The 72,089-nt window shown below is 44.9% G+C and overlaps 1 protein-coding gene and 1 long non-coding RNA gene across 2 annotated transcripts; one reads left to right on the forward strand and one right to left on the reverse strand.

Moving 5' to 3' along the window:
- The first annotated feature begins 21,830 nt into the window (after nucleotides 1-21,830).
- On the forward strand, nucleotides 21,831-48,097 carry tmem72 (transmembrane protein 72). The gene is made up of 5 exons (XM_072282907.1): nucleotides 21,831-22,283; nucleotides 39,692-39,758; nucleotides 39,856-39,927; nucleotides 43,024-43,172; nucleotides 44,382-48,097. Exons 1-5 carry the CDS (start codon nucleotides 22,214-22,216, stop codon nucleotides 44,807-44,809), a joined length of 786 nt encoding a protein of 261 aa, XP_072139008.1. The 5' UTR covers nucleotides 21,831-22,213; the 3' UTR covers nucleotides 44,810-48,097.
- On the reverse strand, nucleotides 27,815-40,173 carry LOC140212206 (uncharacterized). Its single transcript, XR_011889665.1, has 3 exons — nucleotides 40,004-40,173; nucleotides 31,035-31,304; nucleotides 27,815-28,050 (listed from the first exon to the last, which is right to left on the reverse strand). It is a non-coding gene; the product is annotated as an uncharacterized lncRNA (long non-coding RNA).
- Nucleotides 48,098-72,089: the final 23,992 nt, after the last annotated feature.

Here is a 72,089-nt window from a genome sequence, read left to right on the forward strand (position 1 = left end):
TAGTGACACTAAATGTTTCTTTTGAAAGAGTACATTTGTTGGGAAATATGTAAAGTATTATGCTGTATGAAGGAAATGAAGCATTGGACAGATGGAGCAACTCACTGTAATTTCTAACTGGCTGCATTACCATCTGGTATGGTGGTTGTGGGGGGGTTGCTACTGCACAGGATCGAAGTAAGCTTCGCCAGCTTGGTACCAGCTCATCCCTCTGCAACTGGACCTTGGACTTTCTGACTAAAGACCCCAATCTGTTCTGCTAGACAACCTCTCCTCCTCCATTCTCACCCTGAATTCCAGCGTACCTCAAGGCTGTGTGCTGAGCCCTCTTCTGTACTCCCTTTTCACCTATGACTGCGTTCCTGTACATGGTTCTAACAGACGACACCATGGTGGTTGGTCTGATCAGAGGGGATGATGAGACGGCCTACGGGGACAAGGTCCAGCACCTGGCCACCTGGTGTGCCGATAACAACCTGGCCCTTAACACCCAGAAGACCAAGGAGATCATTGTGGACTTCAGGCAGGCTAGGAGCCACACTCATGTCCCCATCTACATCAACAGAGCTATAGTGGAGCATGTACTGAGAGCTACTGAGGCGACTTTAAACTAGAATGGTTGGGGGGGTGGGAATCAAATTAAAGAGGCTAGGTGAGAGGAGGTTAGTTCACAACAGGGGGATGGGAACCAGTGCAGAGAGACAGAGGGGTGTAAAATGAGGGTAGAAGCAAAAAGTAGTAAAAGTGGCAGGCCGACAAATCCAGGGCAAGCATCAAAAAGGGCCACTTTTCAACATAATTGCATAAGGGCTAAGAGAGTTGTAAAAGAGCGCCTGAAGGCTTCGTGTGTCAATGCAAGGAGCATTCGTAATAAGGTGGATGAACTGAAAGTGCAGATTGTTATTAATGATTATGATATAGTTGGGATCACAGAGACATGGCTCCAGGGTGACCAAGGATGGGAGCTCAACGTTCAGGGATATTCAATATTCAGGAGGGATAGACATGAAAGAAAAGGAGGTGGGGTGGCGTTGCTGGTTAAAGATGAGATTAACGCAATAGAAAGGAAGGACATAAGCCGGGAAGATGTGGAATCGATATGGGTAGAGCTGCATAACACTAAGGGGCAGAAAATGCTGGTGGGAGTTGTGTACAGGCCACCTAACAGTAGTAGTGAGGTTGGGGATGGTATTAAACAGGAAATTAGAAAACTGTGCAATAAAGGAACAGCAGTTATAATGGGTGACTTCAATCTACATGTAGATTGGGTGAACCAAATTGGTAAGGATGCTGAGGAAAAGGATTTCTTGGAATGTATGCGGGATGGTTTTTTGAACCAACATGTCGAGGAACCAACTAGAGAGCAGGCTATTCTAGACTGGGTATTGAGCAATGAGGAAGGGTTAATTAGCAATCTTGTCGTGAGGGGCCCCTTGGGTAAGAGTGACCATAATATGGTGGAATTCTTCATTAAGATGGAGAGTGACATAGTTAATTCAGAAACAAAGAAGGGTAACTTTGAAGGTATGAGACGTGAATTAGCTAAGATAGACTGGCAAATGACACTTAAAGGGTTGACGGTGGATATGCAATGGCAAGCATTTAAAGATCGCATGGATGAACTACAACAATTGTTCATCCCAGTTTGGCAAAAGAATAAATCAAGGAAGTTAGTACACCTGTGGCTGACAAGGGAAATTAGGGATAGTATCAATTCCAAAGAAGAAGAAGCATACAAATTAGCCAGAAAAAGTGGCTCACCTAAGGACTGGGAGAAATTCAGAGTTCAGCAGAGGAGGACAAAGGACTTAATTAGGAAGGGGAAAAAAGATTATGAGAGAAAACTGGCAGGGAACATAAAAACTGACTGTAAAAGCTTTTATAGATATGTGAAAAGAAAAAGATTGGTTAAGACAAATGTAGGTCCCCTACAGACAGAAACAGGTGAATTGATTTTGGGGAGCAAGGACATGGCAGACTAATTGAATAATTACTTTGGTTCTGTCTTCACTAAGGAGTTCATAAATAATCTTCCAGAAATAGTAGGGGACAGAGGGTCCAGTGAGATGGAGGAACTGAGGGAAATACATGTTAGTAGGGAAGTGGTGTTAGGTAAATTGAAGGGATTAAAGGCAGATAAATCCCCAGGGCCAGATGGTCTGCATCCCAGAGTGCTTAAGGAAGTAGCCTAAGAAATAGTGGATGCATTAGTGATAATTTTTCAGAACTCTTTAGATTCTGGACTAGTTCCTGAGGATTGGAGGGTTGCTAATGTAACCCCACTTTTTAAAAAAGGAGGGAGAGAGAAATCAGGGAATTATAGACCAGTTAGCCTAACATCGGTGGTGGGGAAACTGCTAGAGTCAGTTATCAAAGATATGATAACAGCACATTTGGAAAGCAGTGAAATCATCAGACAAAGTCAGAATGGATTTGTGAAAGGAAAATCACGTCTGACGAATCTCATAGAATTTTTTTGAGGATGTAACTGGTAGAGTGGATAGGGGAGAACCAGTGGATGTGGTATATTTGGATATTCAAAAGGTTTTTGACATGGTCTCACACAGGAGATTAGTGTGCAAACTTAAAGCACACGGTATTGGGGGTAAGGTATTGATGTGGATAGAGAATTGGTTGGCAGACAGGAAGCAAAGAGTGGGAATAAACGGGACCTTTTCAGAATGGCAGGCAGTGACTAGTGGGGTACCGCAAGGCTCAGAGCTGGGACCCCAGTTGTTTACAATATATATTAATGACTTGGATGAGGGAATTAAATGCAGCATCTCCAAGTTTGCGGATGACACGAAGCTGGGTGGCAGTGTTAGCTGTGAGGAGGATGCTAAGAGGATGCAGAGTGACTTGGATAGGTTAGGTGAGTAGGCAAATCCATGGCAGATGCAATTTAATGTGGATAAATGTGAAGTTTTCCACTTTGGTGGCAAAAACAGGAAAACAGATTATTATCTGAATGGTGGCCGATTAGGAAAAGGGGAGGTGCAACGAGACCTGAGTGTCATTATACACCAGTCATTAAAAGTGGGCATGCAGGTACAGCAGGCGGTGAAAAAGGCGAATGGTATGCTGGCATTTATAGCAAGAGGATTTGAGTACAGGAGCAGGGAGGTACTACTGTAGTTGTACAAGGCCTTGGTGAGACACACCTGGAGTATTGTGTGCAGTTTTGGTCCCCTAATCTGAGGAAAGACATCCTTGCCATAGAGCGAGTACAAAGAAGGTTCACCAGATTGATTCCTGGGATGGCAGGACTTTCATATGATGAAAGACTGGATGAACTAGGCTTATACTTGTTGGAATTTAGAACATTGAGGGGGGATCTGATTGAAATGTATAAAATCCTAAAGGGATTGGACAGGCTAGATGCAGGAAGATTGTTCCCGATGTTGGGGAAGTCCAGAACGAGGGTCACTGTTTGAGGATAAAGGGGAAGCCTTTTAGGACCGAGATGAGGAAAAACTTCTTCACACAGAGAGTGGTGAATCTGTGGAATTCTCTGCCACAGGAAACAGTTGAGGCCAGTTCATTGGCTATATTTAAGAGGGAGTGAGATATGGCACTTGTGGCTAAAGGGATCAGGGGGTATGGAGGGAAGGCTGGTACAGGGTTCTGAGTTGGATGATCAGCCATGATCATACTGAATGGTGGTACAGGCTCAAAGGCCCGAATGGCCTACTCCTGCACCTATTTTCTATGTTTTGTATGTTTTCTATATATCAAGCTTCAAATTCCTTGGTGTCCACAATTCCGAGGATCTCACCTGGTCCCTGTATTCCTCCATCCTGATCAAAAAGGCGCAATAGCGCCTTTATTTCCTGCGGAGCATCAAGAAAGCTCACTTCTGTCCCAGGATACTGATGGACTTTTACCGCTGTACTATTGAGAGCATAATCACCGACTGCATCTCAGTGTGGCATGGCAATTGTCCTGTATGAGACCACAAAGCACTCCAGCGTGGTGAAAACTACCCAGCGGAATATCGGCACCCAATTGCCCACCATTGAGAACATCTACCATAAATGCTGCCTGGGCAGGGCAGGGCGAAAAGTGTTATCAAGGATGCATCTCACCCTAACCATGGACTTTTTACTCTCCTCCCCTCCAGTAGGTACTACAGGAGCCTCCGCTCCCGTACCAGCAGGCACAGGAAGAGCTTCTTCCCTGAGGCTGTGACCCTGCTGAACCTCACATCACAGCACCAAGCAGTATTGCATCCGTATTGTACTGTCTCAGTACTTTTATATTTGTGTGCTGTAGCACTTACTTTTTATTTGCAGTTATTTTGTAAATAACACTATTCTTTTGCACTTCTGGTCAGATGCTTACTGCATTTCATTGGCTTTGTATCTGTATGCGGCACAATGACAATAAAGTTGAATCTAATCTAAACTGCAAAGTTTTAAACTTAGTCAGCTCCATCACGGGCACCAGCCTCCATAGTATCCGGGACATCTTCGAGAGGTGATGCCTCAAAAAGTCAGTGTCCATCACTAGGGACCCCATCACCCAGGATATACCCTCTTCTCATTGCTACTATCAGGGAGGAGGTACAGAAGCCTGAAGGCACACACTCAGTGAATCAGGAACAACTTCATCCCCTTTGCCATCCGATTTCTGAATGGACCTTGAACCCGTGAACACTACCTCACTACTATTTTTATTTTTGCACTACTTATTTAATTTAGCTATTTAATATTTATATACATGTACTATAATTCACAGTTTTCTTTTTTCTCTCTATTATCATTTTCTGCTGCCTCAAAGTTAACAAATTTCATGGCCATATACCTGTGATATTAAAGGTGTTTCTGATTCTGATCCTCTTTTTGAGTTGCTGATTTTGGCCGTGGCATGTGGCCTTTGTTTGAAGCATCCCGTAAGACCATAAGATATAGGAGCAGAATTAGACTTCCTGACCCATCAAGTCTGCTCTGACATTCGATCATGGCTGATTTGTTATCCCTCTTGACCCCTTTCTCCTGCCTTCTCCCTGTAAACTTCAACATCCTTACTAAACAAGAACTTAATAACTTCCAATTTAAATATGCCCATTGACTTGGCCTCACTGTCGTGATTCCACAGGTACACCACTTTTTGGCTAAAGAAATTCCTCTTCATCTCTTCTTCATCAGCCAGCAAATAGGCACAAACTCAAGAGCCACGACTGTTGTCGGCCTAATCTCTGATGCTGACGAGGAGGCATACAGGACTGAGATACATCAACTGGTTGAGTGCAGAAACAACATTGCACTCAATGACAGTAAGACCAAAGAATTGACACAGTCAAGCTATGGGTCCTTCAGTAAGCAGCATTGTTTTAAGAAGTTTTTAAAAAAACTTATCGTTAGTCAAAATCAACAAGCCTCGAATGGCAGACTCATGCCACGAGCCCTGTTACCCTTTCTGAAAGCAGAAGCGGAAACGCTGCGTCAGTTTACATATTGAATTGAAACACAGAGGCTCTAGACTCCACTCTCGACTATCCTGCTGGCAAATCCACAGTCTCTGGAAAATAAAATTAAAGAGTTCAGAGCAAGACTGCTGCACCAGAGGGACATCAGGGACTGCTGCATGCTTTGCTTCATGGAAATATGGCAACCCCCACCATTTCAGACATAGGACTACAGCTTCATGGTTTTCTGCAAAGACAGGACATCTGAGAGATTGGTTATGTCTAGAATCAACTCCTGCCGAAGTAAGGACCTGGACCCACTTCAACTTGCCGATTGCAACAATAGGTCCTACAGCAGATGTAATCTCACTGGCTCTCCACTCAGCCTTGGATCACCTAAACTATAGCAAAACCTACATCAGGCTGCAGTTTATTGACTACAACTCAATGTTAAAGCAATCATATCCTCAGTTCTAATCAATAAGTTTCAAAACCTGGGCCTCTGTACCTCCCTCTGCATCTGAATCCATGACTTCCTCACCGGGAGACCACAATTGTGTACAAATTGGAAATAACACCTCCACCTCACTGACAATCAACACCGGTGCACCGGAAGGGTGTGTGCTTAGCCCACTGCTCAATTTTTTCTACACCTGTGACTGTGTGGTCAGGCACAGCTCAAATGCCACCTATAAACTTGCCGTGTCATAGCTATTTTTGGCAGAATTTCAGATGGTGACGAGGAGACGTACAGGAGTGAGTTCGATCAGCTGGTTGAGTAGCGTCATAGCGACATCCTTGGATTCAATGTCAGTAATACCAAGGAATCCTTTGTGGACTTTTGGATGGGGAAGGCAAGGGAACACGTACACCAGTCCTCATTGAGGGATCAGAGGTGGAAAGAGTGAGCAGATTCAAGTCCCTGGGTGTCAACATCTCTAAGGATCTATCCAGCATATCGATGCAATTACAAAGAAGGCATGGCAGTGACTATTTTATTACAAGCTTGAGGAGAGTTTGTATGTCACTAAACTCACTCTACAAATTTCTACAGATGTACCGTGGAGAGCGTTCTAACTGTTTACATCACTGTGATGGAGGGGGAGCTGCGCAGAATCAAAAAAAGCCGCAGAAAGTTGTAAACTCCGACAGTTCCTTCATGGGCACTAGCCTCTTCGCTATCCAGGACACCTTCGAAAGATGATCCCTCAAAAAGGCAGCATCCATCATTAAGGACCCCCATCACCCAGGACATGCCCTCTTCTCATTGCTACCATCAGGGAGGAGGGACAGAAGGTACACATGCTCACCATTTTAGGAACAGCCTCTTCCCCACTGGCAATCGATTTCTGAATGAACATTAGCCCCTAAACACTGCCTCATGTTTTTTTGCTCTCTATTTGGACTACTTCTTTCATTTTTTATACATATATTTCTTGTTCTAATTTATAGTATGTTTTAAACATAGAAGCAAAAACAATAAATGTCATGATAGGTGTCAATGCTAATAAGCCTAATTCTGGTTCCGCTTCCGATTCTGACTGATTATCGAAGGGCTGGGGTAATGAAATGTCACAAGAGCTGTTCATTGCTGAGGCTTTTGTGTTAAACTCACCATGTACCAAATCACAAAGTATAAATCTGTTGCCAGAATTAGAAAGGATCAGTTTAATTCAGGAAGTTATGACATTAATCAACACAAGCTAACTTGCCAATGAACAGAGAGCTCAAGGCACGGTTGCTTAATCTGCAGTTAAATTTATGAATGTGTTTTATCCATGTAGCGTGGCTGATTAAACTATTAATTTAACAATTTGATTTACAAAGTATAAAGATTGTGCTGAATTACCGCTGATGCCAGAAATCTCTAATGCTGTTCCAACTTGAACTCGGGATTCAGATCCTGTTCAGTCTTTCATGTTTTCAGCTGTCTGAATAATCTGTTAAGTAGTCTGCACACTGGACTGGACACTACACCATTAGAAAGTGATTGTGACTGACTTAATGAATTATAAACTGTGATCAGTAAGACCTTGTGATCAGTTGGCATTGCCATTGGTTTATTATTGCCTCGTGCACAAAGATACGGTGAAAAGCTGGGTTTGCATACTGTTCATACAGATCAGATCATTACACAGTGCACTGATATAGAACAAGAGAATAACAACACCTCACTAGTTCTACCTCCTGCCTGATGATAGCAGCAAGAAGACAGCACGGCCACGGTTTGTACATGCTGAGGTTAGAAGAATGAGGGGCATTTCATTGAAATCTATGGAATATTGAAAGCTCTAGATAGAGTGGACGTGGAGAAGATCTTTCTTATAGTGGTGGAGCCTAGGACTAGAGGACACAGCCTCAAAATAGAATGACATTCCTTTAGAACAGAGATGAAGAGCAATTTCTTCAGCCAGAGGATAGTGAATCTGTGGAATTCATTGCCATGGATGGCTGTGGGAGGAATTTGGAGTTCCTGGAGGAAACCCACGTGGTTATGAGGAGAATCCTTTGAGACAGTATGGGAATTGAACCAGATTGCTAGCAACGTAGACTGTTACATAACTGCTATGCTATGGTACTGCTTGATCTTTTACCTCAGGACCACTCTGCTACACCAACTCCAATCTCTTAATTCCCTTTGTACCAAGACCTCTATTGCCCTCTATCTAGAATGTACTTAGTGTCTGGACTGGCCCAGCCTCTTGGGCAGCAAATTCAAAGATTCTCCGTTCTCTGGCTGAGGAAGGTGGTGAATCTTCAGAATTCACTATCCATTCTCCTTCTTTGTCCTTCTCATTCTCCAACACCTTATTTTTGGTCTATTCTTGATTCTGGGAAGCATTACCTCTGATCAATTTGTCTGGCCCTGTGGTGGGGGTGGCTTACAGATCAAGATGGAACAGTATTCGTGTTATCTTCATGCTCACTACCAAACTGTGACATGGAGGGTCCTGGGTGGCACATCTCAGAGTAATTAAGGGAGAGACCCATTGTCTTCTGGTCTACATCTCGTGAAAGATGCCCAGAGGAAAGGAAATGTCCTCTTCCCCCGGAACAGAAGTAAAGTGTCCAGTCTGTATAATTTAGCAGCTGTCAGTCAGTGATCATCAATTGTATGACTGCTATCAGCCTGAGCAGAAATTCTTTCACTCAACACCCCTGTCTGTTACGACCACACCTTAGCCAGCTCAAGGGCTCTTCAACGTATACTAAGATTAACTGTTCATTTCTCACTTCTGAGGAGTAACAGCAGGTGCCGGCAGTCAGCACAAAAGGTCATTTTCTCAATCTGTAATGTGACTCCATCGCTGAAGGTTGGAACACTTGACTGACCCTTAGCAAGCGGCCTTGTGTAGAGACAGATTTCCTCTGAACCATTCTAGGACCTGCAACACAATGGCAAACTCAGGAAGTGGTGTCAAGCTGCATAGTTTTCCTACATTAATAATCTGCAGAAACCTGGTATTCATTATTGTTCTCCTCAATGATTTTCAAAGGAAATTAAATCATTCTCCATTATTAGGGCACGAGACTCTGTGATAAAATCTCTGCTACGTCCCATTAGGTTTTCTCTTTTAGTTATCCCCTCTGGTAACTGAAATTGATGCAAAGGCCCCATAGCTTGGTCAGACACAAATCCTCACTGTCCTGATGACCATTTGGTCCTCAGCATTAGGGGCCAGCTTCTTTCCCACTGCTATCGAACTCCTGATCCAGTCACCTCTCTCACATCCCCTTCCCAATGGTGCTCCATTCTCAAACCCCTAACAAGTTCAAGTTTATTGTCATTCAACCATACTCATATATACCACCAAATGACACAACGTTCCTCTGGACCGAGGTGCACAACACAGCACATATAACTCACACATGTTTCTCTGGACCGCGGTGCACAGCACAGTACGCATAACTCACACACAACACATAAAGTAATATTACCACAAATAAATTAACAAATAATAAGATGCATTTATGACACAAGTTAAAAAGTAAACAGTATAACGCTACTGGGGCTTCATTCGTGATGAGACCTGGGTGTGGCAGGGAGTTTAGTAGTCCTACAGCCTGGGGGAAGAAGCTGTTTCCCATCCTAACAGTTCTTCTTCTAATGCTACAATAGCTCCTACCTGATAGTCAGGGGTCAAAGGTGTTGTGAACAGAGGGGAGGGAATCGTTGACAATGTTAAGGGCCCTCATACACAGCGCTCCTGATATATATCTCTGATGGGTGGAAGAAATATCCTGATGATCTTCTCAGCAGTTCTTGCAATCCTTCACAAGGACTTGTGGTCAGTTGACTCGCAATTCCTATACCAGACAGTGATGCAGTTGGCCCATAGACTGAAAGACCATAAGACATTGGAGCAGAATTAGGCTATTCTGCCCATCGAGTTTGTTCCTCCATTCCATCACAGCTGATCTATTTCCCTCTCCACGCCATTCTCCTGCCATCTCTCCATAACCTTTCACACTCTGACTAATCAAAACCCCATCAACCCCGGCCTGAAATGCACCAGTGACCTGGTCTCCCCCCAGCCGCTGGTGGTCAGGGCACACTCACTAGTGACCAACTCCTTCGTACATTTGGATTATTTGTACCATTCTGCTGTTTTGCACTTGTCATTGTATCGGTTATTATTACCAGGAATGTGTTTAAACATGTTCTGGTATGGAGGTATGTCACTACTGGATGAGAAAGAGCTGCAGTGGGTTGTAAACTCAGGCACTAGTCTCCCCACCATTCAGAATATGTTCATTACCTCCGTTTCAGATCCTGATCCCTCTCCTTTCGGAAATAAGACATGCTTGTCCTGCCTAACCCTCTCAGGTAAAATTATCTTTTTGTCTCAAATTATTAGAATATAGAGCACAGAAGGTAGAACAGTATGGCACAGGACAGACACTTCACCCCACAAAGTTGTGCTGACCTCTTACTCTACTCTAAGATCAATCAAGCACCTCCCTCCTCCGTAGCCCTGCATTTTCATGTCATCCGTGCCCCTTGGTATACGGAGGAATTTAAGGTGGGGCTTATATGGGAGGCAGGGTTTGAGGGTCGGCACAACATTGTGGGCCGAAGGGCCCATACTGTGCTGTACTATTCTATATTCTATGTTCTTTCTAAGAGTTCCTGAAATTTCCCAGTGTCCCTGCCCGTGGCACCACACCTGGCAGCATGTTCCACACACCCACCACTCGGAGTAAAAAACGTACCTGACATTCCCCCTATACTTTCCTCCAATCACCTCAAAATCAGGCCCCTTGTATTAGCCATTTCTGCCCTGGGAAGAAGGTGCTGGTTGTCTCTGTCAATGCCTCTTATCGTCTTGTACACCTCTGTTATGTCACCTCTCATCCTCCTTCGCTCCAAAGCGAAAAACCCTTGCTCACTCAACCCATGCTCATAAACCAGGCAGGATCCTGGTAAATCCTGTCTGGTTTGTCACGTAACACAGTCGAAAGCTTCCGTAGCTGTACCATGGAGAGCATTCTGACAGGCTGCATCACTGTCTGCTCTGGCTGGTATGGCGGGGGGTGGGGGGGAGCTACTGCACAGCACCAGAAGAAGTACAGAAAGTTGTAAAAATAGTCAGATCCACCTTAGGTACTAGGCTCTATGGTGTCCAAGACATCTTCAAGGAGCAGTGCCTCAGAAAGGCAATGCCCATTATTAAGGGCCCCTTCACCCAGGATTTGCCCTCTTATTGCTACCATCAAGAAGAAAATACTGAAGCCTGAAGCCACACATTCAGCGATTCAGGAAGAACTTCTTTCCCTCTGCTGTCAGATTCCTAAATGAACATTAAACCTGTGGGCACTATCTCACTTTTCTAAACATATATCACTCCTGTTTTTGTCCTATTTTAATCTATTTAATATGCATATATATATTTACTGGAATTGAATCACTTTTTTTTTCTTTCTATATTATCATATATTGCTGCTGCTAAGTTAACAAATTTCACAACACCTGCCGGTGATAATAAACCTGATTCTGATTCTGATCCTTCCTATAATGAGACAACCAGAAATGAATGCAATAATCCTTTAATCCAAAGAGAAAAGCCCTAGCTCACCCAGCCTTTACTCTGTGCACTTAATTCAAGCGAGGAACTTCACTGTACTCTGAGGATATAATCTGAACTACTGTGACTGTGTCCACCTCACAGCTGCAGCCTTTATCCTGGAGTGGAGCTTACCCGGACCACAACTCCGCGGCCAGTATCCGCCACCAACTCAGCTCGTTCACAATCACGTTTATTATCACTGACACGTTGTCACATTTGATGTTTTGTAGTGGCAGTACATTGCAATACATAAAAGATTCTATAAGTTACAATAACGAATATATAAAATGTGGTGCAAAAGAGAGCAAACTAGTGAGGTAGTGTTCATGAGTTCATGGACCGTTCAGAAATCTGATGGCGGAGGGAAGAAGCTGTTCCTAAAACATTGAGTGTGTGTCTTCTGGCTCCTGTAGCTCCTCCCTCATGGTGACAGTGAAAGGAGGGCATGCCCCAGGTGGTGAGGGTCCAAAATGGCTGACGCCGCTTTCTTGAGACTCCGCCGTTCAGTGTGAACCAGTACAGGCCTGTCCATGGGCATTCAACGGCAGTTCTCATCATGGCCTTCCACAAACCAGCCCGACAGTGAGGGGCGGAAAGGCAGTTTGAGGTCTGGAAGAGTCCCAGCCCATGGCCGGCTCAGATTCCTGTGTTGCTGAGAGCAAAGAAGCAACTCGTTACTTAGACTCTGGGTTCAAAGGTGAAACTTGCTTATATTTTTTGTCTTTTGTTGCTGCTGTTTCACATATTTGTATGACGGCTTGTTTTGTTATAAAAGTGTCAGTAACAGTACACTGTCTTAAAGAAACATGCACCTCCCACTTCATGTCAACCTGTCAATCTTCGGGCCATGCCAGTCAGTGATTTGTGTGAATGCAGTTTTTTGTGACTGTGTGTGATGGATTGTAACTGCAGGTACAGTGTTTTCCAGCTTGGCCCCGTGGCAGGACGCTTCATTTAGCTGTACACAATGACAATAAACTTGATCTTGACGATATGGAGAAGTGAAGCAAATTGCATTGATGTATTGAAAAAAGTGCTTTACTGACGTGGAATGGAATAGAATGTGGTGCAGGATGAGACCATGTATGATGAAGGATGAGGGAGAATTGTAACATCTGTCCAGCTGTAAGTTCTCCACAACCACTTACCTGCAAGGGAGATGGACCACATGAAAGTGAAAATGGGTGGGCAGAATGAGACAAACTTAAACTGTAGGCTCTTCAGAATAACTAATTAACAGATTTGCTCTCTAGTAACACACACAAAATGCTAAAGGAACTCAGCCGGTCAGGGAGCATCTACAAAATAAACCTTTGACATTTTGAGCCAAGACCCTTCTCTGTCTAGTTCAATTTAACACATGCCCAGATCTTGCATTTTAAAACTCCAGACAGAATACAAGGACATTCATTTAGAACGGAGACGAAGAGCAATTCCTCTAGCCAGATGATGGTCAATCTGTGGAATTCATTGCCACAGGCAGTCATGGAGGCCAGGTCATTGAATATATTTAATGTGAAATATGATCTTCTTCTTCAGCTGTCCATCAATTTCGATGTTGACTGTGCTGAGAGTTTGGTCTCTGAAGGCACGTTTATGGGCCACAAGACCAGCACTGGATTGGCACTGTCTCCCACATCGGTTGCGTTTGTGATTTGACAGGTCTAGCACCGAATGTCTGCGTTCATGACCTGCTTCATATTTCCTCTGCCTTTTCTCCTCGATAGTTGGGATTGGCTTCTTGACAATGCAGTGCCAACTTCTTCTGTCCAGAGCATCTTTCTCCCAGGTGTTGGCATTCATGTCAGTGTTCTTCATGTGGAGCTTGAGCACATCTTTGTAGGGCAGCTTCTAACCACCATGCTTCCTCTTTCCTTCATGTAGCTCACCATAGAAAACAGCTTTAGGTAAACGATCATCGCTTATTCTTGTGACATGACCAGTCCAGCGCAGCTGAGAAGCTGTAAAGAGCGATTCTACGCTGACTGTCCCAGCACGTTTGAGCACCTCCACATCTGGTACCCCCTCTTGCCACTTGATGTGTAATATTTGGCGTAAATGCTGGTGTTGTGTCTTGGTCAATTTCTTAATGTGCTTCAAATACAATGTCACCATTTCATTTGAATAAAGCAGAGATGGTAAAACAGCTGCGTTACACACAGCTGTTCTTGAAGGATGATATGTTTTTGATTAGTAAGGGTGTCAAAGGTTACAGGGAGAAGGCATGAGAATTGGGTTGAGGGGGATAATAAATCAGCCATGATTGAATGGTGGAGCAGTCGCAATGGGCCAAAGGGTTGAATTCTGTTCCTGTGTCTTATGGGATAGCCAGTCATTTGTATGGAAAATTTCCTTCAATACAATGCTTTTCAATAATCTGAATTTCCTAATTAATAATTTACAAATTTATTGTCACTTTACATTCTGAGCACAAACTGTTTGCATGATGAAGCCATTTGGCACACATTCACCGCATAGTCATGTACGACGAAATAAAGCAGGAATTTGACATTCTTATTCAAGCTCTCATTCATGCTCGGAATTTTGTGATGCTTAATTCCCTGTAAGCAGCCCAGGTTGTGTTCACCATTAGCAAGTAAGTGTTCCAAGTGAGTTTCCTCTCATCTATTACAAATGAGAGGAAAATTCCACCTCCAGCCTGAAAGCACCTGATTCCCTTCAACCTCGCACACACCTAGTTTATCACTACCCCTGGAACAAATTATTCACCACATGAAGCCATCTTTTAAGCTAAATAAAGGCCTATCTGTCCAAAATTAGTTAGGTGGAAACTGAGATACAGGAATCAGTATGGAAGAGTCAATGATTTTCTGAACGAGACCAGCATCCCAGGTAAAGGTCAAATTTTAATCTTCTATTTCAAGGATCAATTTTATTTGCCATAGACATTTACATGTATTAGGAAATTACCATGATGCGTTGGTCAGGGTGCTACATGCAACAAAAAACAACAACTTTCAACAATTATAAAGAATACTGAATTATATAAAACTGAAGTTATAGGTTATAAGTTCAGATAGGGAGTAAAATGTACATAAATTCATAAATACAATGCAAACAATATTTTAAGAAGTGGCTTAAAGTGTTTACAGTATGTTGTAGCGATAGGGGTAATATATAGAGGGGGCTGGGGGTGAGCTATGTTTGATCAGATTAACTGCCTGGGGGAAGAAACTTTTAAGATGACGTGAAGATTTTGTTTTACTAGCCCAATAACACTTTTCAGAGGGGAGTTTTTGGAAAATTGGTCAGGGAGAGTGAGGAGGTGATAGAAAGGAGTTATAGGCAGGTGGTCACACCGGGACCACGGGAGACAGACAAGTGGGTCACAGTCAGGAGAGGCAAGGGGAAGAGTCAGGTACTAGAGAGTACCCCTGTGGCTGTCCCCCTTAACAATAAGTATTCCTGTTTGAGTACTGTTGAGGGGGGACAGTCTACCTGGGGGAAGCAACAGTGGCTGTGCCTCTGGCACAGAGTCCGGCCCTGTGGCTCAGAAGGGTAGGGAAAGGAAGAGGAAGACAGCAGTGATAGGGAACTCTATAGTTAGGGGGTCAGACAGGCGATTCTGTGGACACAGGAAAGAAACTCGGATGGTAGTTTGCCTCCCAGGTGCCAGGGTTCAGGATTTTTCAGATCACGTCCAAGATGTCCTGCAGTGGGAAGGAGAACAGCCAGAGATCATGGTGCATATTGGTACCAATGACATAGGTAGGAAAAGGGAAGAGGTCCTGAAAATAGAGTACAGGGAGCTAGGAAGGAAGCTGAGAAACAGGACCGCAAAGGTAGTAATCTTGGGATTAATGCCTGTGCCATGCGACAGTGAGTATAGGAATAGAGTGAGATGGAGGATAAATGCATGTCTGAGGGATTAGAGCAGGGGGCAGGGATTCAGGTTTCTGAATCATTAGGACCTCTTTTGGGGCAGGCATGACCTGTACAAAAAGGACGGGTTGCACTTGAATCCCAGGGGGACCAATATCCTGGCGGGGAGACTTGCTAAGGCTACTGGGGAGAGTTTAAACTAGAATTGCTGGGGGGTGGGAACAGAACTGAAGAGACTGGGGAAGAGGCGATTGGCTGACAAATAGAGAAAGCTTGGAGACAGTGGGTGAGGGAGGACGGGCAAGTGATAGAGAAGGGACGTGCTCAGATGGACAGTTTGAGATGTGTCTATTTTAACGCAAGGAGTATTGTGAACAAAGCGGATGAGCTTAGTGTGTGGATCAGTACTTGGATCTACGATGTGGTGGCCATTACAGAGACTTGGATGGCTCAGGAACAGGAATGGCTACTTGAAGTGCTGGGTTTTAGATGTTTCAGAAAGGACAGGGAGGGAGGCAAAAGAGGTGGGGGCGTGACACTGTTGATCAGAGATAATGTCAGGGCCGCAGAAAAGGTGGACGTCACGGAGGGATTGTCTATGGAGTCTCTGTGGGTAGAGGTTAGGAAGAGGAAGGGGTCAATAAATTTACTGGGTGATTTTTGTAGGCCGCCCAATAGTAACTGGGATATCGAGGAGCAGATAGGGAAACAGATCCTGGAAAGGTGTACTAATAACAGAGTTGTTGTGATGGGAGATTTTAATTTCCCAAATATCGATTGGCATCTCCCAAGAGCAAGGTGTTTAGATGGGGTGGAGTTTGTTGGGTGTGTTCAGGAAGGTTTCTTGACACAATATGTACATTTGTAGATAAACTTACAAAAGGAGAGACTGTACTTAATTTGGTATTGGGAAATGAACCTGGTCAGGTGTCAGATCTCTCAGTGGGAGAGCATCTTGGAGATAGTGATCATAATTCTATCTCCTTTACAATAGCTTTGGAGAGGGATAGGAACAGACAAGTTAGAAAAGCAATTAATTGGAGTAAGGGGAATTATGAGGCTATCAGGCAGGAAATTGGAAGCTTAAACTGGGAACAGATGTTGTCAGGGAAAAGTACGGAAGAAATGTGGCAGATGTTCAGGGTATATTTGTGTGGATTTCTGCATAGGTACGTTCCATTGAGACAGGGAAGTTAAGGTAGGGTACAGGAACCGTGGTGTACAAAGGCCGTAATAAATCTAGTCAAGAAGAAAAGAAAAGCTTACAAAAGGTTCAGAGAGCTCGGTAATGTTAGAGATCTAGAAGATTATAAGGCTAACAAGAAGCTTAAAAAGGAAATTAGGAGAGCCAGAAGGGGCCATGGGAAGGCCTTGGCAGGCAGGATTAAGGAAAACCCCAAGGCATTCTACAAGTATGTGAAGAGCAAAAGGATAAGACGTGAAAGAATAGGACCAATCAAGTGTGACAGTGGGAAAGTGTGTATGGAACCAGAGGAAATAGCAGAGGTACTTAGTGAATACTTTACTTCAGTATTCACTATGGAAAAGGATCTTGGTGATTGTAGTGATGACCTGCAGCAGACTGAAAAGCTTGGGCATGTAGATATTAAGAAAGAGGATGTGCTGGAGTTTTTGGAAAGCATCAAGTTGGATAAGTCACCAGGACCAGATGAGGTGTATGCCAGGCTATTGTGGGAGGCAAGTGAGGAGATTGCTAAGCCTCTGGCGATGATCTTTGAATCATCAATGGGGATGGGAGAGGTTCCGGAGGATTGGAGGGTTGCGGATATTGTTCTTTTATTCAAGAAAGGGAGTAGAGATAGCCCAGGAAATTATAGACCAGTGAGTCTTACTTCAGTGGTTGGTAAGTTGATGGCGAAGACCCTGAGAGGCAGGATTTATGAACTTTTGGAGAGGCGTAACACGATTAGGAATAGTCAGCATGGCTTTGTCAAAGGCAGGTTGTGCCTTACGAGCCTGATTGAATTTTTTGAGGATATGACTAAACACATTGATGAAGGTAGAGCAGTAGATGTCGTGTATATGGATTTCAGCAAGGCATTTGATAAGGTATCCCATGCAAGGCTTATTGAGAAAATAAGGAGGCATGGGATCCAAGGGGACATTGCTTTGTGGATCCAGAACTGGCTTGCACACAGAAGGCAAAGAGTGGTTGTAGACGGGTCATATACTGCATGGAGGTCAGTGACCAGTGGTGTGCCTCAGGGATCTGTTCTGGGACCCTTATTCTTTGTGATTTTTATAAATGACCTGGATGAGGAAGTGGAGGGATGGGTTAGTAAATTTGCTGATGACACAAAGGTTGGGGGTGTTGCGGATAGTGTGGAGGGCTGTCAGAGGTTGCAGCAGGACATTGATAGGATGCAAAACTGGGCTGAGAAGTGGCAGATGGAGTTCAACCCAGATAAGTGTGAAGTTGTTCATTTTGGTAGGTCAAATATGATGGCAGAATATAGTATTAATGGTAAGACTCTTGGCAGTGTGAAGGATCAGAGGGGTCTTGGGGTCCGAGTCCATAGGACGCACTAAGCATCTGCGCAGGTTGACTCTGTGGTTAAGAAGGCATACAGTGTATTGGCTGTCATTAATCATGGAATTGAATTTAGGAGCTGAGAGGTAATGTTGCAGCTATATAGGACCCTGGTCAGACCCCACTTGGAGTACTGTGCTCAGTTCTGGTCACCTCACTATAGGAAAGGTGTGGAAACCATTGAAATGGTGCAGAGAAAATTTACAAGGATGGTGCCTGGATTGGGGAGCATACCTTATGAAAACAGGTTGAGTGAACTCGGCCTTTTCTCCTTGGAGCAACAGAGGATGAGAGGTGACCTGATAGAGGTGTATAAGATGATGAGAGGCATTGATCGTGTGGATAGTCAGAGGCTTTTTCCCAGGGCTGAAATGGTTGCCACAAGAGGACACAGGTTTAAGGTGCTGGGAAGTAGGTACAGAGGAAATGTCAGGGTAAGTTTTTTACGCAGAGAGTGGTGAGTGCGTGGAATGGGCTGCCGGTAACGGTGGTGGAGGCCAATACGATAGGGTCTTTTAAGAGATTTTTGGATAGGTACATGGAGCTTAGAAAAATAGAGGGCTATGGGTAAGCCTAGTAATTTCTAAGGTAGGGGCATGTTCGGCACAACTTTGTGGGCTGAAGGGCCTGTATTGGTGCTGTAGGTTTTCTATGTTTCTATGTAAAAGGCAATTTACAGGGTGGGTAGTGGCCGCAGTGATTTTCCTGTCCATCTCTTTGTCCTGGACACATACAAGTCCTGCCATGATAGTATACTGCAGACTTGTCCTCACAGTTCACTGCAGTTCTGGTATATTTTGAAAAGATGCAGCAACCCATACAGTAAGGACACTCCCTATGATGGCAGTGTAGAAATGAACCAGTATGTTTTGGGGAACCTGGAATTTTATCAACTAATACAAGGAATACACCCTCTGCCAATACACACAATGTGCTGGAGGAGCTCAGCAGGTCAGGGAGATTTATGAATGGGAATAAATGTCGATATTTTGGGCTGAGACCCCTCATCAGGATGGCTATTTATTCCCATCGACAGATGCTGCCTGACCTGCTGAGCTCTTCCAACACATTGTGTGTGTCTGCAGTACCTCTTGTGTCTATGCTCCTCTGCCAAGCCTTTTTGTTAATGAAAGAGATATGGTTTTCCCTTATGAGACACTCACCACATCTAGTAATTTAATGAGCTGCCTTTATTAAACAGAAGGTCTCCCTTCATCCTTTTTTTCAGCCTAAATGACATAATTTTGAACCTGACTCCACAGGCTATCATTTCACTTCTTCACCTGGTGGACAAATCTTCTTTCAACCAAAGATGATGGCTGGAAGCTTCTGAACTGATGTATAACGCCATTACGTGACTGTACCCTGTACTCAGACAGCATTCTGTAATGGCAGCAGAGAAGCAAGGCTACAGTCCATGGTCAGGCACAAGCCACAGAGCTGTGGTCTTCACCAAATGCTCACTACACATCATGCACATCTGTCGCCCAAGGAAATCAGCAGGCCCACCAACCCCAAGAGCAAAAACATCAGCAAAGGAACTTCTACACAACCTGCCACACAGAATGTAAAACCTCTGTCCCCAGACTATATTCCAAAGGAAGATTTGTGCTTTTAAACTGACACCTCATGCAGTAGGTACCTCGAAAATTAAACTCAAGATAATGCAAAAGGTGCTTTCCTATACCGTTACTCCTACTAGAAACACACCTTCACTCTAGAGAGAGGAGAGTATTTGCAGCTCCCCAACTAGAAAGCTGAGGAGGCTCATTCAAGGAATATATTCATGAAAGAAGTCAAAGGGATTTTTTAGAGATAATCACAAAATTAATGGAAATTGAATTAGTGCAGAAAAGTAGAACTGAGGTAAAGATCAGCATGAGGGGCCAAATGGTCCTCTCCTCCTTCTGTTTCATCATCATCATAGCCTCATGATCATGATTATTCTTGGCAAACAGTTTACCATTGTCTTCTCCTGGGCAGTGACTTTACAAGTCTGGTGACCCTCCTATTATCAATACTCTTCAGAGATTGCCTGCCTGGCATCAGTGGTCGCATAACCAGAACCTGTGACTTGCAGCAGCTGCTCATATGACCATCCACCACCTGCTGCCATGGCTTCATATGTCCCTGATCAGGGGGCTAAACAGGTGCTTCACCTTGTCCAAGGGTGACCTGTAGGCTAGCGGAGGGAAGGAACTCCTTACCAAGAGGCACTTCCTTTGGCAAAGGTGTTACCTCCACCCCATTAGCCAGTGTCTCTGTATTATCTTCCAATATTTTTATGTTCTCCATTCCTTACCCCTGATCAGCTGGAGTCCTTGGACATCGAAACACCAGGCATATTAAGTGGGACGAAGGGTCTCAGCCTGAAACGTCGACTGTACCTCTTCCTAGAGATGCTGCCTGGCCTGCTGCGTTCACCAGCAACTTTGATGTGTGTTGCTTGAATTTCCAGCATCTGCAGAATTCCTGTTGTTTGCATATTTCATTGACTGTTTCCACAAAGTTTGTTTTTTCTCCTTCTTGGCTAATGTTTGAGAAATGTTTAACTTTTGTAAAACCCGACTCAAGTCTTGCAAACAATAGGACAAGATAAAGATGAAGATTAGCTTTTTGTCACATGGATGTAGAAAGATAGCGAAATGCTTCATTTGTGTCATTGTTTGCGATGTGCTGGGGGCAGCCTCATTGTGTCAACATGCATCCATTGCTGGCAATGCACATCATGCCCACAGCATACTAATCCTAACCCATTCGTCTTTGGAATATGTAAGGAAACTGAAGCCCACATGGTAATGGGAAGAATGTATAAACTCCTTACAGACGGCTGCACGAATTGAACTCTGATCGGTGGTCGCTGCTGCCGTAAAGCGATTGCACTGACCACTACACTGTCGTGCCACCCTCATGATGTAGTAAACATCTTTTCCTTTACTAAGCCTGCAACCAACAAGCTATTTCTTCTCTGAATATTCCTTTATGTTCTAAATAGACCACCCTCCACCTTCAGTCTCCCCCTCCTTCCTGTAACTGCCCTGTTCCCCTTCTGAATTTCTGAATAAACCTCAGCTGGAACACATATGATGGAAAAGCATCAACATCACTCTGAGAGCATGAAAAATAGGCTATGCACCTTCGCAAATACCAAGAGGCAGGCAGCAATGTACGTTCAGGAAAGGATGACAGTTACTTTAAGAAGACTTCAGGGACAAATTGCAAAGCAATTCTGCTTTTTACACCCAGAGGCCACTTTATTAGGTACACCTATACACCTGCTCGTTAATGCAAATATCTAATAATCCAATCATGTGGCAACTCAATGCATAACAGCATGTAGACATGGTCAAGATGTTCTGTTGTTGTTCAGAACAAACATCAGAATGGGGAAGACATGCAAGCTGAGTAACATTGACCATAGAATTACTGTTGGTGCCAGTCAGGGTGGTTTAAGTATCTTCAAAACTACTGATCTCTTGGAATTTTCATGCACAACAGTTGCTAGGGCTTTCAGAGAATGGTGTGAGAAACAAAAACATCCAGTCAGCTGCAGTCCTCTGGGCAGAAATGCCTTGTTAATGAGAGAGATGAGAGGAGAATGGCCAGACTAGTTCAAGTTGACAGGAAGGTGACAGTAACTGGCATAACCACACATTACAACAGTGGTGTACAGAAGAGCATCTCTGAATGCACTGTACATTGAACTTTGAGGTGGTTGGGCTACAGGAGCAGAAGACCATGAACATACGCTGAGTGGTCACTGTTAGGTACAGGAGGTAGCTAATAAAGTGGTCACTGAGTGTATGTCAAAATCATAACATGAAACAGAGAAATTGTTCGTGCGTAAATCCTTATAATCCTTAACAGGGACTTTAATCTTTGAAACGTGGTCAACAGCTGCCTCAGGGTTTCATTCGCTGCCTGGCTGGTGCATGTGTGGGCAGGAGATTTACTGCGGGGCACCATTAACCTAACTTTGCCATTGTTTCTGGATAATGATTAAACAAATTGTTTTCTTTTAAGAAAACAAACAGCAGCATACAATTGCTGTAACCTTGGGGCAGGTTGAAGCTGCACAGACCGGTTAGGATTGGTAAAGTCCACAGTCTGATGAGTAAATCGCTGAAGGACTGTTTCCAAAACACAACAAGTGCTTGGAAAGACAGAGGCAGAGGGATTCTTGCAATCCTCTGTCTCAGTCCGGAGGGATTGCACAGCATCTGCCTTCACAGGTGAATGGGACGCTGATACATTTCCCGACGTGACTTCTGCTGGACTCAGGAACAGGTATCCAGAGAGTAACGTTCTCTGTTTGATTTTTGAGATCCTGGCGCATTGATTGAGATGGATGCTGCAGGAGTCTGGACCATGTTAGAACGCACATGTAGGATCCTCGGGATCATTACAGCTGCAGGTAAGTGAAATAAAGCAATTGTCCATTACCATTAGTCACAGTAAACCAACCTCAGACAATTAAAACTCATAAATAGTTATAACCGTGCAACCATCAGGCTCCTGAACCAGTGTGGATAACTTCAATCACCTCAACTCTGAACTGATTCCACAACCAATAGACTCACTTTCAAGGACCTGACAACTCATGCTCTCAGTATTATTTGTTTCTTTTATTTGAATAATTTGTCTTCTTTTGCACATTAATTGTTTGTCAGTCTTTGTTTAAGTAAAGTTTCGTATAAATTCTTTAGTATTTCTTTATTTTCCTGTAAGTGCCACAGGAAAACAAATCTCCAGGTTGTATACGGTGACATACAGGTACTTTGATAATACACTTACTTTAACTTTGACCAAACCGCCAGCCCTCATTACCTGTGTGTCTCCGGCACATTCATCTTTCTGGCTTTGGGCTTTGCGGGGAAGGCATTTATCATCCATCCCCAGGTGGCGATGAGCCTCGTTCTGGAACTGTTGCAATTTTTCTGGAAAAGATTCTCCTACCATGCTGACAGTTTGAGCATTCCACGATTTCGATCCAGCAACCATGAAGGAACAGAGATATTTTTCCAAGTTAGGATAGAAAGCAGGCTGGAGGTGTACCTGCCGGTGTGGCATTCTCATGTGCTTTTCAATGGCTGTGGACACAGGTTTGGAGGTCTGGTTTGAGTAGCCTGGGCAGGTAACTGCAGTGCATTTTGTAGGTGGTGCAACCACTACCCGCTGGTCAGGAAGGGAATGTTTAGAATGGAGAATAAAAAGTAATCTGCTTTCTCCCAGGCAGCATCAAGCTTGCTGACTATTAATTCTGTTGGACTCATCCCGAAAAATGAAGACTATGCCATCACTCACCTGACAGTAGTCTTGTTGGTGAAGAAAGTGTTTCGGGGGTTGCTATAAGGTGATTAACTCATCACAAGAAAGCATGGAGAATGGGGTTAATGTAAGATTAGTTTAAACAGGTGAGTGGAGGTCAGCAGGAATGGGGTTAATGTAAAATTAGTATGAATAGGTGAGTGGAGGTCAGCAGGAATAGGGTTAATGTAAAATTAGTATGAACAGGTGAGTGGAGGTCAGCAGGAATGGGGTTAATGTAAAATTAGTATGAACAGGTGAGTGGAGGTCAGCAGGAATGGGGTTAATGTACGATTAGTATGAACATGTGAGTGGAGGTCAGCAGGAATGGGGTTAATGTAAGATTGGTTTAAACAGGTGAGTGGAGGTCAGCAGGAATGGGGTTAATGTAAGATTAGTTTAAACAGGTGAGTGGAGGTCAGCAGGAATGGGGTTAATGTACAATTAGTATGAACAGGTGAGTGGAGGTCAGCAGGAATGGGGTTAATGTAAGATTAGTTTAAACAGGTGAGTGGAGGTCAGCAGGAATGGGATTAATGTAAGATTAGTTTAAACAGGTGAGTGGCGGTCAGCAAGGTCAGTTGCTATGTGGAACACGCAGATACACTTAGTGGCCACTTTATTAGATTCACCTGTACACCTGTACATTTATACAAATATTAAACAGACAATTGTGTGGCAGCAACTCAATGCACAAAAGCATGCTGATGTGGTCAAGAGGTTCAGTTGTTGTTTAGACCAAACATCAGAATGGGGAAGAAACGTGATCTAAGTGACTTTGACTGTGGAATGATTGTTGGTGCCTGAGCGGGTGGCTGAGTATCTCAGAAACTGCTGATCTCCTGGGATTTTCATGCACAACAGATTTTAGAGTTTACAGAGAATGGTGCGAGAAACGAAAAACCTCCAGTGAGCGGAAGATCGGTGGGTGAAAACACCCTGTTAATGAGGGAGGTCGGAAGAGAATGGCCAAACTGGTTCAGGGTGACAGGAAGGCAACGTTAACTCAAATAACCACACGTTACAACAGAGGTGTGCAGAAGAGCATCTCTGAATGCACATCATATCGATCCGTGAAGTGGGTGGGCTACAGCAGCAGAAGACCACGAACATACACTCGGTAGGTACATACTATATTCTACCTTGAAATTCATGTTTATGCAGGCATTTACAGGAAAATAAAGAAATACAATAGAATTTACAAAATGCTATAAATAACCAAGGCAGAACAATGTGCAAAAGAAGACAAATTGTGTAAATAACAAAAGTCGGTTCATTATAAATAACTGTGTTCAAAGCTGAGACAGATTCCAACATCGCAGGAGAGTTGAAATATATGGCAAGCAAGAGAAAATCTGCAGATACTGGAAATGTGAAGGAACACACACAAAATGCTGGAGGAACTCAGCAGGTCAGGCAGCCTTTATGCAAAAGAGTAAACAGTCAATGTTTTGGGCTGATCTTCAGGTCTCCGCTGTGAAAAAAACTATGTGGGGCAGGGAAGTGGAGCTGTGGCCAAGATCAGGCCGGCTGTGATTTTATAGAACATCAGAGCAGATTCAAGGGGCTGAATATCTAACATCTGCTCCTGTGCCTTAATCCATGTTCTAGTTTTGAGCAGCCCAAGCATCCTCCCGCAAAGTACTGAAATATTCACTGAATAGGTTAAATTCTGGACTTTGAAAGTGAAGCCAGCAATAATTCCTCACAGATGTGCAGGAGGATTCTATGACACAGAATCCCAGAATCCAAAAATAGAATGTTGACAGCTTGATAGACTCTGGGATGAAAAGTCATACACACACTCACCACTGGAACAGTGTGGTATCTAGAAAGGATAATTCATGAAATGATATTTTGACAAGCTCAAATGAACTCAAACACTAATATAAATATCCAATCTGTTGTTCCCCTGTCCCGATGACAGGTCAGCAAACTGAAACATTAACCGTTTCTCCCTCCAGATGTTGTCTGGTTTGCTGAGTACTTCCAGAATTCTCTGTTTTTATATCAGACTTCCACAATCTGCAGCCCTTGCATCTTGTAAATTGAAATCCCTTAACTCCTTCACAACATCCAATTAAAGACTCTGATAGAAGAATGGACAGGGAACTTGTCACTTACATCAGGTCAGTCCTGATGAAGGGTCTCAGCATGAAACATTGTCTGTTTATTCATTTCTATAGATGCTGCCTGATCTGCTGAGTTCCTCCAGTATTTTGTGTGTGTTGCTCTGGATTTCCAGCATCTGCAGAATCTCATGTGTATGAAATTGTTATTGGATTAGATAACTTTTCAGTGTAGGCCAATTTTGAAATCACCTAACAAGAACCCTCAACTACAAAAACCTTTCACAAATTCACAATAAAGAATATGAAGTAGCAGATACTTCTTACATAAATAAATCTTTGATCATTTAAAGCATCCAGTCTAATCTCAGGATCCAAATAATGTCACTGAGGTTGCATTCCAGGAGTTAGGAGAACCATTACTTTTCATTCAATAAATGCTTGAATAAGATTTCTCAAGTACTACGCAAATTAAACACTGCCTTTAACTCTTTAGTGGCCTTGCAGTTTAATGGGTACTGCAAATCCAACGAAAATCCTAGAAATATTTCAGGTATTTGTTTGAGCAAAGTTTCCAAATTAACGTGGGAATAATTACATTGTTATAAAGATAACTATAAAGATCAGTTTTATTTATCACATGGGCCATCAACTTACGGTGAAATACTTCCTTTAATGTCAATAACCAATGCATCCAAGGATGTGCTGGGGGCAGCCCACAAGTGTCACCATGGCTCTGGCACCAACATAATATGTCCACGAGTTACTATCCCTAATTCATACATCTATGAAATTTGGGAAGAAACTGGCACCCAGAGGAAAGTACACAGTCACAGGGAGAACGTACAAACTCCTCCTCAGTGTTGTGCTAACCTTTACATGACATGGTGCCTGACATTTATTTTTAGGTCAATTAAAAGCCATTGTTGGCAGAGGGGTAAAAGTTTAAACAACAATCTGCCATATCTTTGGTGGAATTTGAATCTAGGCTGAATGAGGCAGCATTCCTCACTAAAGCTAAATCAGTCTCTAAGACCACAAGTCCATAAGACGCAGGAGCAGAATTAGGACATCTGGCCCATCGAGTCTGCTCAGCCATTCAATCAAGGCAGATCCTTTTCTTTTCTCCTCCTCCTCATCCCCAGTTCCTGGTCTTCTCCCCGTAACCTTTGGTTCCATATCCAACCAAGAAGCTATCAACCTCTGCCTTAAATACACCCAGCAACCTGGCCTCCACAGCCGCATGTGGCAACAAATTCCACAAATTCACCACCCTTTGGCTAAAGAAATTTCTCCACATCTCTGTTTTGAAAGGGCGCCCCTCTATCCTGAGGCAGTTCCCTCTTGTCCTAGACTCTCCCAGCATGGGAAACATCCTTTCCACATCTACTCTGTCTAGGCCTTTCAATATTTGAAAGTTTTCAATGAGATCCCCCTCATCCTTCCAAATTCCAGCAAGTACAGACCCAGAGCTATCAAACCTTCCTCGTATGATAACCCTTTCATTCCAGTCGAGGTCAGAGTTCACATGTTCTCATCTCCAGAGGTCAGGGTTCACATGTTCCCAGCCCTGGAGGTCAGAGTACACATGTTCCCGGCCCCAGAGATTAGAGGTCACATGTTCCCAGTCTCTGCTGCTTTGTTGTTAGTGAGATATGGTTGTTGACTGATGAAATCAACCACACATTATTCACACTGTGCCTGCCCCAGCTCTCATGAGGCATAACCTACAACCAGGAAAAAAACATAGAACTAACCTGATCAAATATTTCTCATGACTACAATCAGGCAGAGGTACAAGAACCCCAGGAACAGTTATTACCTGGAATCATCAAGCTCCTGAACCAGTGGGAATAACCACTCACCTCAGTACCCCCACACCACCAGGGTCAGGACTGTTATCACCCCACAACCATCAGGCACCTGGACAGTGAGGGTAACTTCACTCACCTCAGTACCCCCACACCACCAGGGTCAGGACTGTTATCACCCCACAACCATCAGGCACCTGGACAGTGTGGACAACTTCACTCACCTCAATACCCCCACACCACCAGGGTCAGGACTGTTATCACCCTACAACCGTCAGGCTCCTGGAGAGTGAGGGTAACTTCACTCACCTCAGTACCCCCACACCACCAGGATCAGGACTGTTATCACCCCACAACCATCAGGCACCTGGACAGTGTGGACAACTTCACTCACCTCAATACCCCCAGACTACCAGGGTCAGGACTGTTATCACCCTACAACCGTCAGGCTCCTGGATAGTGAGGGTAACTTCACTCACCTCAGTACCCTCACACCACCAGGGTCAGGCACCTGGACAGTGGGGATAACTTCACTCACCTCAACACTGTGCTGATTCCACAACCTACAGTCTCACTTTCAAGGACTCGTGTTCTCAGTATTATTTATTTATTATTACCTGCATAATTTGTCTTTTGCACACTGGTTGTTTGTAAGTCCTTATTGCTTCAGTTTTTCATAAATTCTGTTTATTATTTTTATTTTTGTCTGAACGCCCACAAGAAAATGAGTCACATAGTGATATATATGTAGTTTGATGATAAATTTATTTTGAACTTTGAACTTTCAATACACGGTGGTAAATTTCTGTCGGGACCACAGTTAAAACAACACACGTGGTATATCCAACGCGGAAGTTGATAGTTTGCTGATTGGTCAGGGCATCAAAGGATATGGCGCGAAGGCAGGTGTACAGGGTTGAGTGGGATCCGGGATCAGCCATGATGGAATGGTGGAGAAATTCATTGTGTCAAATGTTGGGGCCACAAAAATAACCTTTAAAAGAGAGGTGGATATTTATTTGTAAAGGGAAATAACTAGAGGATCAATAACTAATTTTCAATTCAACTTTGTTAACCAATCCTCTGACTACAACCTGATGAAAATTATTCTGGAAAACCAAATACATCACATCTTCTGGTTTCCCCTTTTCCATCCTCCTATTACACCCTTAAGCATGATTTCATTGAAAAATCCATGTTGGATCTGCTCAATCATCTTTTTATTTTCTAGCTTAATGCATCCTCCAATATAAGTTCAACTGGAGGGTGATCTGATTGGATTTCTGCTGGTTCTATTGATGGGCTGACTGGCCTCTCATGTTGTGGCAACCATACAAAAAACTGAAGTCAATTATTGTCCTGGAATTTGTTAAAAGCTTCCAAACAGATTGCAAGGAATAAAGAGATTGGTGAGAGAAAATGTGAGAGTCTTGCAGATGGAGACAAAATAATTTATAGTGGAAAATCCAAGTTCAAGGTTAATTAGATTAGATTATGAAGACAGGTAGTCCTCTTTTATTGTCATTTAGTAATGCATGAATTAAGAAATGATACAATATTTCCTCCGGTATGATATCACAAAACACAGGACAGACCAAGACTGAAAAACTGACAAAACCACATAATTATAACATATAGAAAATAGGTGCAGGAGTAGGCCATTCGGCCCTTCGAGCCTGCACCGCCATTTATTATGATCATGGCTGATCATCCAACTCAGAACCCCGCCCCAGCCTTCCCTCCATACCCCCTGATCCCCGTAGCCACAAGGGCCATATCGAACTCCCTCTTAAATATAGCCAATGAACTGGCCTCAACTGTTTCCTGTGGCAGAGAATTCCACAGATTCACCACTCTCTGTGTGAAGAAGTTTTTCCTAATCTCGGTCCTAAAAGGCTTCCCCTTTATCCTCAAACTGTGACCCCTTGTTCTGGACTTCCCCAACATCGGGAACAATCTTCCTGCATCTAGCCTGTCCAATCCCTTTAGGATTTTATACATTTCAATCAGATCCCCCCTCAATCTTCTAAATTCCAACAAGTACAAGCCCAGTTCATCCAGTCTTTCTTCATATGAAAGTCCTGCCATCCCAGGAATCAATCTGGTGAACCTTCTTTGTTCTCCCTCTATGGCAAGGATGTCTTTCCTCAGATTAGGGGACCAAAACTGCATACAATACTCCAGGTGTGGTCTCACCAAGGCCTTGTACAACTGCAGTAGTACCTCCCTGCTCCTGTACTCGAATCCTCTCGCTATAAATGCCAGCATACCATTCGCCTTTTTCACCGCCTACTGTACCTGCATGCCCACTTTCAATGACTGGTGTATAATGACACCCAGGTCTCATTGCACCTCCCCTTTTCCTAATCGGCCACCATTCAGATAATAATCTGTTATCCTATTTTTGCCACAAAAGCGGATAACTTCACATTTATCCACATTAAATTGCATCTGCCATGAATTTGCCCACTCACCCAACCTATCCAAGTCACTCTGCATCCTCTTAGCATCCTCCTCACAGCTAACACTGCCACCCAGCTTCGTGTCATCCGCAAACTTGGAGATGCTGCATTTAATTCCCTCATCCAAGTCATTAATATATATTGTAAACAACTGGGGTCCCAGCACTGAGCCTTGCGGTACTCCACTAGTCACCGCCTGCCATTCTGAAAAGGTCCCGTTTATTCCCACTCTTTGCTTCCTGTCTGCTAACCAATTCTCTATCCACATCAATACCTTACCCCCAATACCGTGTGCTTTAAGTCTGCACACTAATCTCCTGTGTGGGACCTTGTCAAAAGCCTTTTGAAAATCCAAATATACCACATCCACTGGTTCTCCCCTATCCACTCTACTAGTTACATCCTCAAAAATTCTATGAGATTCGTCAGACATGATTTTCCTTTCACAAATCCATGCTGACTTTGTCCGATGATTTCACCGCTTTCCAAATGTGCAGTTATCACATCTTTGATAACTGACTCCAGCAATTTCCCCACCACCGACATTAGGCTAACCGGTCTATAATTCCCCAGTTTCTCTCTCCCTCCTTTTTAAAAAAGTGGGGTTACATTAGCCACCGTCCAATCCTCAGGAACTAGTCCAGAATCTAAAGAGTTCTGAAAAATTATCACTAATGCATCCACTATTTCTTAGGCTACTTCCTTAAGCACTCTGGGATGCAGACCATCTGGCCCTGGGGATTTATCTGCCTTTAATCCCTTCAATTTACCTAACACCACTTCCCTACTAACATGTATTTCCCTCAGTTCCTCCATCTCACTGGACCCTCTGTCCCCTACTATTTCCGGAAGATTATTTATGTCCTCCTTAGTGAAGACAGAACCAAAGTAATTATTCAATTAGTCTGCCATGTCCTTGCTCCCCATAATTAATTCACCTGTTTCTGTCTGAAGGGGACCTACATTTGTCTTTACCAGTCTTTTCCTTTTTACATATCTATAAAAGCTTTTACAGTCAGTTTTTATGTTCCCTGCCAGTTTTCTCTCATAATCTTTTTCCCCCTTCCTAATTAAGCCTTTTGTCCTCCTCTGCTGAACTCTGAATTTCTCCCAGTCCTCAGGTGAGCCACTTTTTCTGGCTAATTTATATGCTTCTTCTTTGGAATTGATACCATTCCTAATTTCTCTTGTCAGCCACGGGTGCACTAACTTCCTTGATTTATTCTTTTGCCAAACTGGGATGAACAATCGTTGTAGTTCATCCATGCAACCTTTAAATGCTTGCCACTGCATATCCACCGTCAATCCTTTAAGTGTCATTTGCCAGTCTATCTTAGCTAATTCACGTCTCATACCTTCAAAGTTACCCCTCTTTAAGTTCAGAACCTTGTTACAACAGTGCAATAATACCATAACTTGATGAAGAAGTCCATGAGTACAGTAAAAGTTCAAAGTCTATCAAATGTCCCACATCTCACACAGACAGGAGAAGGAAGAAAAACTCTCCCTGCCATACCCGATCACGGTCCGACTCTGAGTCATCCGAAAACTTCGAGCTCTGATCAGCTCTCCGATGCCAAGTACTGCGTGCCATCTCTGTCCAAACGATTTGACCTCAACCTCGGTCACCAACAGCAGGCAAAGCCGGGGATCTTGAGGCCTACCCTCTGAAAGATTCCCGAACATGCAGTAACGACAGCAGTGAAAGAGTGTTTCAGAAATTTCTCCAGATGTTCCTCTGTGCTTGCACGTCCATTCTCCATCAAATCAGAATTGTCCACGGCCCCTATTTAACAGATACAATATCATTTTTCACCGGAGGGCTGCGCACGCGCGGCGCGCTGCTCTCTCTCCTCCCTCCATGGATATAGCCAAATGAAACTGTGTTCCTCTGGGGCCAAGGTGAAAAACACATTTCCAACAGCACACAGCACACTGCACATAGCATAAATAGCACACATGGTTACAACCAAGCAATGACAGAGAAATGATAGAGATTCATGAAATAAAAACAGTAGCCCATCGAAATGTGAGAGAGCCACAGGTCTGCCAAAGATCAAAGATTAAGGATTACATGTATTAGGAATTTTCTGTGGTGTGTGGTGTGACATGCAAAAAAAAAACAAAATTCAGCCATTATCAAAAATAAAGAATTATATAAAAAGAATTTAAAATATAGATATGGAATAAAATGTGCCTAAATATATAAATACCAGCATGTATTTCCAATGTAAACAGCTTTGTAAAATGTGGGTTAAAGTGACTGAGGTTATAGATAGGGTAAGAGGAACGGAAGGAAGTTAGTGACACTGGAAAATGGAACTAAAGAAGTTTGGGAGACTGAAAGCCAAGAATCAATTATCAACATCCCAGAAGGTACATTGGTTATCATCTTTCTAATTACAAAACACTTTAAAATCATTCTTTCAGGTTTAATGACAACAATTGTGAATTATTTAAGAAGGGAGAGAGTGCCCAACATGTTAGCTTGTCATTAGTCAAAGGGTATGTCCATGAGTCTGAAATGGAGTTTTTATGTATTAACCTAGAACGTAATTACAGGATTCAGTAGAACCAACAGAGAAAAATCATGTTTGACTATTGTAGGTGAGCAGATTAGCAAGTCCGTGGATAACATAGAGATGGATGGAGTTGTGGAGAGTGTTACCAATGCCATCGGATATTGATGATGTCTAGACTTGCACACAGATACAACATGTGTGAGGTGTTGTAGTTTGGGAAGTCAAAGGAGGAGCCTGCCCTCAGCACAGATCTTGTTGATTGATTTTACACAAATTTTGTTTATTTTGTAATGTGTTTGTTTATTGAGATGCAGCACAGAATAGGCCCTTCCAGCCCTTCAACCACTGCCACCCAGCAACTCCCGATTTAACCCTAGCATAATCACAGGACAAGTTACAATGACCAATTAACCTACTAATTGGTACATTTTTGGACTGTGGGAGGAAACCAGAGCAGCCAGAGAAAATCCACGCATCGCATGGGGAGGATATGGAGACGCGTTACAGATGACATCCGAACTCGGACACTCTGAGCTAGACTGCTGTAGTGCCCAAATGACACATTTCACTGTATGTTTCATTGTACGTGTGACAAAATCCAGATTCCCATTTTAGCTAATCCCATTTGGCCCACATCCTTCTAAATCAGTTAATGGTAGGGGTCCATGACTCCAAAAAGCTTGGGAACCCCTGGTTTCCCCTGGTTTCCTGTCAACCACCAACTGTCCTGTAAATGGCTCAACTACTTCCTCTGGCAGACTCTTTCCACATACGAACAATTTGCCTTCGGTTTCTGATTACCTCTCTCCACTCACCTTAATCTCTGCTTTCCAGTTCTTGATTGCACAAGCCTGGGAGAAGACCAGGTCTAGTTTGATCTTAGACCATGTGTAAGGACTGCAGCGCTCCTGTGTGTGGTATCGGGTAATCCGCTCACTTTGGTTTACAGTAAAGTTTTCATGGGACTGGGTAGTAGGTTCTGCTGATTTGCTGGTTTGATCAGGATGTCTGTGATGGGCCTGACCTTTGATCTTGGATATCAACAGGACAAATGTATGCAGGCAGGAAAATACCGTGAGAATCAGCGCTACTCTGAGGAAAGGTCAGTGATCTGTAACCGTAACTCCATGACATTATAAGTTTGAAAGAGTGCAGAGATGTTGGTGGAGTCGGTGGACCTGACTTACAGGGTAATACTGGATCGGTGAGGATTCGATTCCCTGGAGGGCTGATTTGATAGAGGCTGACAAAATTATGAGGGGCATAGGTAGGGTAAATGCTACCAGGCTTCTTCCACTCAGGTTGGGTGAGACTGTAACTAAAGGTCATGGGTTAAGGGTGAAAGGTGAAATATTTAAGGGAGGTCTAAGAAGGAACTTCTTCACTCAGAGGGTGGTGAGAGTGTTGAGTGAGCTGCCATTGGAGGTGACTGTAACATTTAGAAGTTTGGTTAAGTACATAAAGGGGGAGGTTTATGAAGGGTTGTGGTCCAGCTGAGGTTTGATGGAACTAGGTACAGTTAGAATGGGCTGAAGGGCCTGTTTCTCCATTGTAGTGCTCTACGAGTCTATTCATCTCTCTCCATCAATCCTGCCTTTCCCTGTAGCTGCCACATAGTTTGAAATCTACTTATTTGTTTCATCTTATTTTTCCGGAGTGAGGGAATTTAAACTAAATCCACTGAGTCAGACTGGCAGGTCTGGGGAGGGCTGGCTTTCACTGATGGATATCTGTTAGATTTACAATAAACATATTCTCTATTTTGGAAACTAGAGTGAAGCAGGGAAGGTGAATGGGTTTGGTTGACTCAACATCGGCACGGTGGACAGAGAGATTTATGCTTCAAGCTCTTGGATGGTGGTTAAGCTCAGCCTAGGTGGAGATCCATTTGGTACTCCTCAGCACTGCCAGCCACCGGGAGAATGGAGCCCAGAGAGTGGGGCAGGAGGAAGGAAATGAACACTGTGACCCTAGACACTCCTCGACACACACACACACACACACACACACACACACACACACACACACACATGCATACACACACACACACACACACACACACACACACGCGCACACATGCACACACACACACACACACACACACACACACGCGCGCACATGCACACACACACATGCACACACACACACACGCGCGCGCACATGCACACACACACACACACACATGCACACACACACACACACGCGCGCACATGCACACACACACATGCACACACACACACACGTGCGCGCACATGCACACACACACACACATGCACACACACACACACACGCGCGCACATGCACACACACACATGCACACACACACACACACGCGCGCACATGCGCACACACACATGCACACACACACGCACATACACACACACACACGCGCGCACATGCACGCACATGCCTCAGTGCATGTCTGGAAGGAAATAAAAAGCTGCCCCTGTTCCTTGTAGGCCATTCGGCCCAACAGGTGGTTAATGCTCTCTTGGTCTGCTCCCTCAGACTTTCTGTAAAACTTACAGGGGTTCCCAGTCTGCTGAGCAAGCCAAGGCTAAGGACTAGGTATCTCTCTCCCTCCCTCTCTCTATTTGGTACTGTGCAGACCAAACCAGGCATCGTTTTACTGCAGTGGAACAGAGCCCTGAGAATGAGCTGTTGTCATATCCTGTACTTCAGTCCATAATCATCCACCATTTAAAGTGTTACAGCAGGGGTCATGTTTGTCTCAATTTTTACCCTGCTCAGATCATCTGATTCTTTGGATTATTTCGTTACCAGCATTACCACTTTGGCAGGAAACTATGTTCAAAGGATTTCTCTTCAGAACAGAAGGACAGAAGATTCCATTGCAGTGTCTACTCAGTGACCACTTCATTCGGTACCTCCTGTACCTAACAAAATGGCCACTTAGTGTATGTTAGTGGCCTCTGTTGCTGTAGCCCATCCACGTCAAGCTTCGACGTGTTGTGCACTCAGAGATGCTCTTCCGCACACCGCTTGTAACGTGTGGTTGTTTGAGTTGTCAGCTTGAACCAGACTGGCCATTATCCTCTGACACCTCTCGTTATCAAGGCATTTTCACCCATGGAACTGCCACTCGCTGAATGGTTCCTGTTCTTTGTCAACTCTGCAGATTGTTGTGTGCAAAAATCCCAGGAGATCAATGGTTATGTATTCATGAACTATTTTGTTTTGATGATGAGGAAAAGATTATTTTCCTCAAAGGAACATTGATGGCAAGTAGTTAACATTTACAAAGGACATTATAGAGCCACTTGTGTGGCAGTCCCATCGCTGGTGCAGATACAACAGGGTTGGGAGAACTCCTGGACACACACACAGGACCTGGCGTGGAAGAAAGTGTAGTCACAACAGCTGTGAGAGTCCAGGCTTGTAACTCTTCCCATCAAATTATTATCTTTCTTTCCCCAAAATAACAAATAATCTTCAAAAATGACTCCCTCCTGACAATTTGAGGAAGAGCCGAACGTAAAACCCTGTATGGCTTGCAATCTACACAAGCAGTGGAAAATTTATGGAGTTGTTACAAATGGATTCAATCAGTATTAGCACGCTGCAATGGGCTGCGGTCACTCGAGACACCTTTGCTGCCTGGTCACACATCAGGACTATGGAATGTGTGGCATAAATCCACATTCCCCCCGTCAGTCCAAATGGAAAATTAAAAGAAAATACTGGAATATTTGCCCAAGAGTTCTTTTATATCAAATTATGTTTTATTCATAAAAATCTTCACTCACCTCAACTCTGAACTGATTCCCCAATGTATCAGCTCACTTTCAAAGACTCTACAACTCATGTTCTTGATGTTATTTATAGGTTATTTACTTATTATTGTTTGTATTTAGTTTTTGTTCTATTGTTTTGCATATTAGATGTTTGTCAGTCTCTGTATGTTGTTTTTCATGGGTTTTTTTGTATTTCTTTATTCTACTGTGAATGCCCACATGAAAATGAATCTTGGTATATGGCGTATACGTTCTTTGATTATAAATTTACTTTGAACTTTGAACTGAAAATACATAAATACAGAATCTTCAAGCCAGCATTGCCACAACAAGTAATAACACAGTAGCTTAGTGGTTAGCATAACGCAATCACCGTGCTAGTGATCGTGGTTCCATTCTTGATGCTGACTTGAGGAGTTTGGACGTTCTCCCTGTAGGTTTCCTCCGGGTGCTCCAGTTTCCTCCCACAGTCCAACTGGTAACTGGTTGGCGTGGGCTTGTTAAGCTAGAAGGGCCTGTGACTGAGCTGTATCTCTGACTATAAAAGTCGTGTTATACTATTGCTTATCGCAGGCACATCGGTTGTCATGTATTGACAAAAGTGAAGGAGATAGTTCATGGGACTTTGACACAAACTATAACTGATTTATCATTTGCTGCTGGGTCTTCATTTAATATAAAGCATGACAGCACAGGAACAGGCCCTTCAGCCTGCAATATCTGTGCTAGCAATGGTGTCAATTTAAACTAATCCCACCCACCTGCCCCTTCAGTTACTGCCAGTCCATGTGTCAGTCTCAAAGCCTCTCAGATGTGGTCGTTTCTGCTTCAGCCATTAGGTTAGGGTTACATCGGGGCTTGTTGGCTGTGGCTGGGTGACATGACCTGAGGAGCTGGAAGGGCCTATTCAGCATTTAATCTCTAAATAAAGAAATAAATTTCCCCATTTCACTTACCTATATCCCACAGTTTTTCACACTTCTGTCCTAGAAAATGTTTCTGGCCTTCTACCTTTTTATTGCTACTCATAATTTCATAAACCTCCATCTGGTCTCCTCTCAGCTTTCAAAGCTCCAGGAGAAACATCATCGAAGTGTGCCCAGTCTCTTCTCCCGGTTCGTGCTCTCGGATCCAGGCAGCACGCTGGTGAACCTCTCCAATTCCACATCCCTTCCGTAATGGAGTAGACAGAACTACAAACCACAGGTGCAATATAACTTGCCAACCTTTATATTCAACCAGCAAAGGCAAGTGTACCACATGATCTTTACCACTGTCTACTGGTCTTATCTCTTTACAATTCAGGATCACATTTATTTATTTATTTGTCACATGTACATCAATACATACAGTGGAATGATTCATTTACGTTTACAACCAACACAACATAAGGATGTGCCGGGGTAGCCCGCAAGTGTACTCTCACATCGTTCAGCACAACACAATGACAACAACAAAACGACGACAACAACAACTAAACAACAAGACAATCCCCTCTCTCACCCACACACACACATCTCCAACCCCAGGACAGCACTGCTTCCAGGTAACCAACTTCCATTCCTTGGCCCTGGACTCTGAAACTTGCTGACATCAGGCCTCTGACCTCCAGAAAGTCCATAGCTTACTCCTGGAAACCCCTCTGTACATCACTGCTCCTCAAGGGTTCTGCTATTTACATACACTCTCCTTTGACCACCCAGTGTGCGGCTCCTCGCACTTGTCTCGATTAAACTCCAGCTGCTATGTCTCCACCCACATTTCTAATTGATCCTTATCCTGCAGATTCTCTTGTCAACCTTGTTCACAACTCCATCAGCTTCTATGTCATCTGTAAACATGCGAATCAGCTCATCTTCATTTTTGTCCAAGTCATTTATATAAAAAACAACAGAGGTTCCAACACTGATCCCTGTGGTACGCTGGCCACTGGCCACGGACCTGCAGTCGGAATAACACCCCTCCAGCACTACCCCCTGTCTTTGATGGCCAAGCCAACTTTGAACTCTGACTACCAAGCTTCCACAGATCCCATGTGCCTGGATCAGCCTGCTGTGACTAATCTTGTCTAATGCCTCATTAAAGTCCACGTAGACAACAACCACTGTCCTATCCTCTTCAATCATCTTCATAACTTATAAAATTCGAGGAAATTACTAAGATATGACCTCCCCACACAACGCCACAAGACATGATAAATGGGAGAAAGATTAGTTTCAACCAGACCCTGTACATAGTCTGATTACCTGCCTCTTCAAAGCCCTGGAATGAGCCTCACACGAGATGGAGAGAAACCCATAGCAGAATATGTTGCAATGTGGACATGGTAGGAGGGAGCTATTGAAGTTTTCTGTTAGAAAGCACACAGCTGTTGAAAAGCCTGGTGATGGAGAGATATTTCATTTGTACAAGGCAGATGGATTTTGCTTTGTCTCAAACTGTCAAGTCTGTTCCCAGCAGGAGGATGGTGGGAAATATGGTCACCCGCCGCCATCTAGTGTTGGACAGCATCATTAACGTCTGCTGCCATGATCACACACCATGTTATAGGGCCTCTACAGATTTCAAACATACTTTATTTGTTCTGCTTAAGTTATTGTTTAATTCTTTGTTGGAATTGCATTTACAACTCACCCATCATTTACTTTTCAGAAAAGATTTATAAGGGTTTAGCGACAGTAGAGGGTTTGAGTTATAAGGAGAGGTTGGACAGACTAGGTTTTCATTCCTTGGAACGTTGGAGAATGAGGGGCGACCCTGTAGGAATGTTAGAAGGCGTAGAAGAGTGTAGAAAAAGTAGATGGCTATAATCTTTTCCCCAGGGTATGGGAGTTCAAAACTAGGGGACACAGATTTCAGGTGAAAGGGGAAGATTTAAAAGGGAGCTGACGGGCAAGTTGTTCACTCAGAGGGTGATGACTACATGGAACAAGCTGCCAGAGGAAGTGGTTGAAGTGGGTACGAAGGCATTATTTCTGAACCACTTGGACAGATACATGACGAGGCTCTTGGCCGAATGCAGGAAATCGGGACGTATGAGTTGGGCACTGTTGTCAGCAGGGAACAGTCGGGCTGAAGGGCTATATCTGCGCTATATTGCTCTGTGACTTTGTGACTCCAGTTTCTCTGTAGTGTCAGTGTTGGAAGTCCGAACCACCGCTGTCCTTGTTGGGGTAATGGTGCCTCCATGAATGGATAACCAGAATAATCTCCATCATGTTATGTGGTTTCTGGCCTCTTGTTTGTGATTTGAGAATATAAACCTCCAGTTCCAATAAATGCCAGCATTGGATCAAGGTGTAACCCAGAGGGAACCCAATCCTCACCCTGAAAGTCAAGAGCCTCCCTTTGGAAGCTGAATCTTTGCTTGAAGGTCAGTTCCTTCAAGTATAGATATATATTGCTATATTTATACTCTTATTCTTGGTTGGGCAACTGTAACGAAAATCAATTTCCCTCGGGATCAATAAAGTATGACTATGACTATGACTAGTTCCATTGATCTAGACGAAGCCTCAGATGAGTTTAGTTGATTAGAGGAAGAAAGTACAAAGTAAATTTATTATCAACTTACGACCATATACTACCCTGAGATCCATTTTCTTGTGGGCCTTCACACTAGAACAAAGAAATACAATAGAAAAAATGAAAGACTACACACAAGAAAGACTGACAAACAACTAATGTGCAAAAGAAGACAAACTGTGCAAATAAAAAATAAATAATATTGTGAACATGTCTGGTAGGGTCCTTGAAAGTGAGTCTGTAGGTTGTGGAATCAGCTGTGTTGAGGTGAGTGAAGTTATCCGCACTGGTTCAGGAGCCTGATGGTTGAAGGGTAATAGCTGTTATTAAATCATAATTAATGACTTGTCTTCTGTCCACTTAACACCCAGTGCTCCTCAGCGTTGGAACTGTTACTGCAGTTGAAGGGCAGTTCACTAAACTGGCCGTTTACTTGCTGTGAGTATATGAATGAACTTCTATCGGTTCAAGGTTTTCTTGTTTGTGTCAGTAATATGTGAAAGATTAAAAGGTTAACTCTGCTTTTTTTGTTAAGATTTGCAGCAGCAGTACTTGCGATTTTGGAGGGCCCGTATTTTATTGACATTATTCTTGCCCGCCATTGCCCGTAAGTAAAAGTTCACTTACTTCAGAGACTTCATTGGTCCCAATGCTTCATGTGGCCCCCAATAACAGGAACTAACCTTGGCATGGATCATAATTTCCCAGGAAGGATTATAAACAAGATGAAGCTTCTGCAGCTGGGATCTTGGACCCGATCTCCTCTCTGCTGCTGATTAACCACTCGCTCCTCACATGAAACTATCCCAGCAACTTGAACTCACCAGGCTTCAGTTCAGAGTGGTCTGCGTCATGCCTCTCCTGTAAATTAGGAATGACAGAAAATGTAAAGATTGTCAAAAATTATATTCCGATTATATGTCTTCAGAGTTCTGGGTAAAGCCCCTGTTTATATTTGCAGCTATGAGTCTGGCAAACAGGATGGAGGGAAGATATCCTCGCTACCTTAGGGGGAATAGAGGGAAGAAATCCCCTCAGTCTTTGTTTAATCTGAACATTTCCCATGCTTATCGATTTATTTTCTCTTGTCCCAGCTTCTCAAATGCACACAGATGGACAAGTGCCCTCTAATCTTTCTAAGTTTAATAATTTCCGAAATAGACAACTGAACCTTAAGCTCAGCGTGTCCTCGATGAGAAATGTCACCCACCCTCTCCGTGAAGTCACTGGGCTCTTGGGCAATCTTACTACCTCCAGTACTGTGCAGAAGTCTCAGGCATATTTTATACATAGCTAGAGTGTCTAAGACTTTTGCACAGTGCTATATATTATGACTTTCCAGTTACCAGATAACACTTAATACTACTGAGCTAAGTGCTCTTAGTTCTGTTTCCTGACCACCTTCCTATTTTAACCAATATAGAGTACTGTGCCAATGCTCAGTCACCCTTGCTATATATACGTGCCTCAGGCTTTTGGACAGTACTGCTCTGTACAATAACAATTGCTAGCTTCCCACATGCTAAAAATTTACTGTGAAAAGATGTGCCAGTAGTTTGTAAACACACAGCAAGTGAGCAGAGAAATAGACTTATACTTATAATTTATACTCTATTGTCACCAAACAATTAGTACTAGAACGTACAATCATCACAGAGATATTTGATTCTGCGCTTCCCGCTCCCTGGATTACAAATATTAAATATTAAAAATAGTAAAAATTAGTAAATATTAAAAATTTAAATTATAGATCATAAATAGAAAATAGAAAAATAGAAAGTAAGGTAGTGCAAAAAAACCAAGAGGCAGGTCCGGATATTCGGAGGGTACGGCCCAGATCCAGGTCAGGATCCGTTCAGCAGTCTTATCGCAGTTGGAAAGAAGCTGTTCCCAAATCTGACCGTACCAGTCTTCAAGCTCCTGAGCCTTCTCCCGGAGGGAAGAGGGATGAAAAGTGTGTTGGCTGGGTGGGTCGTGTCCTTGATTATCCTGGCAGCACTGCTCCGACAGCATGTGGTGTAAAGTGAGTCCAAGGACGGAAGATTGGTTTGTGTGATGTGCTGTGCCATGTTCACGATCTTCTGCAGCTTCTTTCGGTCTTGGACAGGACAACTTCCATAGCAGGTTGTGATGCACCCTAGAAGAATGCTTTCTACAGTGCATCTATAAAAATTAATAGGGTTTTAGGGAGCAGGCCAAATTTCTTTAGTTTTCTCAGGAAGTAAAGGCGCTGGTGGACCTTCTTGACAGTGAACTTTACTTGGTTGGACCAAGTCAGGTCACTTGTGATATTGACCCTGAGGAACTTAAAGTTTTTGACCTGTTCCACTTGCGCACCACCGATGTAAATTGGGTCGTATTTCATTTCTGGAGGAAGGTTATAGCTCTGATGTTTGTGGTACTAATGAACCTGCATATTACACATTGGAGTGAAAATTGTTCACAGTAAAACTTATGTTAAAATCCAGTAGCAAGAAAAAGCTGTTCTGATATGTTATCCTTTCTCCCCTATCACCAATAGATTCAAAATTCTACATTTACCCTTGTAACGAAAATAGTTTTACAAATCGTTCTTTGCTAATTCAGCAGCAAGAGAGATCCTCAAGCAAAGGAGGCAGTGTACTGTATTCAAGTGAAAATCATAGAGTCATAGAATACTACAGTGCAGAAACAGGTCCTTCAGCCCATCTAGTCTGCGCTGAACTGTTATTTAGTCAAGTCCCATCGACCTGCATCTGGACCGCAGCTCTTCATACTCCTCCCATCCAAGTGTTCCCTTCTCTCAAACGTTGAAATTGAAGCCACATCCACCACTTCACTGGCAGCTCATTCCACACTCACACCACTCTCCGAGTGAAGAGGGTCCCCCTCAAGTTCTCCTTAAAAAGTTCACCTTTCATCCCCAAGCCATGACCGCTAGTTTATAAGAATTTACTTTATTAAGAGTTAGATAAATAAAGACTTAAAAATGAATATTAAAATAGCAAAGGGGATAAAATAAAACATCAGCTAATGACTAAGGCACTCCATGGAGACTGAAAAGGGCCTCCCAGTGCCACTCTCTTGTTTTCCTAAACTGCCGGTCCTTGTCGAGTATCAGGTATTTCCATCACTGCCTCTGGAAAGTCCACGTTTTTTGACAGCAGCTCACACAAGGTGACACACATGTGGAAGGAGTTGGGCTCTGTCCAACACTCCCTTTTGATTCTGCGTTCTTTTCTTGTGCCATGAACATCATCATCTTGAGTCTAGGATGCCACCGTTTGAATTCCATTTCCCAGTTGAGCACTTTGCAAGCTCACTCCCCCAGCAAATGTGGTCCACACTCCAGACAGATGGAACCATCTGTCAGCACTTCCCCTCTTTCCCTTCCCCTCTCTCGATGTCCTTGTCTTTATCTCCAGCCCAGGAGAAGATTCCTTCTTGCAGAAAAAAATTGCCCCTTTTATACCCTTTAAGATCCCTCCAAAAATCTAACATTAATTTTTGCCCCAGTACTTTTCCAAACAATGTGTTTCTCTAGACTGGAACTCACACTAATTTCTTTAAAAGCAGCTGTGAGTTGACTCCCTCGTACTTTCTCATAACATTCCCACGTCCCAGACTGATAGCATTTTGTCTTACAAATTTCCAGTTTGTGTTACACATTTTAGCATACACCAAGGAGGAATTAAATTTAATTCTTTCCTTACAACCCTTTTAGCTATGTATTTCAGACAGCAGACAGCAAGGTTTGGAACATGTGGAAGAAAGCTGTCCGTCCCAATGGATTTCAGAAGTTCCTCACATTCATCTTTCTGTCTGTGGCTTGCTTCTTGCACCCAGTTCTGATCTGGCATGCGACCATTCCAGGTGAGTGGATTACTCAATGAGTCATCAGCTTGTCAGTAGTTTCCCTGGTCCCTCTGGCCCCACTGCATTCAGTCTGGTTCACAGCAGAAAGGGAAGGGCAGGAGGGCATGATATTACTGTGTGCTGTGGTAGCGAGGTTTGTGATGGGTCATCCTGGAAGCAACAATCGATCCATGTGTCTGAGACCAGTGAAGGGGTAGAGTAAAGTAACTGGTGGAAATGTACATAATTCACAACCACCGACTTCAAGCTGGCATTTCACTTTAAGAGGCCATTCTGACATGAAGACATAGTTACAGAAGGGGGTTTTACTGCACTTTGTGTTCAGCTTTTTGAAGTTCAATAAATAAGTTGTACATTTCTTTTCTTAAACATTAAATGCCTGGTTGTTTTATTTGTGAAAATTTAGAAAGGGACCAACCAGTCACTTACTCCAATTCGATACTAATCCCATTTCTCTCCACCTTCCCATCAGCTGCCCCCAGAATCAATCACTCACATACATGGCACAGTTTACAGTGGCCAGTTAACCCACCGGCCCTGCATGTCTTCGCAATGTTGGAGTAAACCAGAGCAACCAGGAACAACCCATGTGGTCACAGGGAGAACGTACAAACTGCAGAGACAACTCTCTAAGCTCCGAGGTTCTCTTCTCCCACGGTTTACCAGGAAGCTGCGTCAATCTGATAGAGAGCCTGTCTTAGGAGGATGGGTTGAGTGAGCTCAGGCTTTTCTCTTTGGAGTGAAGGAGAATGAGGTGACGATAGAGGTGTACAAGATAATGAAAGGCAGAGATCAAGTGGATAACAGGGGACGTTTGTCCCAGGGCGGAAATGGATGATAAGAGGGGACATAATTTTAAGGTGATTTTAAGTAAGTATAGGGGCAAAGTCAGAGGTAATTTATTTTACACAGAGTGGTGAATATGTGGAACAGCCTCCCAGAGATGGTGGTAGGTGCAAATACATTTGGGATATTTAAGAGACTTTTAGATAGGCACAAGGATGATAGAAAAATGAAGGGTTATGTGGGAGGGATGGGTTAGATTGATCTTGGAGTATGTTAAAAGGATGGCACAATGCTGTGGGCCAAAGGCCCTGTACTGTGCTATGCTGTGCTGTGCTAGGTTCTATGTAACACAGAATGGAGAGTTTTGTGCTGATTAGTGTGAGGAACGTCAGGAATCTGACAATTCCAATCTCTCTCCAGGTACAATGTTGATAGTCAGTGGCCTCGCCTACTTTGTGCTCAACCTGAGGAAAAAGTTTCAAGTGAAGATCAATGAGGGGCCGGGCAACAGGAGGCGCCCCCAAGACTATGCCACTGCCGTGGTCATCTCAGAGGCTGGGGACATGGAGCAGATGTACAGCTTTCACCAGCACTCAGGGAAGAGAAGCCTAGCCTTGATAAGCCACTTGCGAAGTATCTTCCGACTTGGCACTGGGAGGCCTCCAGCCAGTGAAGCCACCCAGAGCTTTCAGGACAGCTCTGCCGTCTCCCCAGCTGGGAGCTTCACAAGTAAAGGGCCAGCGTTTGAGGAGCGTGCTGCCGGAATGATCCTGTCTGAGCCTGGCCAAGTTGAGGAGCCCGAGCCAGAGGAGACCACATCCGACAAAGCCCAGATAATACCCAAGTGAGAGTGTACTCTTAGACCGAGTCAAACCCCTTCCGGGTACAGTGCTCAGAGTGTTTCTCAGTTTATGGGTTTACCTTCCTGGAGAACTTTCTGGAATTCAGGTGCTGCATCCACGGATGTACTTTCTGAGTTGCAGTCACTGCTATCATGTGCACCGTAACCTCCCTGTAATTAGCAGCAACTTGACCAGGCTGGACGTATTTTATAATCTGAATTGAAGAATGAATATTGGTCACAAAACCATGAAACGTGAATGCTACTGGATGTTACACCGAGTGGGGCTTCGATCTGTGTCCCATTTGATAGACAAGGCAGCAATCAATACAAACTACCTCTGAGACAAGTGGAGACCGATGTCTGCTGACACTAGAAGTGTGATGGTCGTTGTGTTGTGACATCCCTGCCGATGTTCAGGAGATGATGGACAAGTACCAAGCAGACCGTTCAAGATCGCGATTGATTTACCATGTGTACATCAAAACATTCAGTGAAATGCCCATTTGTGTCAACAACTGACACAACTGAAAGACGTGCTGAGGACAGCCCGGGAGTGCCAACACACCTGCCCGCTATGCTTCCAGAACAACACAGAACACAACAACAACAACACTCCTCCCACCCACACAAAAGCCTTTATCCCCGGGACAAACCATTTTCTTATAGGCCTCAGCCCTGCAGACATTGGCGTTTGACTTGTCCGGAGATTCACGGACTCAGCCCCATCAAAGGGCCTGGAACACCAGACTCCCAATTTCAATGGAAGATTCCCGTTGGGGAGAGATAAGAGTTGGGGTCAGGTTGCCATCTTGCTCTGGAGGTCAATAGACTGGTAATAGTAGAGCGCAAACAACATTGAGAAACTGGACAAAGGGAGTTCATGCCCTGATGGAATGTCAGGAGAAAAGTCCTTCTGGTTGCAGTCTGTAATGATATGGGCCTGATTTGTGAATGCAGGTGTAACCTGGCCACACTGAAAGAAAGCAAATTAACGTCTCCTCGATGGGTTTTCATTGTCTGTTGAGGAACATGAATGGGTGGGAGTTCAACATGGACATCACGTTAGTTTGTTCATTGTGTTCATTGTCAACGTTATGGGGTTAGAGGGTTGTGTGTGTGCTCTGGGGTTAGAGGAGTGTGTGTGTGTGCACTGGGTTAGAGGAGTGTGTGTGTGTGCACTGGGTTAGAGGAGTGTGTGTGTGTGCACTGGGGTTGGAGGAGTGTGTGTGTGCACTGGGTTAGAGGAGAGTGTGTGTGCACTGGGTTAGAGGAGTGTGTGTGTGCACTGGGTTAGAGGAGAGTGTGTGTGCACTGGGTTAGAGGAGAGTGTGTGTGCACTGGGTTAGAGGAGAGTGTGTCTGGGCACTGGGGTTAGAGGAGAGTGTGTGTGCACTGGGTTAGAGGAGTGTGTGTGTGTGCACTGGGGTTAGAGGAGTGTGTGTGTGCACTGGGTTAGAGGAGAGTGTGTGTGCACTGGGTTAGAGGAGTGTGTGTGTGCACTGGGTTAGAGGAGAGCGTGTGTGCATTGGGTTAGAGGAGAGTGTGTCTGGGCACTGGGGTTAGAGGAGAGTGTGTGTGCACTGGGTTAGAGGAGTGTGTGTGTGTGCACTGGGGTTAGAAGAGTGTGTGTCTGTGCACTGGGGTTAGAGGAGAGTGTGTGTGCACTGGGTTAGAGGAGTGTGTGTGTGTGTGTACACTGGGGTTAGGGTATCGTGTATGTGCACTGGGGTTAGAGGACTGTATATGCGCACTGGGGTTAGAGGAGAGTGTGTGTGCACTGGGTTAGAGGAGTGTGTGTGTGCGCACACTGGGGTTAAAGTGCTGTGTGTGTGCACTGGGTTAGAGGACTGTGGTGTATGCACTGGGGTTAAAGGATTGTGTGCGTGTGCACTGGGTTAAAGGACTGTGTGTGCACTGGGGTTAGAGAAGTGTGTGTGCACTGGGGTTAGGGTATCGTGTATGCGCACTGGGGTTAGAGGAGTGTGTGTGTGTGCACTGGGGTTAGAGTATTGTGTATGTGCACCGTGGTTAGAGGAGAGTGTATGCGCACTGGGGTTAGAGGAGTGTGTGTGTGTGCACTGGTGGGAGAGAGGGAGGTGAGGGAGGGAGCTACAGGGCTTGTTTTGTTGTTGTTTTGTTGCTTGTTGTGTTTTGTGTTCTTCTACCAAGTATCGTGGACACGCTGTGTTGGCACTACAATGCAAAGTGACTCTTGCTGTCTGCGCCCAGCACACTCTTGTGTGTTGGTTGTTAACGCAACCGACACATTTCACTGTATGTTTTGATATACACATGATAAATAAACTTGAATTTTGAATCTTGAATCTTAGATCATAAGAATTAGGCCATTTGGCCCATCGAGTCTGCTCCGCCACCTCATCATGTCTGGTCCATGTGTCTCTCAGCCCCAATCTCCCACCTTTCTCCATATCCCTTCATGCCCTGACTGAGCAAGAATCTATCAACCTCTACCTCTATCTTGATCCTTTGTGTTTCCTCTCTCTGTGCCAAGCTCACTTACCACTTTCCCTGGAAAGCAAGCACTTCCCACTGGTAAAGAAGGAATTGCTCTTGTTCTTGTTATTGCCTTGTTCTGCCCTTGGTGGTGGAGGGCTGGGGTACAGTTAAAGGTCTCCCGGATCTCAGTAACTTGATCAGAGATCATCCACACTGAACATAAGCTAGATACGATCTTTGTTCATGTGATATTTTATTACAAACACACATAGTTGCTTTTTGTTTAATTGAGAATCTGATGGAAGATTCTCTGGATGGTACACTTTACCAAAATGGGTATGCTTTTCTCAGAAAATGCACTTCACCTGCTGGTATTTGCTGCCAAAACTCTACCAGGTCCTCACAAATCAATCTCAGCCTGGCCAAGGTCCAAGGGGATCTAAATTGAACTTGGAATGTTCCCGATGGGACTTCGATGACTTCACACATCTCCTGGGATCTATTCCTTACAGGCACACACACACACACACACACACACACACACACATATATATATATATATATATATACTGTATACACACACACACACACACACACACACACACACACATACACACACACACACACACACACACACACACACACACACACACACTCACACGCACGCACCAGGGGACAGGGAGAGAGACTGTTAAAGAATCAGAATCAGACTTATTGTCATCAGATTTGTTCTGTGGCTGCAGTACAGTGCACGAAGTAAAAATACTATAACTTACAATAAGAGATATGTATTAAAATTTAAATTAAATTTTAATATTATATTTTAAAGGTTAAAGATTAGCTTTATTTGTCACATGTACATCAAAACATCGATACACACAGTGAAATGTATCATTTACGTCAGCGACCGACACAGTCTGAGGTTGTGTTGGGGGCAGCCCGCAAGTGTTGTCATGTCAATCATAACCGGTCCATCTCTGGAACGCCAGAGGAAACCAGAGCACCCAGAGGCAACCAGAGCACCCAGAGGAAATCAGAGCACCCGGAGGAAACAAGAGCACCCAGAGGAAATCAGAGCACCCGGAGGAAACAAGAGCACCCAGAGGAAATCAGAGCACCCGAAGGAAATCAGAGCACCCGGAGGAAACAAGAGCACCCAGAGGCAACCAGAGCACCCAGAGGAAACAAGAGCACCCAGAGGAAATCAGAGCACCCGGAGGAAACAAGAGCACCCGGAGGAAATCAGAGCACCCAGAAGAAATCAGAACACCCAGAGGAAATCAGAGCACCCAGAGGAAACAAGAGCACCCAGAGGAGATCAGAGCACCCGGAGGAAGCAAGAGCACCCGGAGGAAACAAGAGCACCCGGAGGAAATCAGAGCACCCAGAAGAAATCAGAACACCCAGAGGAAATCAGAGCACCCGGAGGAAACAAGAGCACCCAGAGGAGATCAGAGCACCCGGAGGAAACAAGAGCACCCGGAGGAAACAAGAGCACCCGGAGGAAATCAGAGCACCCGGAAGAAATCAGAGCACCCGGAGGAAACCAGAGCACCCAGAGGACATCAGAGCACTCGGAGGGAAATCAGAGCACCCGGAGGAAACTCACAGGCTCCTTGGTGAAAACATCCAGACTCCATATGGACAGTGGCGGGAATTGATCCCCAATCGCTAGCACTGATAAACATTATGCTCACCACTATGGTCCAGTGTCAAACCAATTTACCGCAGCTGCCCGCATTGTGGCCACATCGGGTGGGGGTGGGATTCTGTGCTTTGGGAGGTGGCTGTTGTGGGAGAGAGGGGCCCGTTGAAAGAGCCTGGAAGGGGGCTACATGTCCTCGGGGACCGAGACCCTCTGCACGTGGAGTGATCCTGTCCCAGGCAGGTTGCATGGGGCTGACCTGCTCTCCCTGGTTCCACAGGCAGAGTAACAGGTGAGACGGGGTGGGTGAGGAGTTGGGGACAGGGTTAGTTTGCTGGTGTGTTAGATGAATGGGAGTTGTTTTCACTGCCAGCTGACCACATGACACACAGGCCCATGACCACGGGCTTTGGAGATGAGAGCATCTCTTGGCTGTTCCGTCTCCGTGAGAGAAGCATCTCAGTCAGGGAGGCCTTTCCACAATGTGAGGGGGGTGTGCAGTTACAGGGTGATGTCCCCAGTGACTCTCCCCCCACCCTCTGCTCCACACACCAGCCCCTGGGCTCCATCTCCCCATGCTGATCCCCTGATCCTGGCGACAGTTTGCAGGAGTCTGTGGAGTGATGATGGGGTCTTTGGGCACAGAAGTCCCAGGGGAGATCTGTGGCTCACAATCTCAGTGTGGTGGAGCACAGGGAAAGGAGATGCTCCTTCACTCCAGTGCTGATCCCAGGGTGAGGCAGATCACTTCCTCCCTCTGCTCCTCCCTGCTGTCAGTCCCACAGGGTGATGTTCACTCGTTCCCTCCGCTTTCACTCTCACAGGGTGAGGTAGATCACTCCCTCCCTCTGCTCCTCCCCGCTGTCACTCCCACAGGGTGAGGTAAGTTCCTCCCTCCCTCTGCATTTCCACACTGTCACTCCCACAGGGTGAGGTAGATCGCTCCCTCCCTCTGCATTTCCACGCTGTCACTCCCACAGGGTGATGTTCACTTGTTCCCTCCGCTTTCACTCCCACAGGGTGAAGTAGATCACTCTCTCCCTCTGCTCCTCCCCGCTGTCACTCCCACAGGGTGAAGTTCACTAGTATTTTTTTTTTCTTTTCCATTTTCCCTCTCCTCTTTTTCTATTTCTTATTCTGGCCTCTTACTACTTCTTGTCACCTATCTATCACCTCTGCCGGGGCCCCTCCTCCTTCCCTTTCTCCTATGGTCCACTCTCCTCTCCTACCCAATTTCTTTTCCTCCAAACCTTTACCTTTCCCGTCTGCCTGGCTTCACCTATCACCTTCCAGCCTGTCTTCAATCCCCTTCCCCTCCTTTTAATTTCGGCATTTCCCCCACCACCCACCCACACCCCTCCCACCTTCCCTTGCAGTTCTGATGAGAGGTCTTGGCCTGAAACGCTGGCTGTTTATGCATTTCCGTAGATGCTGCCTGACCTGCCGAGTCCTCCAGAATGTTTTGTGTGTGAGCTGTTAATGGGACAAGGGTTTTCTGCTAACCTGGGGACTGACTTTACAATCACCAGCACTGATGGGAGAGTGTCACAGTGATGGGGAGAGTGTCACAGTGATGGGGGGAGTGTCACACTGATGGGGAGAGTGTCACAGTGATGGGGAGAGTGTCACAGTAATGGGGAGAGTGTCACAATGAAGGGGAGAGTGTCACAGTGATGGTGAGAGTGTCACAGTGATCTGGAGAGTGTCACAGTGATGGGGAGAGTGTCACAGTGATCTGGAGAGTGTCACAGTGATGGGGAGAGTGTCACAATGAAGGGAAGAGTGTCAAACTGATGGGGAGAGTGTCACAATAAAGGGGAGAGTGTCACAATTATGGGAAGAGTGTCACACTGATGGGGAGAGTGTCACACTGATGGTGATAGTGTCACACAAATGGGGAGAGTGTCAGAATAATGGGGAGAATGTCACATTGATAGGGAAAGTGTCACATTTATAAGGAAAGTGTCGCAGTGATGGGCTGAGTGTCACAGTGATCTGGAGAGTGTCACACTGATGGTGATAGTGTCACACAAATGGGGAGAGTGTCACACTGATGGGGAGAGTGTCACACTGATAGGGAAAGTGTCACATTTATAGGGAAAGTGTCACAGTGATGGGGTGAGTGTCACAGTGATCTGGAGAGTGTCACACTGATGGTGATAGTGTCACAATAATGGGGAGAGTGTCACAATAATGGGGAGAGTGTTACACTGATGGGGAGAGTGTCACACTGATGGTGAGTGTGTCACGCTGATGGGGAAGGTGTCACACTGATGGAGAGAGTGTCACAATAATGGTGAATGTGTCACACTAATAGGGAGAGTGTCATACTGATGGGAGAGTGTCGCACTGATAGGGAGAGTGTCACAGTGATGGGGAGTGTGGTGAGGGAGCACAACTTTTGGACAGCCAGAATGAAGGAACTCTCTCTCTCTTTATCTCTCTCTCTCTCTCCCCCCTCTCTCTCCAACAAAGGCATATTTGGTGCAACATTGCCCCCTAACGAGCATACAAGGTACTATACATTAATAACGCTCTGACAAAGATTTTGCTTCCTGAATACTTTTGTGTATATTTTATGGATTTTGTGCCGTAGATTATGAAATTCAACATGAAATTTCCCTATCATGCACCACTTTTTTAATCTCCTGTATTTGTTATTTTGATTCTTAATTCAGGTTAATTAAAATGTTGCCCACAATGTAAGCTGAAAGTTTTCTATCTTGTCCAGGCATGCCTGGGCCTGCTTAGACAGGGCAGATGCTGCATGGCAGGATAGGTTTTAGGAAAACAGGACATGGTGTCTAGAGGAAGCATCAACTGTGTCATGATGCACAAGCCAAGGATGGATATCTACACTGACACTGATACAGATATCCAACTGAATTGAATTGACTTTATTACTTACATCCTTCACATACATGAGGAGTAAAAATCTTTACGTTACATCTCCGTCTAACTGTGCAATGTGCAATTTATAGTAATTTATAAAAAATAGTATTTACAACGGGATAGTCAGTATAACATAGAAATAGAGTTGTGTCAGCATGAATTAATCAGTCTGATGGCCTGGTGGAGGAAGCTGTCCCAGAGCCTGTTGGTCCTCGCTTTTATGCTGTGATACTGTCCCCTGGATGGTAGCAGCTGGAACAGTTTGTGGTTGGGGTGACTCAGGTCCCAATGATCCTTCACACCCTTTTTACACACCTGTCTTTGTAAATGGCCTGAATAGTGGGAAGTTCACATCTACAGATACGCTAGGCTGTTCGCACCACTCTCTGCAGAGTCCTGTGATTGAGGGAGGTACAGTTCCCATACCAGGCAGTGATGCAGCCAGTCAGGATGCTCTCAATTGTGCCCCTGTAGAAAGTTCTTAAGATTTGGGGGCCCACACCAAACTTCCAAAACCATTTGAGGTGAAAGAGGCACTGTTGAGCCTTTTCACCACACAGCTGGTGTGTGCAGACCACGTGAGGTCCTCAGTGATGTTTAAGCCAAGGAACTTAAAACTGTTCACCCTCTCAACCCCAGATCCATTGATGTCAGTAGGGGTTTGCCTGCCTCCGGTCCTCCTGGAGTCCACAACCAGCACCTTTGGTTTTGCGACATTGAGGGAGAGGTTGTTTTCTTGACCCCACTGTGTCAGGGTGATGACTTCCTCCCTGTAGGCTGCCTCATTATTATTTGAGATTAGGCCCATCAGTATAGTGTCGACAGCAAATTTAATTAGCAGATTGGTGCTGTAGGTGGCGACACAGTCATGGATATACAGACAGTAAAGGAGGGGGCTTAGTACACAGCCCTGAGGAGCACCTGTGTTGAGGGTCAGAGGGGTGGAGGTGAGGGAGCCCACTCACAACCTGCTGGCAATCTGACAGGAAGTCCAGGATCCAGCTACACAGGGCAGGGTGAAGGCTGAAGTCTCTGAGCTTCTTGTCGAGCCTGGAGGGAATTATGGTGTTGAATGCTGAACTGTAGTCCAAGAACAGCATTCTCACATCAGCATCCCTCTTCTCCTGATGTGTAAGGACGGTGTGTAGAGCTGTGGCTATTGCAGTGTCTGTCGACCGGTTTTGTCTGTAGGTGAATTGTAGGGGATCCAGTTTGGGTGGTAGCAAGCTGCAGACGTAGGCCTTGACCAGCCTCTCAAAGCATTTGCTTATTATTGAGGTGAGTGTGACAGCCATTCAGACATGTTACCTTGGTCTTTTTAGGTATAGCAACACTGGTGGATGTTTTGAAGCAGGAGGGCACTCTACACTGGGAGAGGGAGAGATTAAAAATGTCTGTAAACACACCTGCCAGTTGTGCCACGCACATCCTGAGACCAGCCCTGGTCCTGTCCAGTACCACAGCCTTGTGACTGTCCACTCATTGGAAACACCTGCTTACTTCGGCTTCAGAGATGACCAAGATGCAGGTCGCATCAGCTGTACGTCTCCTCAGGGGCTCAGTGTTGGCAACATCAAATCGAGCGCAGAAAGATTTAGCTCGCCTGGGGTTGTTAGAGGAGAGTTGAGTGTGGATCTTGTTCCTGTATTGTTGTTTCGCTGCCTTGATGACTTTGAGCAGATTGTAGCTGCATTTCTTGAGTTCCTGCTGGTTACTGGCAATGTAAGCTCTTCATGTTGACTGAGTCTCATCTGATAACTCAGTCTAAGTTAAATGACCTGGTCAGAGACTTAGGTTTGTCAAAGGCAAAAGCAGAATTGTTGGGTTAGGACTGCACCGGATGGAATCTCCAGGCACAAAACTTACCATGAAGGATTTTGATTTTTGAATCTGATGTTTCCCAGAGTAACAAATGCCAAGATCAAAGAAGGTATTTTTGTTGGTTCACAAATCAAACAGGTCATCAATGACAGACAATGCAAAGAACCTCTAGTAGGACCGGAGAAAATCACAAGGAAGGCATTCAAGAATGCTGTTGAAAATCTTCTTGGCAACTACAGAGCACCAAACTATATGCTGCTTTTTGACAATGGACTCAAGCAAACAAAACCATGAAGGGCAATATTTCACTAAAGATTATTTTTTGTATTCTCATTTAGACTTCTTTCCTGCAAATCTTGGCACTGTCAGTGACAAGCATGGTGAAAGTTTTCACCAGGACATTGCGGTCATGGAGAAATAGTATCAGGACAACTGGAGTCCATCAATGCTGGTGATTATTGTTGGACACTTAAGCAAGAATCCTCAGACACTGAGTATAAACAAAAACCATCATAAAACTTTTTTAGCTTAGTTGAATTGTAGCAAAGCAATTAAACAAATTATAATCAACAAAAGTTAATTTCTTGTTTCTCCAAATTCCTATATGATACAAGTAGTCTGAATCTACATTTGTATTCAGATTCAAGCAGTCTTTCATAAACAAAAAAAAAATTCTGCGGAATCAACACTTCCAAAAAAATGTGTTGTCCAGTGTACTGTTTTATGTTCCAAAGTCAAAGTCAAAGTACATTTATTATCAAAGTGTGTATACTTTATAGGACCTTGAGATTTGTCTTCTCACAGGCAGCTACAAAACAAAGAAACCCAACAGAACCCATTAAAACAAAAGAAGGCCATCAAACTCCTGATGTGCAGAGAAAAAAGAAAAAATGTGCAAACAATAAAAGTAAGCAAATAGCATTCAGAACTGAAGTTGTCAAAGGTGAGTCCACACTGTGATGGTTGCAGGCCACAGCCAGAGTCGGAGCAGAGACCATAAGACCATTCAGCCCATTGAGTCTGCTCCGCTATTCAATCATGAGTTGATCCAATTCTTCCGGCCATCCCCACTCCCCTGCTTTCACCCCATACCCTTTAATACTCTGGCTAATCAAGAACCTATCTATCTCTGCCTTAAATACACCCAATGACTTGGCCTTCACAGCCACTCATGGCAACAAATTCCATAGATTTACCACCCTCTGACTGAAGTAATTTCTCCGTATCTCTGTTCTAAAAGGACATCTTGCAATCCTGAAGTCATGCCCTCTTGTCCTAGAGTCCCCAACCATGGGAAATAACTTTGCCATATATGATCCGTTCAGGCCTCTTAACATTTGAAATGTTTCTATGAGATCCCCCCTCATTCTCCTGAACTCCAGGGAATACAGCCCAAGAGCTGCCAGACGTTCCTCATACAGTAATCCTTTCATTCCTGGAATCATTCTTGTGAATCTTCTCTAAACCCTCTCCAATGTCAGTATATCCTTTCTAAAATAAGGAGCCCAAACTGCACACAATACTCCAAGTGTGGTCTCACGAGTGCCTTATAGAGCCTCAACATCACATCCCTGTGCTTATATTCTATATCTCCAGAAATGAATGCCAACATTACATTTGCCTTCTGCACCACCGACTCAACCTGGAGGTTAACCTTTAGGGTATCCTGCACGAGGACTCCCAAGTCCCTTTGCATCTCTGCATTTTGAATTCTCTCCACATCTAAATAATAGTCTGCCTATTTATTTCTTCCACCAAAATGCATGACCATACACTTCCCAACATTGTATTTCATTTGCCACTTCTTTGCCCATTCCCCTAAACTATCTAAGTCTCTCTGCAGGCTCTCTGTTTCCTCAACACTACCCGTTCCTCCATCTATCTTTGTATCATTGGCAAATTTAGACACAAATCCATTAATACCGTAGTCCAAATCACTGACATACATCGCAAAAAGCAGTGGTCCCAACACCGACCCCTGTGGAACTCCACTGGTAACCGGCAGCCAGCCAGAATAGGATCCCTTTATTCCCACTCTCTGTTTTCTGCCGATCAGCCAATGCTCCACCCATGCTAGTAACTTCCCTGTAATTCCATGGGCTCTTATCTTGCTAAGCAGCCTCATGTGCGGCACCTTGTCAAAGGCCTTCTGAAACTCTAAGTACATCACACCTACTAACTCTCCTTTGTCTACCCTGCTTGTAATTTCCTCAAGGAATTGCAGTAGGTTTGTCAGGCAGGATTTTTCTTTCAGGAAACCATGCTGGCTTTGGCCTATCTTGTCATGTGCCTCCAGGTACTCCATAATCTCATCCCTAACAATCGATCCCAACAACTTCCCAACTACTGATGTCAGGCTAACAAGTCTATAATTTCCTTTCTGCTGCCTCCCACCTTTCTTAAATAGTGGAGTAACATTTGCAATTTTCCAGTCATCCAGCACAATGCCAGAATCTATTGTTTCTTGAAAGATCATCGTTACTGCCTCCGCAATCTCTCCAGCTACTTCCTTCAGAACCCGAGTTCATTCAGCGGTTCAAAAGCTCATCTCTGACAGGGAGTTACAGGCTATTGTTTGCAGTGATCGTTCAGCAGAAAAAGTGTAATTAATGAGTATTTAGTTGTTTTCTTTGTTTTATTTGCCACCAGCAAGCAGTCACCGAGCTTCACCATCATAAACCACCCTATATTCTAATGGTGGAGCAGACTCGATGGGCCAAATGGCCGACTTCTGCTCCTTTGTCTTATGATCTAATGTAACCCTCAGGTTCGGCCGGGGGGAGCATTAGTCTGGGGAAGAACGTCTCTGGCCCCACCAGACATGTGAAATCTGAGATGCAAAACCTCGTGTTTGTGTGGATGCTACATGACGTGCTACCCTGTTACAAATCAGTATCACGAAATAACTGACAGCACACCAAATGCAATTAAACAACTTAGCTTTATAATTCTTAATTTGACTAAAAGGTTAGTAAAGAAAAGGGCCTATTTTAATGAAACAGTCTAACATGCAAAAGTTGCAGCTCACGGTTTCCCTTCCGCTGGTCCTCCATCGATTTCCCCGGGCTTCGTCGACACCCAGCCCCACTCCAAGTCCACTCTGTCCTGCAGTCTATGATCTCTCCTTTCTCTCTTCATCTCTTGCCAAACAAAAGACCCAGATCACCTCGTTCTCAGGCACACAATGAGAAAAAAACACTCTCTTCATTGGGCTCCGCACATTCCAAAGCCCCCGTTATCTCTAGTCATAACCCAAACACTGCTGCTACAGAAACACCATTACATTTAGCAGTGCTTCTACAGAAAAAACACAACATTAGCAGTGAAACCATTCCCAGTGCATCACACCAATATCTAGAGCCAAAAATGTACATAGGAGGGCAGGACAGGACAGATACAACTTCTTCCCAATGCAAAGTGGTCAGTATCTTAAATAGAAGTACAGTACTGTGGATTCCAGTTAATTCAGATAATCGGGACCAATACATTTTGACTCAATTAGCTGAAGTTTCATGGAAATAGTTAAAAGGTATAAGAAATACAAATTACCATTTAACTGAGTTACAAATCATACACTTAAATGAAATACAGAAGAACTGAGAACAGTATCAATATTACCGCAGTGCTATTAAACTGTATTATTTCCTAATAGCTATCGACAGAGGAATTCATCTGCATCGCATCCTTCTGACTGTAAATGAACAAAATCAGTGCAGATAGTGGATTGCCATCACACAATGCTGTCGGCATTAGAATCCTTCAAATGTTCACTTTCATTGTAACATTTAAGATGTTATCTTCAATGTAGAAAATATGAAGAATTTGTTATCTTCAAATTCTTCTTAGTTTCTAAATTGTTCAAGTAGTGAAACTGTTTCATTTTCACTTCCAATCATTTCTACCATTTTCAAGCCTGAATGTTTGAAACCTGAGTGAGCAAAACTGTCTCACTGCGTATTTCTCCCCGTCAGTGACAAAAATCACTGCTTTTTGAACACAGACACACACAGCTGATGCTATTTAAAAACTGTTCTCTCAAAGCACAACGTTGTAACAGCCACACAAATGCACGCAACAAGAAATTTTCTCAGTTTAGTTTTTGCTCTTTAAGAGTGGACCCAAATCATTTGGCTGCACTGATTAATAGATGGCCCAATCAACTGGAATCCACTGTATTAGAACAGGGAACATAGAACAGTACAGCACAGAACACGGCCATTAGCTGACTTCACTCCGGGACGATTTCCCAATTATAAAGTTCCACCATAGACATAAGCCATGGGGAGATTAAACGAGAGAACAAAGCGGTGGGATAGGGAAAGTAATCCCTAGATTGAAAACAAATAATCAAGGTAGATTTGCTTTTTATTAGAGTAGAAAATGAAAAGGGATTGGAAAAACCTTGCACTGATTTTAATCAAACTGCACACAAACATTAGAAGCACAAATAAAAATTCCTTCAATCAGACATTCAGGCTGAAGATGCAACTGAAACTAAACATGAGAAGGCTGAGTTTTATCAAAATGCACAACATTAAACAAGCTCAGATTTCAAGGTGAGAGTCTGCATTCATGTCTGTGAGAACTAAATATTCCCACAGAAACATTGTGAGATCAATTCCCTCTGCACTCGCTCTGACCCAGTCCCTGGGGTCACTTCACGACCTCTTCCACCGACCCACTTTAAAATGTTTTTTCCAATTAAATGCTTTCATTGTTTGCCTTAGTGAATAAACCCAGGGTTTTATAACTCTGATTATGAACTAACATCGGAAGCCCCCTGCCAGTGCCTGTATTTGTTACCTACACTCCACCCTGCCTAATAATCCTCAGCATTTTCTATGACTTTGTTTTCATAGTCATAGTCATATTGATCCCGGGGGAAATAGGTTAAAATTGTGTTAGCAGTTGTTATTCAATCTTGGACTGCAGTAATCTTATCCCTGAACCAGCTGTCCCAAACATGGGCAGAGATTTCTGAAATGCTCCTGAGTTTCTGAGATGGCCATTGTGCCTTTGTGTGGGGTGGCGTGGTAGTGTAATGCCTTACAGCACTGACAATCAGGGCTCAACTCCCGCCACTGTCCGTAAGGAATTTGTGTTTTCTCCTCATGACTGTGTGGGTTTCCTGCGGGTGTTCTCACATTCCAAAGATGTACAGGTCAGGGTTAGTGAGTTGTGCGCGTGCTGTGTTGGTGCTGGAAGGGTCGTGACACTTGTAGGCTGCCCAGGCTGATTTGATTTGATGCAAGTGATGCATTTACCTATCTGTTTTGATGTTTCTATGTACATGCGACAGACAAAGCTAATCTTTTTCTGAAGGATACTGATGGTGTCTTGGCCCAAAACATTGACTGGTTATTCCTCCCCATAGACGCTGTCCGGCCTGCTGAATTCCTTCAGCATTTTGCATGTGTAACTCTAGATTTCCAGCATTTGCAGAATCTTTTTGTTGTTTCAGATCCTCAAGGCAGATACATAACCCAATCTGCTGGTCGTGAGCCTGCTCCCTGCTGCTCTCCGGTTCACGTCAAAATGAAGTGCTTACCACTTCCAGTTCATCTCCTTCACTTTAACTCAGGCTGATCTCTCCAATCGCTCTTCATTGTGTAAAATATAACTTCCCTTTCCTTGCCTTTAGATGATTAAAGTCTTGAAATAGTTTTGGTTGCTCTCAGTTCTATTCAAATTATATATTGATTAATGCAGCTAATGGAGCTGAGGTGTCCAAAATTAAATGCAATACTTCGGTAGAGTCTCCCTAATGTGTTTCAGTGAGTTAATACAATATCCTAAGGCTTGTAGTGTACAAGGCCCACAATCAATCCCTCACACTGATTCCCATATTAATCACTGACTCGCAAGAATACATTTTTAACGAGAGGCCAAAAACCACTCATCAATTCCATTCCTGCTCCACTTTCATCCCCCAGTGACCATTTATCTTCTCTTCGGTGCTGCAATGTTTTTGGTACCTGAAGGATAAATTCCTTCATCAGGAGTTTGTGTTTATTATCTGACTGTATGTCAGGGGCTTACGGTCCCTTTGGAACAGTGAACAGTTCGTAACTTTATCACATCACATACAATTTGATGTCGGCATTGAATTAAGACATTCTAATTTTCATCCATTAATTTATGTTATGATCAGTTCAAGGACGACTGAAGTACTGTCTGTTAATAAGTGATTTCTATTGTCTGCTATTAAGATAGATATCCATTCTGATCCCACAACCAATTACATTACTGGTCAAGCTAGCTCCTGACAGGGAGGGTAACTTTTGCCCTTCACTATCGAGGACATCTTCAAAAGGCAATGCCTCAAAAAAGCAGCATCCATCATGAAGGAGCCCCATCACCCAGGACATGCCCCTCTTCTCATTTCTGCCGTCAATGAGGAGGGACAGGAGCCTGAAGACGCACACCCAACAATCCAGGAACACTTCTTCCCCACCACCAGACTTCTGAACAGACAATGAACCCATGAACAATACCTCACTATTTTAAAACTCTTTTTGCACTACTTAATTACTTTGTAGTTTATATTTAGGGCGGCAGGGTGGAGATGTGTCTCTACCAAAGGAGGTGTGAGGTGCTCCTTCCCTCCGCTAGCCTGCAGGTCACCTTTGGACAAGGTGTAGCACCTGCTTAGCCCCCCGATCAGGGTCAGATGAAGCCATGAGAGCAGGTGGTGGATGGTTGTAGGAGTAGTTGGTACACATCACAACTCCTGTTATGTGACCACTGACAGCAGGCAGACAAACTCTGAAGAGTATTGATAATGGCTGGGATCATTGTAAAGGCACTGCCCAGAAGCTAATGGCAAACCAAGAACAATCACCGTCATGAAACCGGGATTGCTCACGCCATCCAGACACAACACCTAATGATGATGATACATCTACAATATAATTTATTTATACATAATATATATTTCCATGACATATGAATATCAAGAAAGCAGGGAATGTCTGCAGATCAGTTAACCTGTAGACACTGAAAATCCCAAATATGGACAAAAGATAACGGACACAGACGTGACAGCATCTGTGGAGGGAGAAGTGGTTAATATTTCCGATCTGGACTCTGATTAGGAGGAGCAGAGATGAAGTCATCATGTGATAATCTGAACTCTGCTATGTGGAGTGGATGTTTCTTGTAGTGGGAGGGTGGAGGACACAGCCTCAGAATAGAGGGACATCCCTTTACAGCAGCGATAAGGAGGAATTTCTTTAGCCAGAAAGAAGGCAGTAAATCTGTGGAATTCTTTGCCACAGACAGCTGTGGAGGCCAAGCCATTGAGTATATTTAAAGCAGAGGTTGGTAGGACCTTGATTAGTAAGGGCTTCAAGGGTTATGGGGAGAAGGCAGGAGAACGTGGTTGAGAGAGACAAAAAAATCAACCATGATGGAATGGTAGCACAGACTCGATGGGCCAAATTGACTAATTCCGCACCTATATCTTCTGGTCTAATGGTCTTATCACCAGCAGGCATTGAGATGAACAGGAGAGTGAGGAGGCCTGTCTGTGTGAGGGAGAGGAGGTCTGTCTGTATGAGGGAGGGAGAGGAGGCCTGTCTGTGTGAGGGAGGGAGAACAGGCCTGTCTGTATGAGGGAGGGAGAGGAGGCCTGTCTGTGTGAGGGAGGGAGAGGAGGTCTGTCTGTGTGAGGCAGGGAGAGGAGGTCTGTCTATGTGAGGGAGGGAGAGGAGGTCTGTCTGTATGAGGGAGGGAGAGGAGGCCTGTCTGTATGAGGGAGGGGGAGGTCTGTCTGTGTGAGGGAGGGAGAGGAGGCCTGTCTGTGTGAGGGAGGGAGAGGAGGTCTGTCTGTGTGAGGGAGGGAGAGGAGGCCTGTCTGTATGAGGGAGGGAGAGGAGGAATGTCTGTGTGAGGGAGGGAGAGGAGGTCTGTCTGTGTGAGGGAGGGAGAGGAGGTCTGTCTGTGTGTGGGAGGGAGAGGACGTCTGTCTGTGTGAGGGAGGGAGAGGAGTGTGGTAAACCATGTATATATGTTGTAACTCGGTTACCTGTCTGGACACACCCCTCTGCTGACTGCCCCTGTGGCTCCTCCCACAGAGTCCTGTATAAAGGTGTTCACCTTGCCCCTCCCCCTCAGTCTGGGGGCAGACACTCACTGTGGAGGTCGTATTGTACAGCGAATAAAAGCCTTTCAGTATTTTACCAAACCTCAGTCTTTTGGAGTAATTGAAAGTGCTTCAATTTTATTCGCTGTACGTTTTAAAACATGGAACAGTCCCTAAGACCAGAAAAATTAGACCTCAATCCGCAAACATCTGACGCTGGAAACGCTTTCGAACTCTGGCTGGCCTGCTCCGAAGCGTATCTAGAGGAGATTAAAGCGACCGACCCCGTAGCGAAGCGCAGAGTTCTACTCTCCAGGGTCAGTCCACGGGTCTATTCGCTGATCAGAGACCAGCCGAACTACGACGGCGCGATGAGCGCACTCAAAAGACAATACCTGCGGCCGATAAACAGCGTCTATGCTCGGCACCGTTTAGTGACACGGAAACAACGCCCCGGGGAATCGAGTGCTGAGTTTGTCCGGGCCCTACGGACACTCGTGTGAGCCTGCAATTGCCAGGAGCTGATGGCGGCACAGCATGCAGAACTCCTAGTGAGAGACGCCTTCGTCACAGGGACCAGGTCAGTGTACGTGCGCCAGCGGCTGCTGGAAAAAGCCGATCTTACCCTAAATTCGACGATGGAGCTGGCTGATACGTTGGAGGCCGCCCTGCATAACTCCGAGGCTCTCCAGGCACGCGATCCCCCGATGGCCTCGTGGGCGCCACAGACCCCGCAACCTGCCGGCGAATTGACCTCGGCTGCCGCCAGTCGTGAGTCTGCGAAGTGCTACTTCTGCGGACTGGAGAAGCACCCCCGGAAGCGCTGCGCGGCCTGACAAGCTACCTGTTCCAGCTGCGGAAAGAAGGGCCACTTCGCCAAGGTCTGTAAGTCAAAACCGCGAACGGGATCGAACAGCGCCGCATGCGAGACGTGGGGGTCGCCATCTTGCCTGCCGCCATCTTCCCTGCACACTGCCACCACGTGCGAGACATGGGGCCGGCCATCTTGGTCGGCGCCACCTTCCACCGCCTATGACCAACGGGTGCTCACGGGGCACCCCACCACGCTGGACCAAGACAGCGACCCCACCCTGGCTTCCGTGACCCTTGACCAAAGCGCTCCCCACCAGCTCGCAAGGTCAATGATGGACATCATGGTGGAGGGGCACAGGACAATCTGCCTGTTTGACACAGGCAGCACGGGGAGTTTTATCCACCCGGCCACGGTGCAGCATTGTGGACTCATGATACGGCCGGTAAGTCGGAGGGTCACCATGGCCTCCAGGTCGCATACAACAGACATCCGGGGGGGTTGTACAGTGACGCTAGTGGTGCAGGGCACAGAATATTGGGACTTTACGTTACTGGTCTTGCCTCAACTGTGTGCCCCTGTGCTGTTGGGGTTGAACTTCCAGAGCCACCTGAAAAGCATGACAATGAAGTATGATGGGCCCCTCCCGCCAATTACTGTCATAAATCCCCTGTTTTGTAGAGATATGTCACGTACCCCGCTACTGACCACACACACACACCGACCCGCGCATCCCACCCAACACCATGCCAACTGCCACACTACCGACACCACTTGCAGTCTCTCCACCCTCAGGATCCCTCCCTCACCGCTGTTCGCCAACCTGACCCCCGACTGTAAACCCGTGGCAACTAAAAGCAGGAGGTACAGCGCGGGGGACAGAGCTTTCATTAAGTCGGAGGTGCAGCGGCTGCTTAGGGAGGGGGTCATTGAGGCAAGCACAAGTCCTTGGAGGGCGCAGGTGGTAGTTGTTCGGAACGGGGAGAAGAATAGGATGGTCGTGGACTATAGCCAGACCATCAATAGGTTCACGCAGCTCGACGCGTACCCTCTACCCCGCATCACGGATATGGTCAATCAGATAGCACAGTACAAGGTGTACTCGAACATAGACCTAAAATCCGCTTACCATCAGCTCCCCATCCGCCGGGAGGACCGCCCTTACACTGCCTTTGAGGCGGACGGCGGGCTTTATCAATTCCTGCGCGTCCCCTTTGGTGTCATGAATGGTGTATCTGTCTTCCAGAGGGCAATGGACCAGATGGTGGACCAGTGCCAACTGAAGGCCACATTCCCATATCTGGATAACATCACCATCTGCGGTCACGACCAGCAGGATCACAACAATTTCTCCAAGCAGCCAATTCTTTCAACCTCACCTATAACAAGGACAAGTGTGTATTTGGGACCACGCGACTTGCTATCCTTGGATGTGTCATGGAGAATGGAGTCATTGGCCCTGACGCCGACCGTATGCGCCCCTTGTTGGAACTCCCTCTTCCCAATACCCTCAGAGCCCTCAAAAGGTGCCTGGGCTTCTTTTCATATTACGCCCAATGGGTCTCAAACTATGCAGACAAGGCCCGCCCCCTGGTCAAGTCCACCACATTCCCCCTCTCTGCCGAGGCCCACGCGACCTTCAACCGCATAAAAGGGGACATTGACAAAGCAGCAATGCATGCGGTGGATGAGGTCATTCCCTTCCAAGTAGAGAGTGACGCCTCCGACTTTGCGCTGGCTGCTACCCTCAACCAGGCAGGAAGACCAGTGGCGTTCTTCTCCCATACCCTTCAAGGCCCTGAAATTCAGCACTCTGCGGTAGAGAAAGAGGCCCAGGCCATAGTGGAAGCTATAAGGCACTGGAGGCACTATCTTGCCGGCAAAAGGTTCACCCTGCTAACTGATCAGCGCTCAGTGGCATTCATGTTTAATAATCAGCAGTGGAGCAAAATCAAAAATGATAAAATTCTGAGGTGGAGAATCAAACTCTCCACCTACAACTATGACATCATGTACAGGCCTGGGAAGCTCAACGAGCCCTCCGATGCCCTATCCCGGGGAACGTGCGCCAGCGTGCAGATTGACCAGCTATACACCCTACATGTAGACCTTTGCCACCCGGGAGTCACCCGGCTTTTCCACTTTGTGAAAGCCCGGAACCTGCCTTTCTCCCTTGAGGAGATCAGGATGATGACCAGGGACTGCTAAGTCTGCGCAGAGTGCAAACCGCACTTCTACCGACCCGAAAAGGCACCACTCATCAAGGCCACCCGCCTCTTTGAGCGACTGAGTGTTGACTTTAAGGGCCCCCTTCCCTCCACCGACCGCAATGTGTACTTTCTTAACGTAATTGACGAGTACTCGCGGTTCCCCTTCGCCATCCCCTGCCCCGACACCACTACCACGTCAGTTATAAAAGCCCTGCGCAAGCTCTTCACCCTGTTCGGATACCCATGCTATATCCACAGTGACAGAGGGTCCTTGTTTATGAGTGACGAGCTGCGCCAATATCTACTGGCTAGGCGAATTGCAACCAGTAGGGCCACGAGCTATAATCCCCGAGGGAATGGACAGGTGGAGAAGGAGAATGGCACAGTGTGGAAAGCCACACTCTTAGCCCTCAGATCAAAGGGACTGCCGGTCTCCCGCTGGCAGGAGGTCCTTCCCGAGGCACTCCACTCCATCCGCTCCCTGTTATGCATGGCCACCAATGCCAACCCTCATGAGCGGCTCTTTTCATTTCCCAGAAAATCGACCACTGGAACCACCCTACCATCTTGGCTGACATCCCCGGGGCCAGTGCTGCTCCGGAAACATGCGAGGAGCAATAAATACTCCCCGATAGTCGAGAGGGTTCACTTACTTCATGCGAACCCCCAGTACGCCTACGTGGTTTTACCTGATGGGCGGGAGGACACGATCTCCATCCGTGACCTGGCGCCCGCAGGAGCTCCGGGCCCCTACCCTGAACACTCCGTGGTGACTATTGACCCCGTACCCACCAATGTATGTACCTACGAGACACTGTGCACCCCAAACCCTATACCGACACCACACGACACTCCCATACCAGGCGCGATGCACACGCACGAGGGATTACCGACGCCTAACGTGCTGGCACCTGAAGTCAGGCCGGAGCCAGCACAATCGCCATCGCCAGTGCTACGTAGGTCACAGCGACGGACTCGACCGTCTGATAGACTTAACCTGTAAATATACTTCTTGTAAATATTGTCAGTCACTTCACCCCGCGGGACTCTTTTTAAAAAAAGGAGGGGTGAATGTGGTAAACCATGTATATATGTTGTAACTCGGTAGCCTGTCTGGACACACCCCTCTGCTGACTGCCCCTGTGGCTCCTCCCACAGAGTCCTGTAAAAAGGTGTTCGCCTTGCCCCTCCCCCTCAGTCCGGGGGCAGACACTCACTGTGGAGGTTGTATTATACAGCGAATAAAAGCCTTTCAGTATTTTACGAAACCTCAGTCTTTTGGAGTAATTGAAGGTGCTTCAAGGAGGTCTGTCTGTGTGAGGGAGGGAGAGGAGGTCTGTCTGTGCGAAGGAGGGAGAGGAGGTCTGTCTGTGTGTGAGAGAGCGAGGAGGCCTGTCTGTGTGGGAGGGAGAACAGGCCTATCTGTGTGTAACTGGGTGGGTGGGAGGGAGAAAAGAAAGAGATTTGTTTTGCTGGTGTGTTGTTTTCTTGTAGTAGTTGCTCATGTTGTAGGCATGCTAAGTTGTCATTAGACTACTTGTCAATGCTTGTGGGCTGCCCCCAGCACATCCTTAGGTTGTGCTGGTTGTTAACGAAAACAGCGTGTTTCACTGTATGTTACAACATATATGGAATAAATAAATTAATCTGAATTCGAATCTGATCGGCCATGATCTCATTGGATGCTGAAGCACACTCAAGGTGCCCAATGACCAACTCCTGCTTCTCGTTGACAGACATCCCACCTCTCCTGGAAGTTCCGGGAGTCTCCCGCATATGAATAGTGGCTCACTGATATCATGGAAATCAATTTTTTTGAGAGCGAGCGAGCAAGAGAAAGCAAGAGAGAGCATGAGGGCAACCACGAGAGAGAGAGAGCGCGAGCAAGAGAGAGCGAGAGTGCGCCATGGCAGAGTGTTCCAAAAAAAGAAAGTTTAAAACGTATGCCACCCCAGACTACACTAAAGTGTACCCCTGCCTAATAGGGGTCAAAATAATGACAGTGTTGCTCACCGCACTGTTTGCAACAGTGACTTTTCTATTGCCCATGGTGGGTTAAGACTGTAAAAGACATGTTGAGGTGAGTTTAACAGGTGTCATTCGTTCATTAGCATAGCTAACATTATTTAAACTAGCTGCTAAGGAGCTACTCTATTGCAGACATCCCACCTCTCCCAGAAGTGAGTCTCCCGCAAATTGATGGTGCTACCTCCCTGAAATGAGTTTTTGCAGGGTGGGATGTCTGCGTTGAAACGTTCGTACATCCTTAAAACTGTAATCTCCTGATTCAGTGCTACTGATTTAGAAGATGTACTTAATATGTTAGAGGGGCACCAGAGCAGTTGTGTAAATTAGGTTCAGAAGATTATTTGGAAATATACTTTTAAATACACTCAGCAACTGCTACCTATAGTTGTCTCTTTATTAACTTACCTTCCAGTCAGAGACATTTGGGCTAACACCATCCTACAACAAAACGTCCCACTGTTTGCTGGGATTTTCCTTTTGAAAACACTCCGCCTCAATTCCTCCTTCACTCCTAATGCAAAGACTTCTGGTGGATAAACTTTATTCACTAGATACATTTATATGTTCAGGAATTTGCTGTGCTGTGTTGATGCGACATACAACAATAACATTCAACCCTTATAAAGAATAAGGCATTATATAAAATAATAAACTTCAAGATTAAAGTACAAAGATCGAATAAAATGTCATAAATAGTCCAGCATGTGTTTACAATATCCAATGCATTGTGAAAAGTTGTTTTAAGTGTTTACAGTGGTAGGGGTAATAGACAGGGAGGGATGTGGATGACTAACCAGAATGATTGATCAGGTTAGCTGTCTGAGAGAAGAAATATTTAAGATAATGTGAAGTTTTTGTTTTAATAGCCCGATAGCACTTTCCAGAAGGGAGCTTTTGGAAAAGGCAGTTTGCAGGGTGAGTAGAGTCCGCAATGATTTTTCCTGCCCAGTTCTTTGACCTGGACACAGAGATGGTAGACTGCAGCTGATGACCATTTTGCTGAGCTGTCAGTTCACTGTAGTTTTTGTGTATTGAGAGAAGATGCAACAGTAATGGCTGATGTGAAGATGCTCTTGATGATGGTAGTGTAAAATTGCACCAGTATGTTCTGCGGAAGATGGAATTTTACCTCTACCAAGCCTTTTTGTTGAAGAAATAGATACGGTTTTTGCACATGTTTTAAGGTTACTGACATTGCACTTGTGTGGGCAACAATGCCATCACACCCCAGCCTATTGGCACACCTGGTGGAAAATGTTTACTTGCTAGAGAATAGGCCTTCTGTGGCTTGTAATATTGATGTGACTCAGACACCGCTGTAGATTGAACAACCACGCTTATTCAACAGACTTCCAGTTTTACCTCTCTACGTCCTGACATCATACGCACTCTGATCCTACGAATACTCACACAATACATTATATCCCCTTCTCAAGATTTTTTTTACGACACTGTGAATTACCAAAACAATGTCTCTATGTCCTTCTTACAGTGCAACAACCATGACATAAACTAAAAAAAATCTTAACTTCTTGTACTATATTCTGCATTGTACCCTACAATACTAACAGCAGTGTATTTTCTTTTACTAACATAGACTAATAAACCTTTTATTTCACACCTTGGAACATATAACATGTGTGACTTTGCCCCAAACTGTGTGAGACTGTATGTATGTCTAGTCTCTGTATCTAGCTGGAAGTTTGACTTGTCTCCCAGACCGTGTGTGATACAACTGTGACTGTGCTTGTCCTTCGTCAGTGTCGGTCTCTCGAGTGACCTCTGTGTCTTTGCGGTCTGCATCACTCTTGGTGTCGTTTGTTTCCATGTCTGTATATGTGGAAATGTCCAATCTTCTCCCATGATCTTCCTGGTAGTGGGTGGGAAAGCAGAGGCTCTCTTGGATTGCTGTTTTTGTTTTCATTACAGACAGCACACTGAAACACAATGTCCTCTATCTGAGTTCACATGCCTGGCCAATAGAGGATGTCCCTTGCTCTTTCTTTATATTTCACTATCCCCAGCTGTGACTCGTGAATTCTGTTGAGCATCTCCTGTCTCATTTGGTTTGGTACGATGAGTTTTGCCGTTTTGAACATTAGTCCTGATGCATAGCTGATTTCCTCTTTAAATGTCCAGTATTTCTGCATTTCCTTTGGAACATCTTTTCCTTCTGTTGGCCATCCATTCATTGTAATGTCTCTTAGCATTTGCATTTCAGGATCATCTGCAGTCACTTTCCTGAACATGTTCAACTTCTCCTCAGAGATGGGTAGCTGAGGTGTAACCCAGTTGACCTCCAGCTCTCTTCCTAACAACTCTTCCTTTTGCTCTTTGAGGTAAGCACGGCTCAAAGCATCAGCAATGTACAGTTCTTTCGCTGGCTTATAGGTGACTGTGAGAGTGTATCTCTGTAGCCTGAGGAGCATCCTTTGCAGCCTCATAGGAGCTTGGTGGAGTGGCTTTTTGAAGATGCTCTCAAGTGGTTTGTGATCACTCTCAACCTGGATTTCTTTGCCATATACATATTGGTGGAACTTCTCACACCCATAAACTATGGCGAGTAATTCTTTCTCGATTTGAGCATATGGGCATTGACAGCCCGTAAGTGCTCATGATCCATATGCCACAGGCCTCCCATCCTGCAGTATAACAGCTCCTACTCCCTCCGAACTGGCAACCACAGACATCGTCACTGGTTTATTGACATCATAGAACTTGAGTACTGGTGCATTGGTAACCAACTGCTTCAATGTGTCAAAACTTTTCTTTTGTTCGTCTTCCCAATGCCATTCAGTGTTGCTGTCTAGTAGCTTTCAGAGTGGAGCGTGACCTCTGATAAGTTGGGAATGAATTTGGCAAGATACTGTATCATGCCCATGAACCTCAATAGTTCTTGCTTGTCTTTGGGTGGTGGCGGCTGTACCACAGCTCTGACCTTTCCATCATCTGGTTTTAGACCATCAGCACTGAGTACGTGACCTATGTATTTGATCTCTGTAGTTCTGATCTTACATTTACTTTTGTTCAGTTTTAGGTTGTACTTACGTGCTCTCTCCAGGGGCTTCCTCAGTCTCTGATCATGTTCCTCAATTGTGTCACCCCATATCAGCAAATCATCAATGATGTTGACCACCCCATCCAGGCCTTCAATCATTTGTGCCACGGATCTCTGGAATACCTCTGATGCAGAAGAAATCCCAAAGGGTAGATGCAGGAAACGATATCTCCCTATGGGTGTGTTGAAATTGCATAATTTGGAACTTTCCTCATCCAGCTTGATCTGCCAGAAACCTTGATTTGCGTCTAATACTGAAAAGTATTTTGCATTAGGCATGCAGGAGACAACCCCTTCAACCGTGAGCAGCGGATAGTGCTCTCTTTAGATGGCTTGGTTGAGATCTTGTGGATCCATGCAAATCCTTGTCTTTTTTTCTGTGACCATTGTCACCATACTATTCAGCCAGTCGGTTAGTTCTATTTGTCTTTTTATGACTCTCTTCTGTTCCATTCTGTGTAGCTCCTCCATTACTTGATCCCTGAGAGCTACTGGAATCTTTCTCGGGGCATGCACGACTGGTGCAATAGTTGGATCAATCTGGATATGGTGTTTCCCTGGTAAACATCCTAATCCAGAAAACAAGTCATCAAAGTCTTTGAGAATGTCATTTTCTTTTTCAACACCATAGATTCGCTTCACCAGGCCTAGCTTTGTGCATGTTGCTTTGCCCAGTATTGCTGGAACATGTTGCTGTACTGTTTCAAACTCTACCTTATGTTTTTGTCCTTTGTACACACAGGTGAGTGCATTTTTGCCCAGTGGTGCCGTCTTGTGGCCGAAATATGCAACAAGCTTGCAGGTGGATTTTCTCAGTCTTCCTCTGATGTCCATTGAGTTGAATGTTTCTGCTGACATTACATTGCACTTTGCCCCAGTGTCAAGCTTAAATGTCACATTCCTCCTGTTTATTATCAGATCTTGAGTCCAATCATCTTCATCCTCCATCTCTGCATTGTCAACATTCTTGATGCATACCTCCTGTTCCACTTCAACTGTGCCAATGAACATGTCACTGTTGCCCACACCCTGTTCCACAGCATGCACTCTCCTTGTGTGCTCCTTCGATTTGCACTTCTTTGCAAAGTGATTTCTTTTCTGGCATAACTTGCATGTCTGACCAAAGGCTGGACATTTTCTGTATCCATGTTTATAACCAGATCTATTGCAGTTAACTTCCTTTTGATCATCCTGTGGAGCTGGCTTTGTCCTACTCTTGTTAGTTTTCACAGTTTTTATTTTGTGCACTTCAATCTCTTCATTGAGCACTTTAACCTGACTTGACGTGATCTCGCTGGCACGGCAAACATCAATTGCCTTTTCTAATGTAAGATCCACCTCTCTCAATAGCCTGCCTCTCACTTGATCATCCCGTATGCCGCATACAATGCTGTCACGTATTAAAGAGTCATGCAGCTGTCCGAACTCACAGTCTTTTGCCTTGTTCTTCAAATCTGTTACATAGGCGTCTATGGTATCTATTGGTTGTTGAGCCCTCATGAAAAACATATGTCGGATGTACGGTAGGTTTTTTCTCGGTTCACAGTAATCTTGAAACTTTTTCTTCAACACTTCAATTTTATCTTGCTCATCATCTTGGAAGACAAATGTGTCGCAAACTTTTATTGCCTCTTCCCCCACCACATGCAGAAACGTAGCACATTGCACTTTCTCCATCTTTTCAGCTAGGCCACTAGCGGTGCAAAACTGCTCAAACTTCTGGATCCATATTTTCCAGTTCTCAGCAAGATTACCTTGTCGGCTTAAACTTGACGCTGGCTGTAACTGTGACATCTTTTACGTGTCTTCTCTTCCTTTTTTTTTCGCAATTTCTTCTGACACCACGTAATATTGATGTGACTCGGACACTGCTGTAGATTGAACAACCACGTTTATTCACCAGACTTCCATTTTTACCTCTACGTCCTGACGTCATACGCACTCTGACACTACGAATGCTCACACAATACATTACATGGCTCACTTTATCTATATTCTAACTGGGCACTTCAACTCAGTGATGGCCTTGGAGTGAAGTTTGATTTGGCACACAGGTCCCACTACACTAATGGATAGTTCAGGTGCAGCATTAACATCTCATGCCCTGGCATAGCTCTGTCGGTAACCTCTCTGGAACTTCCCTTCCTCTAATCGGCATGGTCAAGGTTAGCATAATGCTATTACTGTGCCTGCTATGAGATCGAAGTTTGATTTCTGCCATTGTCTGCAAGGAGTTTGTACATCCTCCCTACGTCTGTGTGGTTTTCCTGTAGATGCTC

Source organism: Mobula birostris, chromosome 18 (assembly GCF_030028105.1).
Source record: "Mobula birostris isolate sMobBir1 chromosome 18, sMobBir1.hap1, whole genome shotgun sequence".
Classification (NCBI taxonomy): Eukaryota; Metazoa; Chordata; class Chondrichthyes; order Myliobatiformes; family Myliobatidae; genus Mobula; species Mobula birostris.

Coding starts and splice junctions, on each gene's coding strand:
- tmem72 (XM_072282907.1), top strand. CDS start 22,214: ATGGATGCTGCAGGAGTCTGGACCATGTTAGAACGCACATGTAGGATC. Junction 22,284..39,691: donor CGGGATCATTACAGCTGCAG/GTAAGTGAAATA, acceptor CTTAACACCCAG/TGCTCCTCAGCGTTGGAACT. Junction 39,928..43,023: donor ATTCTTGCCCGCCATTGCCC/GTAAGTAAAAGT, acceptor CAACCCTTTTAG/CTATGTATTTCAGACAGCAG.